This window comes from Gracilinanus agilis, chromosome 4 (assembly GCF_016433145.1).
Source record: "Gracilinanus agilis isolate LMUSP501 chromosome 4, AgileGrace, whole genome shotgun sequence".
Lineage (NCBI taxonomy): Eukaryota > Metazoa > Chordata > Mammalia > Didelphimorphia > Didelphidae > Gracilinanus > Gracilinanus agilis.
Genome location: NC_058133.1, coordinates 183,259,810 through 183,331,898, shown reverse-complemented (window position 1 = coordinate 183,331,898; position 72,089 = coordinate 183,259,810).

The following is a 72,089-nucleotide window of genomic DNA, read 5'->3' as shown; positions in this document are numbered from 1 at the left end:
CTCAACTCAAGATTTCATGATTCTTTCCAGACCTTTTGACTAGCATAATACTCTTAAGTCAAACCTTGTATGAGGCTGTATATAACCTTAATTGGAATTTCCTTACTTTGCTTTTCCTCTAGCCCAGAAGTTTTCACGTTTTGTGCCAAAAATGACCTGTAAAACACCAGAATGTACCAAAAACAAAATTTAAAAATAGTCGGGAAATTTTTAGCAATATATATGAAAGTACAATGGAGGATATATATTATTTTATGGTTTTTCTAAGTCAAAATTCAGGTGACAGGGATCCATTTCTATTTTAATCTGACACCCACTGTTCTATACTCACAGAATCCCATTCCATAACATGAATTGAGCACTGAAAGGAGTTGTTATTAATGTTGTTGCTGTGATAATCATCATCATCATTATTATTAACAAAACGAAATTTCTCTTAAGTCATATAAAAATGATACAGACTAAGAAGTATTTCAGTGCACTGAAGCACTGAAATTATAATTTTAGAACTCTTGAAGATTTCATAAGTGAATAGAAAGAGTGGAGTAGGTGGCTGGATTTTATTGGAAATGCTAATTGGATAAATCTGCAAGTTGTTCCATTTTTCTCCACAGTCCTCAAAAAGAAATGCAAATAATTACAATATTCAGTGACTGAGGTATTTGACTAATAGTTAATCAAGGTAAAGTCATTCCTGTATTCAATGTTCAATGATATTCATCCATGAATAGTAGGAAGACCACCACTGATGACTCCCCCCACCTCTATTTAATTGCATTATTTACTAAAAGAATTGTAGAGGGGGAAAGTAGGATTTCTAGGAAACAAAAAACTGCCTCAAAAGGTTCAAAGAATTTAGAAATAATATGAGACTAAGTAATCAGAATTAGAAAACTGTCTTTATTTTAGAAATGCTTTGATTCGGAAACCCTTAGTAGTCAGACTTACAGATTGTTTTCACTGTTTGTTTTTTTTTTTGTTTTTATTTTTCCTCATTGGATGATGACAACATACTTCTTAAAGTGAGTATAATAATTCAGCATGACCTTTTTATTTGGGATGAAAGGTTTTGTTTAAGGAGAAAGATCTTGATTATTATCAATAGAATAAGAAAAAAGAACAAATTATAAATCATGGCATTAGAAGTACAAGTTGAGTTCAAGAGAGAAACAGAGATAGACGTCTACACACATAAATAAAATCACCATTTCACACATGAAAATACTGAGACAGAAATTAACTGACTTACTCAAGTGTCTAATAAGTAAATGTTGGAGGCAAAATTTTGCTGCTGCCTAGGTAGATAGAAGCATAACTGAACTTGGCATTTAAATCTAGTCCTCAGATACTCATTTTCTTTTTGACACTGAGTGACTTAATTTCACTGAGTCTACCACCATTGTCTAAGATTTATCTACACAGGTAGAAAAATGTCTCTAATAACAGACAGTCCTCACACTTAAGGAATCATGGAGCCTCGATGTGCTGTTTTGATATCTAATCAATTATATCCCTTATGTTATTTGACTTCATTGAATTTCCTTGTCACTTTAACAAATAGCCAACATTAGAGTAAAATTTATTGGCTTCATCAGTTCATATTTAAGTGACCATAGAGTCTTGAACCAAATCATGAAAGACAAAGTCCAAGCTATTATAAATCTACTTTCCTTCTTAGTGTAAGCAATCATATTTCCAACATACTTCAATATTTAAATCCTAAAAATAAAAGATGAATCTGCAAATATATATATACATTTGCATATAGGTAAAGATAGACAAAAATTTTGTATATATGCACACACATACAAACTTAACTTATGCTTACCTGTATGTATGTGTCTGTATAAATAAATACACATAAATGAATACATAATATATATGCATACATACACATCCTCCAAAAGATTTTTTCATTTATATACATTATTAACCTTTGGAGATTTTAATGAGGATTGGAGAAATCTGTTGCTGTTTTGATGAGATAACATCCAAGGATTTTCTTTCTGATATGTAGTTTAATTTAGTGTAGTAATTGATGATATTATTTGAAGAGCAACTGCAAAATGACTTGCAGCTTTTAAAAGAAAACACAAAAGATCCTGATAAATTAAGAGTGAAGAGTGTTAAGGATTAGGAAGTCACAAGTGTCACTCCACCAACATGTTACTCTAGGTACTAAAATTAAGTGATACTTTATACATTCCCCTTTATACATGGCCCTGAAAGATTTCTAAATACAGAAATATACTAACAATTGTGCTATTCCTGACACTTCCTAGAGGGCTATATTTAAAGGACATGTGCATATTTTAAAATATCTAAAACATTTTACAACTTTCCAATCCTAAATCCCCAAAATCCCTGAGAGTCTAATGGGAAAATGGAATAAGTGTTTCACAGTTGGGGAAAAAGGCATATGAAAAAATGAAATGAGTGCTTCAAGGTGATATAGAGAGTGAAGGAGAAGAGATTTAATTCTATTATGTTAAATTATCATTTAGGTTATAAAAAATTTCTTAGGACAAATATGTAGAATGTTTCCTTTGTCCTTGTAAATAGTTTAAGGTAGTCCATTGACTAGGAAAGTTGAATTTAGTTGGTGTCAGGAAACCTAAGTTCAAATCCCATATCAGATACTAAATGTGTTTCCCTGAGCAAGTCACTTAACCTATTTCAACCTCAGTTATCTCATCTGTAAAATGGTGACCATAATAATATTCACCCCTCCCCTAAGTTCGTGTGAAGATCAAATGAGATTTGGTAGGTATTGTGTTTCTAAATTTTAACCCATTAGCTATATTTATTAGGTATGGGTTACCTAGGATGATTTCTGATGGCCCTTCCAAACATAAAATTCTGGAATTCTAGAACATGTGTTTGAATGAGAAATATTTCAAGAATTCCATTTCTTTGGAAATCTTGACATTTTTGTATAATATCAAAAATAATCTGAGTTCTTTCCAATTAATATCATTTTTTAATTAGTAAGCATTTACTTTACCTTTCTATCTTCCCCTTATTTTTTCCTGGTACAGAATAAGTTAAATATTTATTTGACACTAGTACATGGAAGATATTGCACTTAATTCTATTAAGAAACCTAAGAAAAGAAGGTATGTATAGGAGGGTAAGGCATAGAGGAAAGTCAAAGTAGTGAGAGTGCTAGTGTTTTATTGAAAGAAGCTTTGAAGTATTATGTAGTATTATTTCCTATAGGAAAAAAATTACATAAGGAGAAAATATTCTAGGTTAGGATATAGTGATTATAGTTATGTAATTCAATAAAAATATCTCTGTTTTTCATTTGTTCTTCTTGTAAGATTTTTTCTTTTGCTTGGAAACTCTTGAATTTGGCAATTATATTTCTGGGCGTTTTCTTATCTGGATCGAATGTTGCAGGTGTTCTATGGATCCTTTCAATGTCTATATTGCCCTCTTGTTGTAGGACTTCAGGGCAATTTTGCTGAATAATTTGTTAGTATGGAGTCCAGGTTTCTATTAATTTCTGGTTTTTCTGGAAGACCAATTATTCTCAAATTGTCTCTTCTAGACCAGTTTTCTTGGTCTATCACTCTCATTGAGATATTTCATGTTTCCTTCTATTTTTTCAGTCTTTTGACTTTGTTTTATTTGTTCTTGTTTTGAGAGATCATTAGCTTCTAATTGCTCAATTCTAGCCTTTAGGGATTGGTTTTCGGCTATAATCTATAGGTTTTCGGCTATGATCTTTTGGTTTTTGGATATAATCTTCTTGTTTTCGGCTATAATCTTCTGGTTTTCGGCTATAATCTTCTGGTATTCCTTTTCAATCTGGTCATTTCTGGTGTTCAATTTGCTTATCAGTTCATTTGGTTTCTGAGCCTCACTTTCCAATTGCAAGATTCTACCTTTTAAATTGTTATTTTCTTGCCAGATCTCTTCCATTTTCCTCAAAATCTCAGTTTTCAACTCTTCCATAGCTTGTGAGGAGTTTTCCTTATTTGAGGAGGGTCCAGATGCTTGTTTGTTCTCCTCCTCTGTTTGCTCAGTTGTCTGGATTTTCTCTGTTTAAAAGTCGTCGAGTGTTAAAGACTTCTTTTTCTTGTTGTTAATCTTTCTCTTCTGAACTTCCTGAGACTGGGTAGCCATCATTAGCCCAGCAGCTTCTCAGGTTTATCTTCGTGCTCAGGGTCTGTCTGTGGTCTTTTGGCTCCTGAGGTCTGAGTTCTGTTTTTTTCCAAGGTCAAGCCCCCTGGTAGACCCCCTTGCTTGATCCTCTGCTGGAGGTTTCTTTACAAGTCTCAGGGCGCTGCTTCCACAGTCGTATACCTGTCTGCACTGGTTCCCCACTCAGGGTTTCAGAGCTTTAGCTTGTGGCTGTGTCTGCCTCCACCCACGCCTCCGCCCGCGCCTGTGCTCTGCTCCCACGCTCTGTGCCCTGCTCCTGCGCTCAGAGTTTGTGTGTTTTCTTTAGATTTTTGGGAGCTGCCAATAACTCAATGGGTGCCCCAAACTTGCTCTATTTCTTTTTAGCTGGCTTAGGTGCTATAGGTGGTGTGTGTGGAGGGGGTGGGGGTGGGGTGGTTGCTCAGCCCGCGATTTAGTGAGAGCTGTTTCACCCCTTTATAGCATGGAAATGCCCTGATTCCATATACCTTCCACGCTGTGCCCTGTTGTGGGGTTCCTCCGTTTGTCTGGACTTGTTTTTATGTCCCCTTGAGGAGTTTTGTGTGTTTCGGTCAGGAGAGGTTAAGAGCTGCTTCTTACTCTGCCGCCATCTTAACCTGGAACCTCCCTTCATTTGTTCTTCATAGTATACTATAAAGCACTCTGAGCTTGGAAATCTGTGATTTGGGTTCTAAAGCTGTATCTGTCTTATATTCATTATGAGACATAGTTCTCATTCCCTTCCTCTGGGGTTGATTTCCTACATTTATGCCATGGGGAAAATGAAATAGACAGCCCTTAATCTGTGGTCCTAGGAAGTACATTTATATTTGTACTCTAAGGAATTTTTTTTCTTCTAAAGCCTTATGCACCATGCTACGAAGGAACACTATCTCTATACCAATGACAGTCCTTTCTTTATTCATTAATGGACCATTATGATTAGTTTTATCCATGTTTCTCCATGTTTCAAACTTCTCCATGTTTCAGAGTTTTGATAGGATATAAAATCTTTTCTTCTTAATAGAATCTAACCTTTGACTAGAAGATGAAAATATTGGTTTCACCTTTTCCATTGTTTCAAAATTTACTAAAATTTAAATACTATTTCAAGGAGATATTTCTTCAAATCTATCATTTTGAAATGTGCTCTCATTCCTAGATGATAAAATAATACCTGACCTGTCTCTGTTTGTTTTACAATCAGAAAATTTAATGTAGGTACTTACCAACAAATGTGATTTATAAATGAGGACTGCCTAACTTAGGAATGTTAATAGTAAGAGACCTGGATGGTAAAGCAGGACCAAACTATGGTTAAGAAAGTCACAGCAATACTCAGGCTATGTGTCTTTTCTATACCAATAGGAAGGAATTCCTCCTGCCAATTTTTTAAAATTAGAACCTATAGGATCATTCAGAAACCTGAATGGAACATGTCTCTGTACTATGATGAAGTAGGATGACCTAACATATGAGCCTTATGCATTCTAATTTTCCTGACTGAGTGTTTTAGTAAGAATTACAATATCAGGAATTGGAAAGGTAATTAGAGATGTTTAGGAAATTAAGTTGACTTGTATCATAAGGGCAGACATATGGTCCTGGTAGATGTGTTTCATGTACTTTGTTTTATGTGTGTGTGTGTCTGTGTGTGTGTGTTACTTTTACCTTCTGTCTTAGAATAAAATATTTGTTCCAAGACAGAAGAGTGATAAGGGCTAGGCAATAGGGGTCAAGGGACTTGTCAAGGGTTACACAGGTAGGTAGTGTCTGAGATCAAATTTGAACCCAGGACATCCTGGATCCACGTCTGACTCTCCTCTGAGCAACCAACCTCCACCCACCCCCAACTTATGTGGTTTTTAAGTAACGATTTAAAGAATTGAGCAAAGTAATCAACACATGTAGCATTGTTATTCTGATGTCTCCCTGGCATCCTCCCACTCTTACATAGTTAATTGCCTTAACTTATATTTTATAGCAAAATTACCTTCTTGCAAAAAGCCTACCAATTTGCTCAAAGGTAAAGGGGACTTAGTATAGCCCAATGCCTTTATTGTACCATATGGAAACTTCAGCACTTATAATGAGTTTTGGCCCTCCTTTTGAAGCAGCATTGGATAGAATGGCATTCATTCCACGTGGCATTTGGTGATAGTGTTGGAGTTTTCCATGTACCATCCCAAATCTCTTCACACATAACTTGGACAAGATTAAGTAATGTGCATCATTTCAGTGAACACTTTCCACTTCACATAAACAGTGAGCCTACCTCTCAGTGAAAATAATTTCCATCTGTGAGGTTTATGCTCAATATTTTTAACACAAACATATGGTGTGGACGTAAAAACTCTTCTGAATGTTCAGCTAATCAAATAGCTCAATGGCTTTCATATTGTAATGCCTCTTAAAAAAAGGATGTAAAGCAATCCCATAACAGTATGGTAATACATTTCACCATATTACTTACAGAGAGGCTTTTATACATTTTTCATTTAAATTAAATGAAGTCTGCCAGACTGAGGGTTCTGGATGCATCCTCCATAATGCTGTGACTACACTAGAGCTTTTGTGAATGCTAGCTAGCATTCGAGGCAGCAAGCTAGAATTTTCCTGTATCCACCCACCTGGATTACTTATATTTTTATAAAATTATTTGGGATAGGGACTAGATCTCTGTTTTCATTTATATATATATATATATATATATATATATATATATATATATATATTCTTGGAGGGGGAAACTCTCACCAGTGTAGATAAGCACCTTCTTTGCAACTCAAAGTTTTAGAGAGTTGTTGGAACATGAGAGGTCAATTGACTTGTCCTTGATCACATAGCCATTATGGGACAGAGACAGGTCTTGAATTCATATCATTCTGGTTTTAAAACTCTGTCAAATTTGGAACTATGCCCAAAGGGCTATAAAAGACTGCATGCCTTTTGCCCAAGCCATACCACTGCTTGGTTTATACCCCAAAGAGATCATAGGGAAAAACACGTGTTCAAAAATATTTATAGCTGTACTCTTTGTGGTGGCAAAAAAATTGGAAAATGAGGGGATGCCTTTCGATTGGGGAATGGCTAAACAAATTGTGGTATCTGTTGGTGATGGAATACTATTTTGCTTGAAAGGAATAATAAACTGGAGGAATTCTGGAAAGACCTCCAGGAATTGATGCAGAGGGAAAGGAGCAGAACCAGGAGAACAATATACACAGAGATTGATACACTGTGGCACAATCGAATGTAATGGACTTCTCTACTAGCAGCAATGCAATGATCCAGAATAATTCTGAGGGACTTATGAGAAAGAACGCTATCCACATTCAGAGGAAGAACTGGGGGAGTAGAAACATAGAAGAAAAACAACTGCTTGAACACATGGGTTGATGGGGATATTATTGGGAATGTAGACTCTAAACAATTACCCCCAGTGCAACTATCAAAAATATGGAAATAGGTCTTGATCAATGAAACACAAAAATATGGAAAATGGGTCCTGATCAGTAAAACCCATTGGAATTGCCCGTTGGCTACAGGGAAGGTAAAGGATGGAGGGGGGAAGGAGGGGAAAGAACATGAATCATGTAGTCATGGAAAAATATTCTAAAAAAATTAAATTTAAAAAACTCTGTCAAGTTCAACATGCTACTTAAAAAATTAGCTGTTATTTTTATAACAAATTAAGGTTTGTGAAGTGTGTCCCATATACAATCTCATTCGATTATCACAACTCTGCCTCTCTTAAATCCAATTTATGCCCTAAGTAGGACATTACCCGTGATTTCATTTTTCCTTTTAAAAATGAAGGATGAACAACATCAACATCTACTGTAGATTTTAGGTGGGTATTATATCCATTTTACAGATGAAGGAATTGAGAGTCAGAAAGATTAAATGACTACTACTTCTTCAGACTTATGAATTTGTCATCCCTGAGATGACTTCTCATTTTGGAATATATCTCATCCTGAGTATTTGTTACTTGTGATCCTAGGATGAACTTCAATCTCTGAAGCCTTTCCTGTGGCCTCCATTGGTGAGTTGTTCCACTGTAAAGGAGGACCTAAGGTATTTATCTTTCTTTTTTCTTCTGACTCTGCTTTTGACTCTCTATGTATGTGTAAACACACACACACACACACACACACACACACACACACACACACACTGTACCTTTCAACCAACTTTTTTGGATTGTTTTCTTTCATTTCCAAATTATTAGATAGTATTTGTAAAGCACTTAGCTCAGAGCCAGGCACAGGTGCTTAACAAATAATAAATGGTCTTTTCCTTCCTTCCTTCTATTAGTGTATAATCTCCTTGAGTACAGGGACTATCTTTGTGCTTAAGTTTGTTGACTTGGTTAGTTCTTGGTCACAGCTAGGATTCAGAAGTGAGATTCTAGCACAACCATCTTCTAACTCTAAATCCAGTGCACCAGACCAGGCTGTCTCAATTTTCTGTGCCCTATGAAGTTTTTTGTGTCTCCTTAGCACAAAATTCTCATGTATGGAACTGTTTCTAAATGAAACTTTACCTAATTAATCAAGAGACTCTTCCAGTGATTAAGTCTAGATATGAAAGTCCCATAAGCATTATCTCTAAACTTAACTCCCATTAGAACTTTTCTTTCCCTTACCCTATGCAAGTGTACTTATACTTGTTTTGTATTTTGGTATGAACACTTCACTGGCTATTTAGGTTTGGCATTAATGTTTTTTAATATATCATTCTGTGACCATTAGATTTTTTTCAGAAGATTATATCTGCCTGTATGTATGTGTATAAGTTTATATATGTGTGTGTCTAAGTACTGTGTGCAAATATATATGTAAGTAGATAGATATATCTACATAAGTAAGTATAGTTCTTTCAAAATATAATGTATATTTGTGTATGTGTGTGAGCATACAATATATATAATCTCCTAAAATAACATATATATAGAATTTATTTATAAAAAGAACACACATGTATGTAAGTATAGTTCTTTTAGGAGATAATATTTATCTATAGCCATCTATTTATCTATCACCTATGTATATATCTATGCATGTATGTATGTATCTATCCCTCCATCTTTCCATATATCTATCTATCATCTATCTATCTCTGTCTATCTTTCTATCTATTTATCTATCTATATCCATCCATCCATCCATCCATCCATCCATCTATCCATCTATCTATCTATCTATCTATCTATCTATCTATCTATCTATCTGTCTGTCTGTCTTTCTATCTACCTGTCATCTGAAAAAAACAACTATTCTTACTCTAAATCAGTATAAATACTTCACTAACTCTTCATCTGATGAAGGTTCTAGCCCAAGAAGCAGAAGAGTAGAACAGCATCCAGTTTCCAATTAACCTTACTAAAATTCCAATTTTATAGATCAAGAAGAAGCAAGGAAGGAAACCATCATTATTTATGTGCCTGCTAAATGCTAGGCTCTGTACTAATGACATTGCAAATATCATCTTGTTGACCCTAATAGAAACCCTGGGCAGTAGGTGCTATTATTATCCCTATTTTGTAACTGAAGAAATTAGGATGAACAGACCTTAATCAAGTGACTAGCTATGTATGGTTCACACAATGTGTAGTTAAAAATCTTGAACCCTTGGACTTTATCTCCCAGAATCCTTTTCCCTTCATCCACAATGCGTTCTCACCTTTGGTAAATAAGTTGCGCGTAACCCCCCCCTTTTTGCTCTTTTCCCACATTCAGGGCTGAGAAAGCTGGCTTTGTCTTTTTTATTCCTTTTATTTCAAGTGATTACTAATAGATATTATAAAATATAATACTTGGAGTTAGTGTATATTAATTTTTAAGCTTACAACAATTAGTAAGAGTAAAAATCCAAATTTGAACTCAGGACCCCCTGACTCCACATCCACTGGCCTAACCACTTCACCACCTACTTCACTCTAAAAGGTGAGGAAATGTACACAATTGTTTGTTTACTTTTCTTTTTAAATTATGTTACTACTAATGTGCATGTGAAAAGTCTAATATGCAGCTTTCAGAATTTTTAATACTAAATATTTAAGTGAATGTTCTTTCTTTTAGTAGTCTTTTTTTCATACCTTAATGAGCTGCTTCCAGAGTTTAATTAATATGAATGGCATTCCTATCTGGGACCATGGCAACTTGTCTGTTGTTTTTTTTTTAATTTTTTAAACATTTATTAATATTCGTTTTTAACATGGTTACATGATTCATGCTCCTACCTTCCCCTTCAGCTCCCGCACCCCCCCCCAACCCATGTCCAATGCACATTTCCACCGGTTTTATCATGTATCATTGATCAAGACCTATTTCCAAATTGTTGATACTTGTATTGGTGTGGTAGTTTCGAGTCTACATCCCCAATCATGTCCTCCTCAGCCCATGTGTTCAAGCAATTGGTTTTCTTATATGTTTCCTCTCCTGCAGTCCTTCCTCTGAATGTGGGTAGCGTCTTTACCATAAATCCCTCAGAGCTGTCCTGGGTCATTGTATTGCTGCTAGTACAGAAGTCCATTACATTCGATTTTACCACAGTGTATCAGTCTCTGTGTACAATGTTCTCCTGGCTCTGCTCCTTTCGCTCTGCATCAGTTCCTGGAGGTCTTTCCAGTTCACCTGGAATTCCTCTAGTTTATTATTCCTTTTAGCACAATAATATTCCATCACCAGCATATACCACAATTTGTTCAGCCATTCCCCAATTGAAAGGCATACCCTACTTTTCAAGTTTTTTACCACCACAAAAAGCCCAGCTATATTTTCGTACAATTCTGTTTATTAATGATCTCTTTGGGGTACAAACCCAACAATGGTATGGATGGATCGAAGGGCAGGTATTCTTTTATAGCCCTTTGAGCATAGTTCCAAATTGCCAGCCAGAATGGCTGGATCAGTTCACAACTCCACCAGCAATGCATTAATGTCCCAATTTTGCCACATCCCCTCCAGCATTCATTACTCTCCCCTTCTTTCATTTTAGCCAATCTGCTAGGTGTGAGGTGATACCTCAGAGTTGTTTTGATTTGCATTTCTCTAATTATTAGAGATTTAGAACACTTTCTCATGTGCTTATTGATACTTTTGATTTCTTTATATGAAAATTGCCTATTCATGTCTCTAGCCCATTTATCAATTGGGGAATGGCTTGATTTTTTTATACAATTGATTTAGCTCCTTGTATATTTGAGTAATTAGACCCCTGTCAGAGTTTTTTGTTATAAAGATTTTTTCCCAATTTGTTGTTTCCCTTCTGATTTTGACTACATTGTTTTTGTTTGTACAAAAGCTTTTTAGTTTAATATAATCAAAACCATTTAATTTACATTTTGTAATTTTCTCTAACTCTTGCTGGGTTTTAAATTCTTTCCTTTCCCAAAGATCTGATAAGTATCCTATTCTGTGTTCACTTAACTTATTTATAGTTTCCCTCTTTATATTCAAGTCATTCAGCCATTCTGAATTAGACAGCATTGTTTGAACCATTTTTACTGTTCAGTATCCCTCCTCCAATTCACTTGTTTGGATTTTTACTTTTATCATCTCTGGGTCAGTACATCCAGCAGGGACAGAGAGAAAAATGTTCTGTCTCTGTGCTGGAAGGTCAGAAGGAACCCCTAGGTAGCCCCACTAGTCTTTATCTGCTTATGGGCAAAAGGAAAAGAACAAGAAACTAATTGGAAGTAAAGACATTTCTAGGGACAGCCTAAGGGTTAGATTGCTAAGATGTGTTAAAAACTGGTCCCAGAGTAGGGTAAGTTGGCTTGTACTGGAGAATGTGGATCTGAGTCACCTCTACTCAAGATGCAAAACATCTGAGAGAGGAGTTCCCTCACAAAAGACTACAGGAGAGGGACCACTATTACCTTTCCAATCATGCTAAACTTAACTCTTCTTCATCTATTCCACAATCTAGAGATGTCATCATAGTGTTCTTTTCCTTTTTCATGAATAAATGATATTTCATCTCCCATCTTTTCACTTACAGTCTTCTACATTTGAAATTATTTTTTTCCTTACCTCTACCTTTGGGTATCCCTGTTTTCCTTTAAGACTAACTGCCTCACAAAGCCTAGTTTGAAAAATAGTTGAATACATTTGTCTTAACTGCCTTTTCCCCTCACTTTCCAGTGCAATCTTGGATGCTGAAATTGTCTTTTGTAGTTTGCCTGCTATTTTGAAATATACATAAAATCCATTCTCCTCAGAATCGTTTCGTCATCAAGAAGGTTTTCCTGAGGGATGTATATATTACAAATTACTTTACTAATTTATGAATATTAATTATGAAGAAAATTATTTGAATACTTCAGGTATATGTGATTTTCCTTTTAAATTAAAAATTGATTTTTAATATCACTTTCATTTCCAAATGTTTTCCCTTTTTTAAAACCAAAGAGCTAGTTTTCTTAAAATAAAGAATAAGAATGAAAAAAAAATATAAGCAAAACAAAGCAATATGCCAAATGAGTCTGATGGCAAGTTGAATCTCCAATTTCTGCAAAAAAGGGATTTTCTTAACTCTTATTTTGAAACAATATTAGGGATTTTCTTGTTGATATTTTTAATATTCTTAGCCATTGCATATATAATTTTCCTGAGTGTACTTCATTTTCTATAAGCCTTCCTATGTTTCTCTTGACTCTTTTTTTAAAACCCTTAACTTCTGTGTATTGGCTCCAAGGCAGAAGAGTGGTAAGGGCTAGGCAATGGGGGTTAAGTGACTAGCCCAGGGTCACACAGCTGGGAAGTGTCTGAGGCCAGATTTGAACCCAGGACCTCCTGTCTCTAGGCCTGACTCTCAATTCACTGAGCTACCCAGCTGCCCTTCTTGATTCTTAATATTGATCATTTCTAAGGATTTTGTATCTTTCATGTACTACAATTTGTTTAGCGATTTCCTCATTGGTAGATACTTAATCTACAGAGTATGGCTATGTATATGCTATCTATATATGTATATCTGTGTGTATATATATACATATATATAGATATAGATCTATAAAATATAGTATTTGAGAACATTCTATTCATCTTTGAACTCTTCAGAGTATGTGCTTAATGAAGTACTTTTGGGTGAAAAGTTATGGATTTTTTAGTCACATTATAAGCATAATTACAATTTTTTTTTATAAAATGGTTGAATGAATTCAAAGCTTCTTCAGTAGCTTATTTGTGTTGCCTGTGTTTCAAAGAGTATTCCAACACTGACTATAAACATGATTTTAAAAAATTTGAGGGGAAGCTAAGTGGCACAGTGAATTGAGAGCTAGGCCTTGAGATGGGAGGACCTGGGTTCAAATGTGACTTCAGACACTTCTTAGCTGGATTACCTTGGGCAAGTCACTTAACCCCATTGGCCAACCCTTACCACATGGTATTGATTCTAAGATGGAATGCAAAGGTTTAAAAAAAATTGGAGTTTCATTAATGCATGATGAGGACTCAAAGAAGGGTTTTAGGAGAGGGATACTAAATTGTTAAATAAAAAACCCAGATCTGAATTGAATGTTTAAAAGTAGAAGATGCCCATGACTAACTCATCCATACTTTTCTGCATCAGTTTCTTGTATCCTTCCCCTCTACCCCAGTCACTCCATGGCTAGATTTTGGAGAGGAATTTTTTTTTATTAAAGAACATTTCTTTTTACTTTCTTTGAAAAGGGGATATTATGGTGTTGGAGATTAAGAGGCAAGGAGAGTTCAAATAATTTCTAATAATGGAAAAAATATGATAACCATCCACTAGCATCCACAAAGAGTTAATGTAAAGAAGGCTCTTAGCACAGTAACTGATTTATGGGAAGACGTGGACATGAACTATATGAAACAGACAGCCATGGAGGAATTGCAATCTGCATCAATGGAAAGAATATGCCTATATTAAAAGCACTGGAATATAGGAATATGGAAATGAAGAATCCAGCATAGATCACTCTTCTAATCCTTTGTCAATTGCAAATAGCATATAATTGGGAATTTCCAAGATAGTCAGTGTTCAATGGGAAGGAACCAGAGAAAAAATATTTATTGTACAGCATTTCCCATTAAGAGAACTCAATATAACTAGATCAACAAAGCACTACTGGCCATCAGAAAGAATAAGGAAACCACTTTAAAACACAGAGTGCTCTATTGCAGCATCTGATGCCTCGGGGCCAAACCGGTACAACATTCTGTTGTCTAGAAATTTAAGTTAGACATCTTCAAATGTAGACAGGCAGAGTTCGGGATCACCATTTTATCCTTCAGGTCTTCAATTTGCCTCAACAGGAGAACTTTTTTATGAGGAATAAATCAATTGCTTGTATGCCTCACCAATCAGTCCGGCTACTGCAGTTCAGAGTCAAATCCTGTGCTCTCTAGCTCATCCTGTATGTTTCTTTTAAAACTGATATATTTTGTAAAGAGAGAGGAAACATCCAACATTAATTACTGCCCTGTCATACTTCCATTGCTGATTTTGGCTTTGTGTCTCTATAAATCCCACTTGAGCACACAGCATCAAAGTGGGACTGGCGGCTTGCCCAGCTATTGACTTTTGGCAACACAACCTTATCATCAGGCCTAAACAGTCACAGGTAATGCATCACTGTGGTGGGCTCCATCAGAGTGGGAGGTTCTAATGGATAAGCCCCCACCCTTCTGTATGGTTATTCTGAATGGGGTCATTTCTCCAAAGAATTCTGTAACATCCAGTCTCCAAATGAGTTTTGCACAGGTTTTTGGTTCAATCGTTTTTGAGAAGGGATAATGGTAGCTAAACTATGAGTGTCTTATTTATACTGTGAATTTTATAAATTCTTGGGAGCTGTCTTGAAGGATATAGGTACACCAAATGATAAGTGTACTTCCTTCCACTTGAACAAACAATACATGGCATAAAGCAACTTGGTTATTAATACTTGATAGAAAAAACTTGGATGCCATTAGTCTAAGATTTGAAAACAGACGGCATAGCAATTTCTCTCACAACTTCCTGGGATAACAAATCATATTCAGTGCCAAGCAATCAGGAGGCACTTGTCTGGAAAATTTTCCTCCAGTGACATAACTAGGGTAGATGGGAGGAGGGGGGAGGAAAGATTCAGTTGTCCAAGGATATACTTGAAGGAACGATATAGGAATAATTATTATAGATAGCATTAAAATATTCTTTTAAGAAAAACTATTTTGTATTGGTTCTTACCAAGAATCTTCCAAAGGCATTATCATCTTGATTTTATAAACAAGGAATATCAAGAATCTTCCATAGGCATTATCATCTTGATTTTATAAACAAGGAAAATCAAAATCATAGAATTGTGATTTATCCATGACCATAAAGCTGGTATCAAAGGGAAAGTTCCAACCTATTTTTTCCTCACTCCATATCACACATTCTTTCTCCTTTCCATTCTTTCCATTTTGCCACACTCCCCCTCTAAATGGAGACTCCACAGAACAGAGCTTTCTATAATAACTCTCCAGCCATTTATCCACCATCTTCTCCCCACTTCTATCAAAAGTGATGATTCCATCACACTCATGAATATGATTGTGATTGTAAGTGAAATGTCATTCTGTTATCTTGTTCATAAGAGCATATTTTTATTTGGAAAGACCTTCTGCTTAATCTAGTACAACTTATTATTAATGCTATTAATAATGACTATTATTATTTTAATAAATGAGTAAATAAGGACTCAGAGAGGTTATGCATCTTACCCAAATTCACATAGATATTAAGAATCGGTGCTAAGGTTCAAACTTAAGTAATAAGGTCAATGATCTAGAGCCAGCAAAGGTCCTCAGAAGCAGAACTAGTCCAATTCCCTCATTTTAAAGACAAGGAAATTAAGGCCCAGGGAGATTTCCCAATTTTCCCAAGGTCCCACCCATAGTAAACATTAGAAGTAGCATTTAAACTTAAGTGCCCTGACTTTAAACCTGCTACACTCCCTAACTCCATCACAGTGAAGCCTTTCACTAAATCATTCTACCCTTACATCACCATCCCTAATAATGCAATGCTTTCCTTTTCTTGGACATCTTGCCACCTTGTCAAGCATTTACCCTGTCTTGAGAAATTAGGTCATTCTGAGGCTAGTTGTATACAGAGAAATTACCCAGCAGGCTGTGGCTCCCTCTGATTAATTCTTTTGATATATAAGCACTTAACTGTGTTCCTATTCTCATATTAGGTAATTATATGGTTAATGTAAAGATGCATTTTGAATAAAAGACCATCAAATTGGCAATGGGATGATTTCCCCATTGAAACCTTGCCACTCACTGCTGTGTGCAGAGGTTTATCTTTCTCCTGTCCTTTATGCTCCCAACGATCACCTGGACAATTGTTTTATCAGAACTTTTTTCCTCCAGGTAGCTCTAATTCCACAGATCTGAATCTCATTATATGAATACCTTTATACACTTGTATTTCCTTGTGTGTGCGTGTGTGTTTATTGCTCCTCAGTAAATTTCTGGCTGGCCATGTGTTCTGGTTCTGGTTCTGCTACATAAATAGGTTAGTTCGAGCTGCAGGTAGGAACCTGTACCAGCCTCACTCTCAGTGTTACAAATGATGCTGTCTGGATGGACGACACTGCATTAGTGGTCATTATAGATAGGCTTACTCTGATTCAAAACTCATCTATTCAAAATACCAGCCAAATGCCCGCATCTGAAGAAAGGAAGAGGTAGCAGACTAATTTAGCGGCAGAGGAGCTCCTTTCCAAGATGAATAGCACATGTAACATGTAAAGCTTTTAAGTCATGATGACACATAGTCTGTTGAGTTCATTGAAGACAGTTTAGGTTTTAAAAAAAAGTCATTCAAACTAAATATTTGACAAAGCCGCATTTTTGATTGGTAGCCTGCATGGTCCACTTTCCAGTGCATTATTATTATATCATATAGGCAGAGTCTTAGCATCTTATTTTATTTTAAGCAGTTCATCTGAGTTAATAGCAAGCACATTGAATATGGAGGAAGAAGTTTCTATTTCTCTGAGTCAAAAAATAAAGCCTGATAACATGAATAGCTCCATGATAAAGAAACTTCTCTAGTAGGAATCTGACTGAAAAATTTTATCTTTACTATACTAAACTTCATAGGTCATAGATTCATATCTTGAAGGGACCTCAGAGGTCATCTAATCCAACCTTCTCATTTTAAAAATGAGGAAACGGCCCCAGAGAGGTTAAATGACTTGCCAAGAGTGATTCAGGGAGTTACAGGCAAAACTGGCTTTCAAACCCAAATTCTCTGATTTCAAATTCCATACTAAGGGACTTATTGCCCTTTAGAAAGGATTTTCCAATTAGGGTATTGCCTATACCTATTATAATGGGTATAGTTCATTTTCTCAAGGTTCAGACAATCATGATATTTCTAGTTCAATGCTGGAAGACATTTTAAAGGTCATCCAGTACAACTTTCTCATTTTACAAATGAAAGAACTGAGGCTCAAAGAGATGACTTGACCACAGCAACGAAACCAATGAGCATTAGAAGTAGGAAGTGAACTTACATTTTTCTGTACTAGCAGCAATGCAATGACCCAAGATAATTCTGAGGGATTTATGGAAAGGAACGCTACCCACATTCAGAGGAAGAACCGCAGGAGAGGAAAAATATAAGAAAAACAACTGCTTGGACACTTGGGTTGATGAGGACATGATTGGGGATGTAGACCTGAAAAGACCACACCCATGTAACTGTCAATAATGTGTAAATAAGTCTTGACTGACCACACATATTAAAACCAGTGGAAATGCAAATTGGCTACAGCAGAGGCGGGCGGGCGGTTGAGGGGGTGAAGGGGAAAGTAAAAACATGACTTATGTAACCATAGAAAATTTTTCTAAAAGTAAAAAATTATTTAATTAAAAAAAAAGATTAAGTCCATTTTTCTGGCTCTAAATATGACATTCTATCTATAAGGTCACCCTTCTCCTCAAAGAATCATTTTTTTTTCTCTCAAGTGCTTTGGGAATATATCACAGATACTTAGACTACGTTTTCTCAGCTGATTTGGGGATGTTGAGGCAGAAAAAACCCATGTTATTATGTAGTCATTAAGATATAAGCAAGGGTAATTTTATCATCCTTGTTCATGGATAAAATGCATCAACTGAAGTATCTATTTGTTCTGGGTGAGACATTGTGATTAGACCTTGGGTCATTACCTTGCACCAAAGAATCTGTATTCAAAAGGATCACAGTTCTAGGCTAAAAGAGACTTTAGAGATCATCTATTAAAAGCCATATTATTTTAGAGATAATGCAATTAAAGTCCAAGGAGTTAAAAGCACTTGGCAAATATCCCAGAGGCAGTAAAGCATCTGATATTTGAACCCAAGTTCCTTAATATCCTAACAGTAACAACTAAACTTGTATTCTTAACATTATAGGATTGGAGATAATAGATTTAAAATTCTGAATTTGTTGTTCTCTTAACTCTCAAAAAATTAGGTGAATTTTTGTTTTAACCAACCCCAGAGGCAAAAACTGAAGTGATTTGAAGAACTTTTCTCAAGATGAATAGAAATAGTTTCATGTTGGGGGCAGCTGGGTAGCTCAGTGGATTGAGAGTCAGTAGACAGTCACAATTAAGAGTCACTAGAGTCAGAAGGACCTGGGTTCAAATCTGGCCTCAGACCTTTCCTACTTGTGTGACGCTGGGAAAGTCACTTAAAACCCCATTGTATAGCCCTTACTACTCTTCTGCCTGGGAATCAATACATAATATTGATTCTAAGGTGGAAAGTAAGAGTTTTTTTTTTAAAAAAAGAAATAGTTTTATGTAACAAATGCTTGAAGGCTATGATTATTTCCATTATCCCGGACATCAGTAACTCCTACAAGAATTTGACACTCAGTTTATTAGACACAATAACCACCCCCCCAAATCAGAAACCTTGTCTTCTGTATCCTTCTTCTTGACTCAAGAAACAATTTAAAGGCTAAAATTTGCCTTAGAGATTGTCTATCCCTTTTATTACAGATATGAAATCACCCATCCCATTAGGGCCCTTTTATCATTCAATATCCTATCAGACAAGGAATTCTCATTGTAGCATACTACTAAATAGTAGCAACTTCCCAAATTTCAAAACTTCCTCTTCCCTTGTTCTTCCCATTTTAAAATATATTTTGAGATAGCAATAGATGGGACTGGACTTAACAGCCAAATCAGTCCATTCTCATGCATTAACTTCATATTATATTACTCTGCCCTAACCTCTACCTCTTTCCTCCGGCTAATATTTTACATTAAATAATAGCAATAAACAACTCCAAAATCCTCACAAAAGTGGTTCTAGAACATATATGGAGTGAAATCAACCTGCAGGTGAAACAGTTGAGAGAAAATTAAGACCTTTCAATGCCAAAAACCATTATTTTGGTGTCTGTAGTGTCCATTCTTTTGGCCTCCCAATTGCTAAATCCTGTAATCTTTTTCTCAGTCTTCACCATCCTTAACTTCTTGGAGGCTTTTGACACTATTCATCTCTTTCTTCCTGCATACTCTCTCATAATAGGTCTTGCCTAATACCACTTCATTAGTTTTTCCTCATTCCTATTTGACTGCTCCTTCCCAGTCTCCTTCATTACTTTTCTATTCTTCACTCACTCTGTACTTCCTCCAGAGAAAAGGGTCCTTATCTCTAGTCCCTTATCTCTAGCTAACTGTTAGATACCTCCACTAGGATAGGTTTCCAGTGTCTCAAATTCAATTTGTACAAAAAAGAACTTATTTTCTTCTCCCTAGGGTCTGATTTATAATTTGATAATCATCTTTGACTCTTCTTTCTTATCTACACTCCACATACAACATACTATAAAATCTCAATGATGTTATTTTTGTAACCCAGTTCATCTCTCCCTTTTTCCCTCTATTCACACTATTGCTACTCTACTTGAAGACCTCAAAGCTGTTCACCTGTGCTATTGCTATAGCCTGTCTCATGGCTCTCTCCTCTCCAGAAACCAATATTATCTTCCAAAGGCAAAGGTCTGAGAAAGTAATTTTCCTGAGAAAAAATCTTTACTGCTTCCCTATTGCCTTTAGGATATGCAGCAAAATTCTCCAGGAATCAGAAACGTTCTCATAAGGCTTTAGTACCAGATGGTGCTTGAATCCCTAGGACATACTTAAGCATGCAGAATGGGGACATGTTTGGATCAGGAGGTAAGGGCAGTTATAGAACCTAAAGAGAAAGAGAAAGAAATCTTGACATTATGGCACTGACTGACATTCATTTACCCTATAGAACTAGGTCAAGAAGCTCATTCTCTAAGTCCCATTCAACACCAGTATGCAGTGACCTAGAAAGGAGACATGAGCCAGATCCTGAACCCAGACATGAGTACAGTCAAGGAAAACTAAAGTTTGTGTTTTCAGTTTGTGATGACAAGTTATTTTTTATACTGTCTGTCCAAGAGTGAAGGGAGACTAGACAAGACAGAGCAGCTTGGACAATAAGTTATAGCATCTGCTCATGAATTAACTAACTGTGACCATCTCTCACTGTATGTCTGGAAGCAATATGAAAAGCCTAAGCCTGACTAATTTGGATTCAAGAGCCAATGTTCCCAGTGCTGCTACTGTAGATCCTTATTTAAAACAATATTTTAGTAATTTGTTATGATGTTCTTGTCATGATATGGAGGTGATCACTAAACTCTTTTCTATCTCATATATTTGGAGTTATCCCTTATGTTTCGATTTCATTCTCTATTCATCTTTACTCTTCATAGCTCTTTCCTTCCTTCAAGACTTAGTTAAGGAAATTTTTGTACAAATAAAATTAAAGTAACCAAGATTAGAAAGAAAGCAGTAAGTTGGGGAAAAATTATAGGAAATTTATCAGATAGAGGCTACATATCAAAAAATATCTAGAGAACTTTGTCAAATATATAAGAAATATTTCTCAATTGATAAGTGGTCAAAAAGATATCATTTTTATGACAAAATCAAAGCTATGTATGATTATATTAAAAAATGCTGAGACTTCTGGGCTAATATGGCAACAGAGTAGAAACAAGTGTCTTCTTCTTCTCACCACCAACCAATATAAAGCTCCATAAAAGGAGAAAAATCAAAATCCAATGAGCAAAGAGGCTCTACCAAAAGGTGCAGCCTTGAAGGTAGACAGGGTTTGGGCATTTCCACACCATAAGGGGGTAAAATTACTCCTCCCAAAGAGTGAGCTGTTCAACCCTCACCACTCTACCTATAGCACCAGAGTCAGAGTGAGCATAGGACAATCTCTAGACAATATAAAATACTTGGGAATCTATCTACCAAAACAAACACAGCAATTATACGAAAACAACTACAAAACATTTTCCAAACAAATAAAACTGGATCTCGACAATTGGAAAGCCATTAATTGTTCATGGGTAGGACGAGCTAACATAATAAAAATGACCATCCTACCCAAATTAATATACCTATTTAGTGCCATACCTATCAAATTACCAAAAAAACTTCTTTACTGAATTAGGAAAGGAGGATCAGTGGAATAGACTTGGGCTTAATGACATCAGCAAGACAGTGTATGATAAACCCAAAGAGCCCAACTTTTTGGACATGAATCCACTATTTGACAAAAACTGCTGGGAAATTTGGAAAACAATATGGGAGAGATTAGGTCTAGATCAACATCTCACACCCTACACCAAGATAAATTCAGTATGGATGAATGACTTGAATATAAAGAGTGAAACTATAAACTGGAAAGACCTCCTAGAATTGATGCAGAGGGAAAGGAGCAGAGCCAGAAGAACATTGTACACAGTGACTGATATACTATGGTAAAATTCGAATGCAATTGACTTCTGTACCTGCAGAAAGCAATGACACAGGACAATTCTGAGGGATTTATGGTAAAGATGCTACCCACATTCAGAGGAAGAACTGCAGGAGAGGAAACATATAAGAAAAACAAATGCTTGAACGTATGGGCTGAGGAGGACATGATTGGGGATATGGACTTGAAACTACCACACCAACGAAACTAACAACAATTTGGAAATAGGGCTTGATCAATGACACATGTTAAAACCAGTGGAAATGCGCATCGGCCATGGGTGGGGGGGTGCGGGGGGTGAAGGGGAAAGTAGGAGCATGAATCATGTAAGCATGTTAAAAATGAATATTAATAAATGATTAAAAAATTTAAAAAAAGAATACATTAGAGAAAAAAATTTAAACTGCCTAGAATAACAGAGGAGGAAATAGAAGACTTAATATTCTTAACTATTATATAACTATTAAAAATAACTTAAATGTTCTCATATCAGAAATAGAAATCAAATAAGCCATCAAAAAACTCCCTAAGAAAAAATACCAGGGCCAGATGGATTCACTAGTGAATTGTACGAAACATTTAAAGAACAACTAATCCAAACACTATATGAACTGGGGGCAGCTGGGTAGCTCAGTGGATTGAGAGCCAGGCCTAGAGATGGGAGGTCCTAGGTTCAAATTCGGCCTCAGACGCTTCCCAGCTGTGTGACTCTGGGCAAATCACTTGACTCCCATTGCCCACCCTTACCACTCTTCCACCTAAGAGCCAATACACAGAAGTTAAGGGTTTAAAAACAAAAAACAAATACTATACAAACTATTTGACTGAATAAGCAAAGAAGGAGTTCTACAAAATTCCTTTCATGACACAAATATGGTACTGATTCCAAAGCCAGGCAGACCAAAAACAGAGAAACATTAGGAAAACCATGCACATAATTGACCATATCAACAGTCTAACCAACAAAAATCACACGATTATCTCAGTAGATGCTGAAAAAGCCTTTGACAAAATATAGTATCCATTCCTATTGAAAACACTGAAAAGTATAGGAATAGAAGGACCTTTCTAAAAATAATAAACAGTATATACCTAAAACCAACAACAAGCATCATATGCAATGGGGAATAGATCCAACCATTCTGGATGGCAATTTGGAAATATGCCCAAAAAGCTTTAAAATACTGCCTGCCCTTCGATCCAGTCATAGCATTGCTGGGTCTGTACCCCATAGAGATCATACATAAACAGATTTGTACGAAACTATTTATAGCTGTGCTTTTTGTGGTAGCAAAAAATTAGAAAATGAAGGGATGCCCCTCAATTGGGGAATGTCTGAACAAATTGTGGTATATGTTGGTGATGGAATACTATTTATAGAGAACCAGCTCTATATTTCTGGGCTTCCTGAGTGGCGTTAATGGCGTCAGATTGAATGAGAACAGTCAGACTAAATGCTTAGCTCATAACTGCTCCAACTCCATGGAGTCTAGAGTTTATTATATACTATTTTCACACAAAGAACACAAAGAAAAACTTACAGGTGATAGAGGTTACAAATCACACAAAAGAAAATCCTTGGAGGCTTCAAAGTAAAGATAGAACAGGGTCCAAGGCCGAATTCTAACCACCAATTAGTAGGAGGTTAATTCTGGGAGCAGAAATATATTTCATAGATATCCTAAACAAATCGAGTTCTGTACTCTTGATTTACAGGATTGCACCTGGTCAGATAAGGTCTTGTCTAGCTTTGTCTGTTTCTGGCCTTCATTGTCTAAGTATTATATTTTTTGGAGTTCAGGCTTCTTAATTATCAAGGAGAGAAATTGTTAACTCAGTCTGCTGCTCTGCTGGTCTGCTAAGGACTCAAAGCTTTCCAATAAGAATATTGAGAAAAGTTGGGGATCTGAAAAGGAATCAAAAGAGGATTCTCAGATTTTTATCTTAGATAGCCCATTCTGTCTGCTTCCTGGCATGCAGTGCAGAAAAAAATCATACACACAGTTTTACTTGCTGATGATTTTGTAATGGGATACAGAAAAAAATCATACACACAGTTTTACTTGCTGATGATTTTGTAATGAGATCCAGATAAAATATCTATTACATACTCTATTTCTCTAAATGACTTCCAATAGCCTCCTGGAAGGGTCAAGTTGTTTTTGGATTAACCAACCTGCTGGTACCAGAGCTTTTCAGGGCTCAGGTGACCAGGACCAAACACAAAGATTGCCTCAGCCTGGATTGGTCACATAGGAAAACCAGATAACAGGCCCTATTCTGACCCTATTTCTCCAGTCGGCCTTCCACAACTATTGTGCTAAAAGGAATAATGAACTGGAGGAATTCCATGTGAACTGGAAAGACCTCCAGGAATTGATGCAGAGCAAAAGGAGCAGAGCCAGAGGAACATTGTATACAGAGACTGATACTCTTTGGTAAAATAGAATGTAAATAAGTCTTGACTGACCACACATGTTAAAACCAGTGGAAATGAGAGTTAGCAATGGGGGGGGGGGAGCTTGAGAGGGTGAAGGGTAAAGTAAAAACATGAATTATGTAACCATGGAAAATTTTTCTAAAAATAAAAAAAAATTAATTAAAAAAAAGAAAACCATGGAAAGACCTACATCAAATTATGAAGAATATAACAAACAGATCCAAGAGAACATTATAAAAAAGCAAAATAAATATTGATTGAAAAAATGACGTGTATGCCCTGCTCCAAAGAAAGATCAGATAAATAAAAATAAGTAATAAGAATAGTACAAGTAATAAATAAATAATAAGACATAGTTTTATGTATACCTCTACGTATACACACACACACACACACACATATATATATATTTTGCCAAATGATGCCTTCTCTAATTGGATAATAGGAGGGAGGTAGTTTATTGTGTATTTTAATGTAACAAACAAATTTCAAAAGGAAAACAAAAATGTTTTAAAAGCATATGTGCTGCATCCTCAATGAAATCTTCTCCAATCTTTAATTTAAAATGATTTTTCCAACTTCAGATATTCCTAGAATATACCATGTGAGTATTTCATTTGTCTCTGTTACTTCCCATCTTGTTTACCTGTGTACATGTTATAGTCTCTTCCCACTCCATAGGCAAAATATAAACTCATTCAAGGCAGGAACACTGGCAATTATTTTTTAGATCTTTATATCCCCAGAACCAAGCACAATGTTTTGTATAAGGATAACAGTATGATAAGATTTCTTTCATATTAGGGATTTCTTGATGAGAAAAGATTTCTACCAATTCAAGTTGGTATCTTTCCTGTCACTTATAGTCTCACAGAGAATTGACTTGTCAACAGAAAGGTTAAGTGATTTACACAGGATCACACAGCCAGCATGGGTCAGAGGCAGGACATGAACTCAAATCATTCTGGCTCCAGGGCCATTTCTCCATCCAATACACTTTACTTCTTCATACCATGAATATGATAGGCAATTGAAAAATGTCTTTGTTTTTATTCAGTCATTTCGGTTATGTCTGATTCTTTGGGACCCTAATCAGAGTTTTCTTGGCAAAGACGATGGAGTAGTTTATCTTTTTTTGTTGTTTGTTTCATGGATATGCCCTTCAGCAGCCTACTGGATCCTATAGAGCCTTACTCAAAAATCATGATTTTAAATGCATAAAATAAAATATAGAGGAACACATAGGAAGCCAATGATAATGAAATACTATTATTAAACTATCTTTTTAAAACAACTTCACAGGCTTCAGATTAAGAAGCTTTACTGCAGGATAGCTTTATTTACCTATATGCCCTTAATGAAAAATGGGGATTCATAGGAATATATTAAATTTCCTTTTTAATAAGAACATAAATCAATCTAAGTTCCCTAATCTCTTAAAATGCAGTAATATTTCAGTGAGATTTCCACTGATCAGTGTTCTATAGTTTCATGTTACCTGTCTTTGAAACCCTTCTTGAGAATTTTCCTGAATACTGAATAATTCTGGTGAATTAAGTGAGAAGCTAAGTCTTGCAAACCAGCTCAGGATCGTTTAATAGAAACCTGACAAATGCTGAAAGGAAAAAGATAAAATATCATCCCACACACTCACATGCCTCCCCAAATTGTCTCTAAGGCATCATGGTTGAGAGTAAAATAGTTTGAGAAGGATGTTAACTCCCAGCTCATGAGATTCATAGTCTACAAATTCAAAGCATTTTGCTAAAGTGTCAATTATATTTTCTACTCAGGACTGGTTAGTAAATCACTCTGTTGTCTGATCATTTTATATAAAAAGAGGGAAAGTGTCAAGAAAGTACTATGTTTTGTCTGTTTATAATGTATAAATGAAGCAAATGGAAGAGAGAAAGATTTAGGACTTATTTAGGACTTAAAATTGAATTCAATGAAATAGTTCCTGCTGACTGGAAAGCACTGGAACTTCATTAAAAAACTAAATCTTAACCAGAAGCAATACAACCATATTTTCATTGATCTAGAAGTGATCTCAGAAGTCATGTAGCTCAATCTCTTTATTTTGCAAGTGGTGAAACTGAATGACAAAGATGTTAAGTGACCTACCTAAAGTCACAAAGCTAATAAGTAGCAAAGGTGGATTTTGAGTCAACGTTCTCTGACTCCAGAATCAACACTTTCCTCCAATGCATCATGTTACCTCTAAAATGCCAGTTTGGATTCTTAATAGCTGTGTTACCTTGGGCAAATAATTTAAACTTGCTGGTCTTAGATATTCATCTGTAAGATAAGCTAGAGAAGGAAATAGTAAACCACTCTAGTATCTTTGCCAATTAAACCTCAAATGGGGTCACTAAGATTCTGATGTCATTGAAGTGACTGAGCAATAACACAACAAAAAATTAAAGTTAATAAGGGATCTTCTGTAATTACCAGGGTAACCATTACAGTGTTCAAATTTTCCATGTTTCTAATTTGTGAAATAAAGACATGTACAATGTGATCATTTTAATTTAGTGATGATATCTCTTTGTAAAATTGTGTTTTCCTAGCTCCTGCTTGAATATTAATTTGTTCCTTTGGCCCTCTCAAGAAGTATTTATTGAGTATCCACTATTTGCAAGGTACTGTACCATTGGATGGAAGCAGAAGGGAGGAATGAAAGATGAATTAACCATGATTCATACCCTTAAAGTACTTACAGCCTAGTAAAGGAGGCCATATATAAGCTATAAGGCAGAATATGTTGAATGTCATGAGATGAAAGGAAGATCACTTCTGATGTTTCTTCTGAATAATAAATGATCCTACAAAGCCACACTGAGCCATATTGAATTGTAATTGTCTTTAAGTACTTGAAGGGTAGTTACTTGGAAGAGAGTTAGATTTCCTTTATTTGGCCCAAAGAGTGCAGTATAGAAATGGGGCAGGATTAAATATGGATAGAATTTGGAAAGAGGTAGATTTGGGCTTAATTAAAAGAGGAGAAAAACTATAATCAACTTCTCGACAATTGAAAGTTAGAGACAGAACCAGCTATATCACTAATTCAGGGAACTCTTGGATGAGAGAATGCTTTCCAATAGGGTAGTTATGTGCTTTCTGTGTCATTTTTCTAAACTCTTATCTCCTATCTTGGCATCAGTACTGTGTATTTGTTCAAAGACAGAAGAGCAGTAAGGGCTAGGCAATGGAGATTAAGTGACTTGCCCAGGGTCACACAGCTAGGAAATTTGATAAATCAGATTTGTACCCTGGACCTTCCATCTCTAGGCCTGGCTCTCAATCCACTGAGACATGTAGGGTCCCCTGTATCACTTATAATCTTAAAGAGTTGCCTGAGTGACCAAGTAGGCATTAGAAATGGTCCTGAAACCAAGGGATTCTTCAGTTCCAAGTCAGCTCTTCACCCATTATCTCAAGGTGCTGACAATTAAAGCAAGCCAAATGTAAAAGGGGCAGAGAAGGCTCCTTTCACTTATGACTTCAACAGAGCCTGAATGATCCCTTGTCTCATATATTATAGACAGTATTCTAGGGTGTGGCTTTTTAATAAGATGATTTTAGTTCCAGCTCAATATCAGAGCTGATTATTTGATATCATACCAAGCATGATAATAACAGATACTAAATCAAGTGAAAATTAGTTCCCTTACTCTCTTGACTTTCATATTTCCAGTTTATGTCTTCTTTTTTGTAATTTCAGTGTTCTCAAATACTCCAACTGTTGCTTCCTCTCTGATGAACTATGGGTAACTTTATCCTAACATATACTGCAAGCACAGTGATACCCGGCAGATGTTCCATAAACACTATTTATGGAAACTATATATCTCTACAATGATCATGCAGTTCAATGCATAATAAAGCCATAATTAAGAGATGATACGACAGGTGCCCTATTTTATGAGACAGTCATCTGGGCCCTGAGTGGATAAACCATAAGTCCACAGTAAGTTTTTTTTCTTTTATATATACATAAGATGTATCCACTAAGGAAAGATAGCAGTAGACATAGCATCTGTTCTTTGCTGGGTTTGGTTTTTAAAAGCTTTTTTTCCCCCTGAATGCATTTGCTTATAGTTTGTGTCTATACAATACAAAGGGTACAGATTATTTTATCTTCTTTTCCTTTCCCTTGTTTTTCCTTTCATCTTTTCTTTCTTTACTTCCTTCCTCCCTTCATCCCTCTCTCTTATTTCCTCCCTTTCCCCTTCTTTTCTTCCTTCCCCCTTTCCCTTTATTCCCTTTACTTCCTTCTTCCCTTTCCCCTTCCTCTTTCCTTCCCTCACCCTCCTTTACTCCTTCTTCCTTTCCTTCCTTCCTCCCTCCCTTCCTTCCTTCTTTCCTTCTTTCCCATTTCCCTTTTTTCTCTCTCTATGCAAAATAAGCAACTTCCTATTGACTCATCTACTGTATGGAAAGCACACTATTAGTCCATTAGTTCCAAATTACATAATAAGTTTCACATAGCCCTTGGTCCTGAATAACATTTAGTTAAAAATGACATCTAAATACAAAAATAAATATACAATCAGTCAGGTCTTAAAGAGTTTTTTAAAGTGGCACAAGTTATTGGTCAAGTTCAAAGAGAAAAGACAAGAGTGTGTAGTTGTACTGGACCTTAAAGAATGACTAAGAGTTTTACTATAAGAGATCATAGGATCATAAATTTAGTGCTGAAAGGGACATTGGGGAACATATGGTAAGTGCTTGATAAATGTTTATTGAAATGAATAGAATAAAAAATGAACAAATTCATTTGTGATTCCCTTTTTTCCTATAAAATGAGAATAATATGATGTTCCATTATCTTCCATAGAATTAAAAAAATAAAGAAGAAATTTCCTTCAGGAGAGAAATAGAGTGCCTATCTTCCCTAGAAACTTGTATGCTAAGCTACTCAAGTGCATCTGCACATGAAGAAAAGTTCATTCATTTTCTCTCAAGATAAATCAAAGGAATAGAAAGCATTGAAATTCCATTCCTTCTATTTTATTCAATACATTTTTCATATGATCTTAAATTATAATTGCTTTTTTATCAAATAAAAGAATTTAGCCATTTAAGCATCCAATGGCTAACATTTATTGAAACAAAAATATATTCATAAAACTCCTAAAATTTCTAATTTGAAAAATCTGAAACTCTTAGAAACATAATATTTAGAAGCCTAAGTGGTACATAGATGAGATGGATCTTTTGGTGCATGGAAGTGGGGGGCATTGTAATCTTGATGATGAGAAATCTAACAATGGAAAGAGTAAGTATTAAATCAATCTATATCCAATTGTATTTCTACTTAGTTATAAGAGATATATGTAAATTAAAATATGATAAAAATAACTAAGATACAGGCAAGATTACAGAAAAGAGGAAGCAATACAACTGAACTCTCCCAAAATTTCCACCCAAAAACTTTAAAATAATGTCTCATTTCATATTGAATAAAAACAAAGGTGAGACATTTTCCCAGACTAAAACAACTTAGAAGGTCAGGAGGAAAGGTCTGTGACACTGGAGGGGATGAGATAGTGTCAATTAGAGTGGAAAACTGGAAAAGTAGCAGCACCAGCAGATGGCTTTGAAGATTATTTTGGTAGTAGCATCAGATTCAAGAGCTCTTAGTCTGAAAGCAGTAAAGGGATTAGACACCTGGGAAAGCTTTGTTGGCAGTAGGTCCTGGGCCTGGTGCTTTATGGTAAACCTGTTTTCATATACTGTCCTGTTGTGGAGAAGGGGGAAGGTCCTTGGTCTGAGTTCCAAAGTTGCACCTAGAAGGAAATAGGAACTATCTTTGGCATACCTAGAAAACAGACCGGGAGAGCAGTGATCATCCTATCCCCATATCACACCAACTAGAAAGCACCAAAAACTTCCATACCCTAGAAAAAGCTTTAAGAACAGAAGCACAAATAAGCCAGAAGTTTAGGACAATGTCTCCATGCCAGCAAATGAACAAAAAGTTCAAAGACAAGAAATAGTCTGAATAAATGAGCAAAAAAACAAATAAACTTGACCATAAAAATCTACTAAAGCAATAGAAAAAAGACCCAAACAAAAAAGAAGAAAAGATTGTGAAAAGAGCTACAACAGAAGTCTCAAAGAAAAATGTGAATTGACCATGAGACAAACAAGAATTCCTTAAAATCTTAAAGAAAGTGATGAGTGATAGAGGAAAAATTGGGAAAAGAAGTGAAACTGAAGCAATAAAATTATAAAATGAGTGCTAATAGCTTAGTAAAAGAAGCAGAAAAAAATATTGGATTAAATAACATCCTAAAAAACAGAATTATCTAATGACTGAAGAAGCATAAAAATTCACTGAGGAAAAGAACTTCTTGAAAAAAACTGACCAAATGGAAAAAGAGGTACAAAACTCACTACAAAAATGATTTTCTAAAAATTAGAATTGAGCAAATGAATACTAATTACTCCATGAATCATCAAAAAACAAAGAGAGAGAATAAAAAGAAGAAAATGTAAAATATGCCATAAAAAAACAGACAGGGAGAGAATAAGAATATGAATCATGTAACCATGGAAAATTTTTTTAAATTAAAAAAAAAAGAAACTTCCCTAAAATAGATTTAGGAAAGACTGTTAAAGAATTGTTGGACTACCTGAAAATCATTATCAAAAATGAACCTAGATATCATAGTTCAAGAAATTATAAAGGAAAACTGCACCAATATCTCATAATTGGCACATTCCTTCAATTTATAGTTTACCTTCCAGTTCTCTTTTGAAAGAGATCCCAAATGGAAAAATTCTCAGGAATATTATAGGAAAATTCTAGAGCCCCCAATTCAAAGATAAAGTATTATAATCAGACAAAAAGAAACAAAAAGTACAAATATTTTAGAATCACATTCAGGTTCACATACGATTTAGCAGCTTACACTTAACAGATGCAGAGCTCTAAAATATAATATTCTAGAAGGAAATGAGATAGCATTATAACCAAGAATAATATACCCAGAAAAATTGACTTTAATTCTTCAGAGCAAAAAATGGATATTGGATGAAATAGAAGTCAAGCATTCCTGACAAAAAGACCAGAGCAAAATAGAAAATTTGACTCTCAAATACAAGACCCAAGAGAAGCATAGAAATTTAAAAGTGAAAGAATAATCATAACAGAAACAATAAAGTTAAACTATTTACACTCCTTTATTGAAAGGTAATACTTGTAACTCCTAAGAAGTTTATCATTATTAGGCAGTTAGAAAGAGTTTACATAGTCAGAGGTTATGGATATGAATTGGTTATATTGTGTTGCCCCCCAAAATTGGAGAATAAGAAAGAGGGAATATCTGTGAGAAGGGAGAGAAAGAATGAGGAAAATCACCTCAAAAGAAGCATGTAAGAAAAATTTTTACAGTGGCTGGGGGAATATGGGGGGAGGGATAGGGAGTGGCAGGCAATGCTTGAATCTCATTCTCATTGAAATTGGTTCAAAGAGGAAAGAATACATGTATATGTTCCCTTGAATATATAAAACTTTCTTTTATACATTTTTATGTTTTTATTGATTAATTAATTTATAATATTTTTCCATGATTCCATGATTCATGTTCTTTCCTTCCCCTCCTCCCTCCCCTCTCTCAGAGCCAATGAGCAATTCCACTGGGTTTTACATGTATCATTGTTCAAAACCTATTTCCATGTTCCATATTTGCATTAGAGTGGTCATTCAGAGGCAACAACACCAATCATATCCTCATCAAACCATGTGATCAGTCTTATGTTTTTCTTCTGCATTTCTGTTCCTACAATTCTTTTTCTGGATGTGGACAGTGTTCATTCTCATAAGTCCCTCAGAATTGTCCTGGATCATTGCATTGCTGCTAGAAGTCCATTACATTTTATTGTACCACAATTTATCAGTCTCTATGTTGTAAGACTAAAATTAATATCCAATAACTCCTAATATTATATTTATTAATAATCACTTGAAATAGAAGAAATAAAAGAACAAAGTACAAAACTTAAGTCAGACCACATGAGTAAACCTCTCCTGCCTGGCTCTCCCCCCAATCAAATGCTTTCCCAGGAAAGAGAGAGAGAGAGAGAGAGAGAGAGAGAGAGAGAGAGAGAGAGAGAGAGAGAGAGAGGAGCTACATTCAAAATATATCCTCCCTTTTTTAGTATGTAGCATGAGAAGGAACATGGGAAGCTGGGAAAAAGAGTTATGGGGAGCAAAATTCTAATTACACAATGTACAATATGCTCCTGGTTCTGCTCTTTTTGCTCTGCATCAATTCTGGGAGGTCTTTCCAATTCTTTATTCCTTTCATCACAATAGTATTAAATCACCATCAGATACCATAATTTGTTCGGGCATTCCCCACTAGAACAACACCCCCTTGTTTTCCAGTTTATTGCCACTACAAAAAGCATAGCTATCAATATGTTTCTACAAGTATTTTTCCTTATTATTTCTTTGAGGTATAAACCCAGCAGTGGTATAACTGGATCAAAGGGCAGTGAGTCTTTGAAAGCCCTTTGGGCATAGTTCCAAATTCCCTTCCAAAATATTTGGATCAAATCACAACTCTACCAGCAATATACTAGTGTTTCAATTTTGCCACAAGCCCTCCAATATGTATTATTTTCCTTTACTGTACTATAGGACAATCTGATAGGTGTGTGGTGGTACCTCTGATTTGCATTTCTCTAATTATAAGATATTTAGAACACTTTTTCATGTGCTTATTGATAATTTTTATTTCTTTTTCTGAAAACAGTCTATTCGTGTCCCTTGCCCATTGATGAATTGGGGAATGCCTTGATTTGTTTTGTACAATTGACTTAGCTCCTTATAAATTTGAGTAATTAGACCTTCTCAGAGGTTTTTGTCATAAAGATATTTTCCCAATTTGTTGCTTCCCTTCTACGTTTGTTTGCATTGATTTTGTTTGTACAAAACCTTTTTGATTTAATGTAATTAAAAGTATATATTTTACATTTTTTTAATATTCTCTATCTCTTGCTTGGTCTTAAATTCTTTCTTTTCCCATAAGTATGACGGGTATACTATTTTATGTTCACCTAATTTACTTATAATTTCCCTTTTTATATTTAAGACATTTGCCCATTCTTAATTTATTTTGGGATAGAGTGTGAGATGTTGATCTAAACCTAATATCTCTCATGCTTTTTTCCAATTTTCTAGCAGTTTTTGTCTAATAGTGTGTTTTTATTATAGAAATCTACCTTAACCATCAGGGAAGTAGGAAGGAAAGAAGAAAAGAGAAAGGGGAAGAATAAAAAGGCTATTCATTAAGAGAGGCAATAGTTAGAAGCAAAGTAGAATTCTGAAGAGGGACATGGTAAAAAGAAAGAGCAAAAAATAAATGGGAAAAATAGTATGAAGGGAAATTCACATGAAGGGTAATCATCACTGTTAGAATGAGTGGGATGAATTCACACATAAAATGGAAGTAGATAGCAGAAAGGACTAGAAATCAGAATCCAAAAATATTTTGTTTAAAAGAGACACACTTGGGGATTCTGGGTTAAGATGGTGGCAACTGCTTGACCTCTCCTAATCCACAAATAAAGGACTCCTCAAGAAGACATAAAAACAAACCAAGGTGAAGAAAGGGACCCCACAACAGGGCACAGCATTGAAGGTACGTGGAATCGGGGCATTTCCATGATATAAAGAGGTGAAACAGCTCTCACTAAAATACGAGTTGAGCAACACCCCCTAACCCTCACACACACACATACATACCACCTACAGTGCCAAGGCCAGCTCAAAAAAGAACGAATTTGGAGCACCCATTAAGTCCTTGGTAGCCACCTAGGGTCACCAGGGCCAGCTCCTGAGAGCAGCAAGACTTAAGACCCCAAGAGGCTAAAGAACGCACACAGACTTTGAACATAGACCCTGAGCGCAGGCTCAGGGGAAATAAGAGGGGAATAATAAGGGAGGGGATAGAAAGGGAAGTAAATCAAGGGAGGGGACAAGGATTACTTATTAATCCCCTCTATTTATTTTTAAGGCCTAATGAATTCCCTCCCCCTTCTTCTCCCCTCCCTTTTTTGACCTCCCCACTCCTCTGCTCCCTTTGGTTTATCCCTTCTGACTTTCTCAGTAGGGTTAGAAAGAGTTTTATATCCCAATGGATATAGCTACTCTTCCCTCTCAGGGTTAATTATACTGAGAGTAAGGTTTAAATATTACCTCTTAATGCTCTCTTCCTCTCCTTCTTATAATAGTATTTGTCCCCTCCCCTCCCCATGCCCTCTTTGTGTGTAATAGAATATCCTATTTTTCTTATTCATTCAAGTTTCTCTTGTTGTCCTCTACTATTCACCCCTCTCTTTCCCACTCCCATATCATCTTAGACCATTTAGTATTCCAAACTCTCCCTATGAATAATTCTTCTAATTAGTATTATACTGAATACTATAATAGTGAATAGAGTTCACTACAGAGAATTATACATAACATTTCTCCATATAGGAATATAAATAATTAGATCTTATTGAAGTCCTTAAAGAGGCAAATTTAAAAAATATGAGTTTTCTTACTTTCCCTTCTGTTTCTTATTTACCTTTTCATTTGATTTTTGTGGTTGGATATCAAACTTTCCATTTAGTTCTGGTCTTTTCTGTGCAAATACTTGGAAATCTTCTATCTTGTTGAATGCCCAAACTTTTCCCAGGAAGTATATAGTCAGTTTTGATGGGTAGGTGATCCTTGGTTGTAGACCCAGTTCTCTTGCCTTTCTGAATATCATATTCCAAGCCTTGCAATCTTTTAGCGTGGAGGCTGCCAGATCCTGTGTGATCCTGATTGTTCCTCCTTGATATTTGAATTGTTTCTTTCTGTTTTCTTGTAAGATTTTTTCTTTTACTTGGAAGCTCTTGAATTTGGCTATTATATTCCTGGGGGTTGTCTTTTCAGGGTCTAGTGTAGAGGGTGATCTATGGATCCGTTCAATGTCTATATTGTCCTCTTGTTGTAGAATTTCAGGGCAGTTTTGCTAAATAATTTCTTTTAGTATGGAGTCCAAATTTCTATTAATTTCTGCTTTTTCAGGAAGACCAATGATTCTCAAATTATCTCTTCTAGACCTGTTTTTTTTTATCTGTCAATTTCTCATTGAGATATTTCATGTTTCCTTCTATTTTATCAGTCTTTTGACTTTACTTTATTTGTTCTTGCTGTCTTGAGATATCATTGGTTTCTAATTGCACAATTCTTGTCTTTAGAGATTGGTTTTCTGCTATAATGTTTTGATTTTCCTTATCAATTTGGTCTGTCCTGTTTTCCAGCTGTTTAATTTTGGTCTCCAATTTGCTTATCATTTCTTTGTTCTGGGGGCATCTTTTTCGAATTGCCCAATTCTAGCCTTTAGAGACTGGTTTTTGGCTATAATCTTTTGGTTTTCCTTTTCTATCTCGTCATTTCTGGTCTTCAATTTACTTGCCTCACTTTACAGTTGCAAAATTCTGCCCTTTAAACTGTTATTTTCTTGCCAGATCTCTTCCATCTTTCTCATAATCTCAGATTAGAACTCTTCAAGACCTTGGGTCCTGTTTTCATTTTTTTGGGAAGGTTTGTATATGGTTACATGTTTGTTCTCCTCTGCTGTTTGATCTATTGTCTGGATTTTTTTTCTGTGTAAAAGTTGTCAAGTGTTAAAGGCTTCCTCTTCATCTTTCTCTTCTGGGGTTCCTGAGTCTGGCTTGCCATTATGAGCTGTGTGCCCTCTCAGCTTTATCCTCACACCCAGGGTCTGTCTGCTCTTTTCATGCTCATGAGGTCTCAGGTCTAGTTGTTCTCAGGGTCAAGCCTCCTCATGTTCGTCTTACTTGTTCTTCTGCCTGAAGCTCCTTTAACAGTCTCAGGGCACTGCTTCCACAGTTGTGCACCCCTGTGTGCTGGGTGCACTCAAGGTCCCCGCCTACACTCAGGATCCGAGTCTGTGCCTGCATTCAGGGTCTGTCTTCAAAGTTCGCATGTTTTTTAGCCTCTTGGGGTCCTAAGTCTTGCGGCTCTCAGGAGCAGGCCCTGGAGCTGCCAATGACTTAATGGGTGCCCCAAACTTGCTCTAACTCTTTTGTGCTGCCTTTGGCACTGTAGGTGGTGTGTGGGGGAGGGGGTTGCTCAGCTCATGTTTTAGTGAAAGCTGTTTCACCCCTTTATAGCATGGAAGTGTCCCAATTCCACGTACCTTCAATGCTGCGCTCTGTTGTGGGGCCTCTTCAGTTTGTCTGAATTTGTTTTTATGTCTTCTTGAGGAGTCCTATATGCGTGGGTTAGGAGAAGTCAAGCAGCTGCTTTTTACTCTGCTACCATCTTAACCCGGAAAACAACCCAGGACAATTCTGAGGGATTTACGGAAAAGAATGCTTACCACATTTAGAGGAAGAATTGAGGGAGTGGAAACACAGAAGAGGGGCAACTGCTTGAACACATGGGTTGAGGCAGACATGATTGGGGGTGTAGAGTAGAAACTACCACACCAATGCAACTATCAACAATTTGGAAATGGGTCTTCATCAATGACACATGTTAAAACCAGTGGAAATATGCAGTGGCTATGGTGGGGGGGAGGTCTGGGGATGAAGGGGAAAGTAAGAGCATGAATCACGTAACCATGTTAACTTTTCTAAAAAATAAATATTTTTTAAAAAAGCATTCCGAAAAAAAAAGAGAGACACACTTGGAACAGAAAGACAAAGTTAAAATCAGTGACAGAAACGGAATCTTTGATGCTTTAGCTAAAGTCAGAAAGACAGCATAGCAAATGCTCTAAATCTTCTATTGATTAGAGAAATGCTAATTAAAACAACTCTGAGGTACCACATCACACCAATCAAAAATGAGAAATTCTCAAGGAAATGTGGGAAAGGTATACTAATGAACTGCTGGTTGTGTTGTGAACTGATCTAACCATTCTGAAGAACATTTGGGAACAATGCTAAAAGGGTTATAAAATTGTTCATAGCCTTTGATCCAGCAATAACACCACTAGGTCTACATCCTAAAACAAATAAAAAAGAAAAACAATTATATACAAAAATACTTATAGAAATACCTTTTTTGTGGTGGCAAAGTTTTGGAAATTGAGAAGATGCCCATCAGTGGGAGAATAGTTGAATAAATTATGTAGAAATGAGGAGGGGAAGGGTTTCAGAAAAAACCTGAGAAGACATGATGAAAATTGTTATCCCCTGAGAGAGAGAACTGATGAAGTCTGAATGTAATTTGAAATATAATTATCTCACCTTATTTGTCTTGCTTTTTTCCAATATGATTGATGAGGAAATATGTTTTATATGATTTCACATCATTTAATAGAAATTATATTTCTTGTTTTCTTTGTGGGTTGGAGAGGGGGTAGAGGGAGGGAAAGAATTTGAGACTCAAAATTTAAAATATATATTAAGTATAAATGAATAATAAGATATTTTAAAAGAATGGAAAGTAATTCATGGCACTATTTTCAGTAAGAACTAAAAGAAGACATTACCATTGTCAATTAGAGATATAAGGAATATGATTCAAAACAAGTTTATTATATACAATATCATTTCTTTCACTACTAGCAATTCATGAATAATAAATATGTAAATGTAATGATTTTGTGATATAAATAATATCAAGTTATTGGGGCATAGAACTTCAGCTTCCCCAGGTAAAGGAATGATAATTATATGTTTGGTTCTAAAACCACAAAAAAAGAAAGAAAGAAAAATTATAAAAATACTAGAAAATTGGCAGCCTAGCCTGTCATGATTTGCTTTCTTGATCTTTGGTGGGAAGAAGATATCAGTATGGTTGGTGATTATAAACTAGATATCATCAGAAGGTTTAATCTCTGGCTTTGGACATGATTAAACTGAATGGGAAAGATTTCACAAAATATACACACAAGATATAGGTAGGTAGATAGACATACACATATACACAAACATAACATATCTATTTATGTATCTATATATATAGAACATATATATTTATATATGTATACATTTGTATTGAATTGTATTTTTCAATTACATATAGAAACAATTTTTACCTATTATTTTGTGACATTCTATGATTCAGAGTCTCTCCCTTCCTCTTTGCTTCACCTCATGAAGTGGTAAATATTCTCATATAGGTTATATTAATGCTTTCATCCAAAAATATTTCCATACTTCCCATGACATGACGCTAGACATATATCACATACACAATACAAAACTCATGAAGAAAATAAGGTGAAGGAGGGTCTTCAATCTTATTTTTATCATGAATACCCAGGTGTTATCTCAGAACTTTGACAAATTTATAAAAATTAGAACTATTCCTGAACTGACAAATCACCAAAGCATATGAACAGCAGTTTCTCTAGAAGAAGAATTCAAATATAAATTTAGTCATATGATAAAATGCTCTAAATCTTCTATTGATTAGGGAAATACTAATTAAAACCACTCTGAGGTACCACATCACACCAATCAAAAATGAGAAATTCTCAAGGACAGCTTGTTTTGCTGATAATAGTTTAAACTTTCACATTTCATCATTCTTTAATATTTCTATTACTATAATACTGCTCTCCTAGTTCTGCTCACTTTACTTTGCATCAGTTCATATGTCTTTCCAAGTTTTTCTGAACTCATTCTGTACTTCATTTCTTATGGTGCAATTATCAATATTTTAGACACATTCTCTCTCTCTCTCTCTCTCTCTCTCTCTCTCTCTCTCTCTCTCTGCCTCTCTCTCTCTGTTTCTCTCTCTCTGCCTCTCTCTCTCTCTCTGTGTGTCTCTCTCTCTCTCTCTCTCTCTCTGATTAAGGAATGGAGGCAGGAAAAGGTAAAGTTGTTAGAGATACACTAGGTTCAATAATGGGGAAGAAGACAAAGTGCATAATTCATTTCATAAATATTTATCAATAGGGATTAGATGTGTAGGTAGAACTTAAAGATTAAAAAGCATATAAACCTTGTGAGATAGGTAAACCAATCGCTATTAGTCCCTTTTTTAAATGATGAGTAAGCAGGGGCTTAGAGACATTTCATTCTCATTCTATTACAACTAGTAAATATCTCAATTTGGATTTGAACCTACGTCTTCTGTAGTCAATCAGTCAATTAGTCAACAAGCGTTTATTAAGACCTGTTATATGCCAGGTCCTGTGCTAAACAATGAGCATACAAATAAAGTCAGCAGCAGCAACAACAACAACAACAAATCCCTATTCTTAAGAGGCTCACAATCGAATGTGAATATGATATGAAAATCTTATGTACAAACAAGCTATAGAGAGGATTAATTGGAGAAATCAACAGAAAGAAGACACTGACACTAGAAGAAATCGAGATAGGCATCTGTTCAGCACTCCTTTTACACTCCCATGCTGTTCTGTTCATCCTCCATGGGCAATGCATAATAACACACATTGTGAAGGATATTAAATAGCATATGAAGCTTCTCATACACACATATTTTGTAAGAATTTTTTTGTTTTGTTTTGTTTTGTTTTCCCTTAAGGAACTAAGGATCATAGAATGCTGGAAAATGGGATTTATGAAGTCCCTTGCAACTATAATTATGATTATGATATAGAAGAAGAAATAGGGCTTTTAAAGAATATTTGCCTAAGGTCTCACAATAAGTTAGTGACAGGACTGAAATGAAAAGCGGAGTCTTTTAACTCCTAAACCCAATACTCTTGAGAAATAACTTCAGAATTAGCCATACCTTCATTCTCTGTAGTTCATACCACTATGGACTATCCCTTGTATTTTGATAGTGATTTCCTCACTATCTTATTCCTCCTCCCAACCCTTGAATGGGAATGATCTTCAAACTGTCTTTGGTCATCTCTGTTTTCTCTAAAGATCTGATTTCTTGCCATGATATCAATGATTAGATCTAAACAGATGTCTCTTAAATATGTGTATTTAGGCTCCCATTTTTTTCTGATCTCTGGCCCTATACCCCCAATAGTTTCATAGGCTACCAAAATGTTTCACTGGTAATTCATATTCAACATGTATAAAACTGATTTCATGTCTCTCTTCTCCCACAAAAATAACAAACCTTGTCCCTCCTACCAACGTTCTTCATTTAATAATGATTTATTATTTTTTATTCATTCATTCATTCGTTCATTTATTTTTTGTTTATTTATTATTCCCTGTTGGCCTTTCCCTATGACATCATCCTTAACCAGGTGATCAGGTCTCAATATTGTACATTTCTCATTTGTTTTTTCCTCTTCTTCATTCCTATGCTGGTTACTAAGTCCTGGTGATTTTGCCTCTCTTATAAAATATACAACTGCTCTGTCTTCTTTATTTAACACTGCAATGACCCTGGCTGAAATCCTCCTCACTTCCTGTTTACATTTTTTGTAATAACTTTCTAATTGGTCTCCTTGCCTCCAGTCAATTTTCTGTGTAATGTATCTTGTATACAATTAACAAAATAAGTGTCCTAATTCATAGATAATTTTCTTGTAACCACACTTCTAGTGGCTTCTTCTAATATCCAAGAGAGTTAAATCCAAACTCCTTAGTCTATAATGTTACTCAATTATAAGCTATTTAAATTTAAATATTATGGTTTGCTTTTTCTTTTTTTTAACTCTTTTGCAACTTTAATGAGAGAAATGGCATAGATAATAAAGCTGGCTTCAGAGTTAGGATAATCTGAATTTAAACTCTAGGTCTGACACATGTTGGCTGTGGAAACCTAAACAAATTACTTATCATTTCATTTCCCTAGACAGTTCTCTAAAACTACAGTGCTTAGCAGAGTGCTTGGCAAATAAGTATTCAATAAATGCTAGTTGATTGACTGTAGCAGAGAAACTGCCAATCAGCTTTAGTAAAGGAAGTTTACTCACCAAGGAATTCCTCAAACTAGTGAAACCACATTCTAGTGCCTATCCTTCTACTAAATCCCTACACCAATGTGTTTTCATACAGTATTTTTGCCCTTCCTTTTTGAAGAGGGGCGATGATATCATGGAGACATGTTTTGATTTGTGATGAATTGAATTTAAGTGAGTATAAGTTGCACAATGGCATTAGCTTAACTCTCTCGTCTAGAGTCATTAAAATCAAGTGGTGCCACCAAAGTTAGGACAACTGGTGATGGTCCTGGATGCAGTGGATGATGTTGGCTTCTTCAATGTCTAACCAAGTTCTAAGTATTTCAAAGCACCTACTTCAGCTGTCTCTATGGCCTTAAGAACAAACTGTACCCATTTGCCTAGGAAAAGTCTTTACATATTTGGGGCAGACAACTCTCCATCTCATCTGTAGATTTGAGGACTGTCGGGTATCCTCAACATGGTTTAGCCATTCTGTCAAAAGAGTTTTATCAACTTGATCAATGATGCATGAAAAACTCAGTGAAATTGTGCATTGGCTATGGGAGGGGGTGAAAGGAGGGGAGGGAAAGAATATGAATCATGTAACCATGGACATTTTTTCATTATTAATCAATAAAATTTAAAAAAAAAAGAGTTTTACCAAGGTGAGGCTACTGCACATACTGCAACTTCTTGGAGCCACAGATGAGCATTGAGTGTCAGATAAACTCCAAAAGTGAATAGGCATCCCTCAAAAGGGTTCAGCAAGCCCTCACACCAGAGGTGCTAGTTTTCCTTGAACATCCAGATACCCTTTCTTGAGTATAATAAAGGTTTAATAAATGTTCTTCTTCAGCTCACCCTCTGTACTGTTCCACCCCTATGCCAACACTGTGGATGATAGCACCATTCAACCTATCTCTGAATGGCAAGTAAATACCCAGACCCATCATATCATAGAGCACAGCCACACCACTCATCCTTCTAGCAGTTTATTCTCAGATATGCTTCACTTCCCCAATACCTTGCCATGTCACCACCCAAGTGCCATTCTTCCATTGTCTCTCTCCCCACCTTTCTTTACCTCTTTATGTAGTGTCTTTAAGAATTCAAGTTTTTTTTTATTTTACTTTTAAATATTTTTCCACTTTACATGATGCATTTTATTTTCCCTCTCCTCTTCTATCCCCCTTCCCAGAGGCAACATGCAATTCCACTGGGTTGTACAAATGTTATTATTTGATACCTATTTCCATATTATTCATTTTTGCTATAGAGCAATTTTTAAAGCCTAAGCCCCAAATCACATACCCATTTCTACATGTGATAAATGATATCATAGGTTTTGCTTTTGCATTTCTACTTTCTTTCTCTCATTATGGGTACCTTTCTTTCATATAAATCCTTCAGGAGTGCCCTGGCTTGTTGCATTGATACTAATAGCAAAGTCCATTATATTGGATTGTTCCACAATGTTTTACTTTCTGTGTATGATGTTCTTCTGTTTCTGCTCATTTCACTCTGCATCAGTTCACTGAGGTTCTCCCAGTTCATATAGAAATCCTCCAGATCATTATTCCTTCTTATAGTTCAATAGTATTCCATCACCATCATATACCACAATTTGTTCAGCAATTCCTCAATCAAAGGACAACCTTTCATTTTTGAGATTTTTGCCATTACAAAGAGTGTGGCTATGAATATTTTTGTACAAGAATTTCTCTTTATTATCTTTTGGGGTACAAACCTAGTAGTGGTGTGGCTGGATCAAAGGACATGCATTCTTTTAAAGCTCTTTATGCATAATTCCAGAATGGTTGGATCACTTCACAACTCCACCAGCAATGCATTAGTGTCCCAATTTGGCTATATCCACTCCAATATTTATTATTTTCCTTTACTGTCATATTGTCCAATCTGCTTTGTGTGAGGTAATGCCTCAGCATTGTTTTGATTTGCATTTCTCTAATTATGAGAGATGTAGAACACTTTTTCATGTGTTTATTGATAGTTTTTATTTCTTTATCTGAAAAATTGCCTCTTCATGTCTCTTAATCATTTGTCATTTGGGGAATGGCTTGATTTTTTGTACAATTGACTTAGCTTCTTATAAATTTGAGAAAATTGACCTTTGTCAGAAGTGTTCATTATAATTTTTTTCCCCAATTTTTTGCTTCCCTTCTAATTTTGGTTGCATTGGTTTTGTTTGTAGAGAAACTTTTAAATTTAATATAATCAAAATTATTCATTTTGTATTTTGTAGTGTTCTCTATATCCTGCTTGATCTTAAATTCCTTCCTTTCCCTGACAGGTACACCATTCTATGTTGACCTAATTTATGATTTCCCTCTTTATAGTTAAGTTATTTACTTAAAATATTTTATTATTTTTATATTTATATTTTTATATTTTTTTTATTATTTACTGAGTAAATCTTGGTATAGGCTGTAAGATGTTGATCTAAACCAAATTTCTCCCATACTGTTTTCTAATTCTCTGAGCAGTTTTTGTCAAATAGTGGGTTCTTGTCCCAAAAGCTAAGATCTTTGGGTTAGTCTAACACTAGCTTACTGAGGACATTTACCCCAGGTTGATTCCATTGATCCACCCTTCGATCTCTAATCCAGTACCATATAGTTTTGATGATCACTGCTTTGTATTATAGTTTGAGATCTGGTAATGCTAGGTCTCCATCCACATTTTTTATATTAGTTCCCTTGATATTCTTGATCTTTTGTTCTTCCAAATGAACTTTGTAATAATTTTTTCCTAATTCTATTTAAAAAAAAGTATTTTGGTAGTTTGATAGGTATAGCACTAAGTAAATTATTTCAGGTAGTATTGTCATTTTTAATATATTATCTCATCCTACCCATGACCAATTGATGTTTTTCTAATTGTTTATATCTAGTTTTATTTGTATGAAGAGTGTTTTGTAGTTATGTTCATACATTTCCTGAATTTGTCTTGGCAAGTAGATTCCCAGGTATTTCATCTTCTCTACAGTAATTTTAAATGGATTTTCTCTTTCTAACTCTTGCTGCTGGGTTTGTTGGAAACATATAGGAATGCTAATGATTTATGTGGGTTTATTTTGTACCCTGAAATTTTGCTAAAGTTGTTATTATTTCCATTTGTCTTTTAGTTGATTTTCTAGTATTCTTAAGTTAGTTTAGTTTCATTATGGTCTACTGTGATCCCTTTAATTTTTTTTCTTCTCTAATTGCTACTGCTAGCATTTCTAGTATAATATTATATAGTAGTGGTGATAATGGGCATTCCAGCTTCACTCCTGATCATATTAGGAAGGCATCTAACATCTCCATTGCAGAAGATACTTGTTGATGCTTGTAAGTATATACTGTTTATTATTTTTAGGAAAGGCCCATCTATTCCTATACTTTCTAGTGTTTCCAACAGGATGAGTGTTGTATTTTGTCAAAGTCTTTTTCTGCATCTATTGAGATAATGATGTGATTTCTATTAGTTTGATTGTTGATATGGTCAATTATGCAGATGATTTTCCTAATATTAAAGCATCCTTGCATTCCTGGTATAAATCCTACCTGGTCACAGTGAATAATGCTTGTGATAACCTTCTATAGCCTTTTAGCTAGTATTTTATTTAATATGTTTGCAGCTTTGTTCATTAAGGATAATTGTCTATAGTTTTCCTGCTCTATTTTTGGTCTTCCTGGCTTAGGAATTAGTGCCATATGTTTATTATAAAAAGAATTTGGTAAGATTTCTTCTTTAACTATTTCGTCAAGTAGTTTGTAGACTATTGGGATTAAATAATCTTTAAATGTTTGATAGAATTCACTTGTGAATCCATCTGACCCTGGAGATTTTTTCTTAGAGAGTTCAATTTCTTTTTCTGATATGGGATTATTTAAGTATTCTATTGCTCATTTTATTAATCTAGGCAATTTTAAGGTAGACCTATAATTCTCAAATTGTCTTTCCTGAATCTGTTTTCTAGGTCCCTTGTCTTTCAATGAGCTACATGTTCCTTCTATTTTTTTCATTCTTTTGATTTTGCTTTATTAATCTTTGCTGTCTTATGAGATCATTAACTTCTACTTGTCCAATTCTAGTCTTTAAAGACTGATTTTCAGCTATGATATTTTGATTTTCCTTTTCAGTTTGGTCTATCCTACTTTTTATGGCTTCTAGCAGGTCTATTTTGGTCTCTAATTTGCTTATAATTCATTTAATTTTTGTGCTTCTTTTTTCCATATGGGCAATTTTTGTCTTTTAAGCTATTTTCTTTTCATATTACTTTCATTTCCTTTTCCCACTTTTCTTCCCATTTTTCTTCTATTTTTCTTATTTAGTTCTTAACCTCCTTTATGAGTTCCTAGAGAGCTTGGGATCAATTTCAATTTTTTTTGAAAGTTTGGATGTGTTTGCTTATTTGTCACTCTCTGCTTTTGCTTTTATATTTTACTCTTTTTCTAGAGGGTCAAGAGGTTGTTTATTTTTTTTTTATTTTTTGCTGTTGCTTATTCCTTCTGCCACTATTAGATTGGGGTTCCTGCATGTTGGTGGATATTGGTTTCTTTGCTTATGTCTCATAGGGCTTTATATTGGTAGTATCTTCCCTTCCCTGTCAGAAGTCTGAATGTGAGCAGGTAGATCTGTGATGTCCTTTGTGTAGCTTGTGCTTTAAAGCATTTTGCTCTGAGGCTAACTTCCTAGCTCCTGTTGCCTCAACTGGTGTTTCTGCCCAAGCTCTGTGCTCTGCTGCCCAAGCTCCATGTTCTTCAGCCTTGAGTCTCACTGCCAAGGCCTTGCACTTCCCTCAGTGGTAAGTCTATGGTGCTTTCAGCCAGCCCCCAAGAATTTAGAGATTACCCTAGCCCTCACTCTAACTGTGGCAGGGAAGGTGGTATGGGGTAGGGGTGATCAGCTTGGGCTTTGATTAGTGCAATTTTGCTCCCTTATAGCATGGGTATCCCCATTCACTGCCTACCTTTAACATTGAGTCGAGTGGGAGAGGCCCTTTACTCATCCAGTTTTTATTTCTTTCCTTTTGAGATGCTTTGTAATGATTAGTGGGAAGAAGATTCAGAAGGCTTCTGCTACTATGTCATCATCTTGGCTCCCAAGAATTCAAGTTTAACAGTAGATGCTATCTTGTTTTCTCATTTTTTATATTATTAGAAGCTAACTCAGTGCCTGTCACAAGTTCTTATTATTGTACCTACCTACCTATGTGCCTATCTATCAATCTATCTATCTATCTTTCTATCTATGTCTATCTATCTATCTGTTTGACTATCTATTTATCTATCTATCTTTCTATCTACCTATCTATTTACCAATGAATAATTTATCATCTTTCTATATATCTGTCTGTCTAAGCATTTCCAGTTTGGAATTATTCTCTCAACTTTTCATTTTTTTCTTTCTAAGATTTCCAATTTCACATAGAGAGCTTATCAACCAATGTTCAAAATTGGCAAAGGACAAGATTCAGAATGTAGTTGGGAAAGCTAACCATGCCTGGGTTGTTAACCAATGTATCAAAATTATGGAAAACATTCATTTATTCAACAAGCAAGTAATGAAAACACTATGTTGTTATCATACACATACATGCTGATTTTATTTCTTCTTAGTTATCTAACCCTCCTTTAGTCACCTTTGAGAATGGTGAATATTTTTCAAATCTTTGGTTTTCTATTATGAGCTAGCATGCAATAGTGCCTTAAATAGACTTGTAACCATAAAGATTTGGATTCAAATTCCTTTTCAAGTAATTTCTAGCTGTATGACACTGGGGCAGCTAAGTGCCATGATGGAAAGAGCTCTGGGCTTGGAGTCATGAAGACTTAAGGTCAGATCCAACTTCAGATATTTACTACCTGTGTTAGGAAGGAAAGTCACTTAACTCTATTTTTCTTAGTTTTCTTATCTATAAAATGAGCTGGAAGAGGAAATGGCAAACCACTCCAGTATCTTTGACAAGAAAATTCCAAATGAGATTATCAAGAGAATATAATGAAAACAATAAGAATAACAAATCACATTTGGAAAATGACAACTTTTTTATCTTTGCTTTTCTCATTTAAAAAGTAAAGTAACAATAAAACCTACCTTATATGATTGTTTTGAAAATTGACTCCAGACAAGTCACTTGACCCCAGTTGCCTAGCCCTTGGAACCTAAGATGTGTTTAAAAAATCAAAGAAGAAAACATATGCAAAACTTTACTCTGCAAATCTTAAAATACTGTATAAATATCAACTACTATTAGGAAGTCTACTATTCTTCAGCTAGCATGGGACAATTTTAGCAACTCTCATTTTGTCACAGCAAGAATTTGATTAGGAATTTTCAATTATCATAGAACCAAGGAAGATTTGCATTCCAAATATTTGATTGGTGTATTTGGAGATTAATAAAAAGAGTAAAAACAATAAAAAGAAAGATTCTTTTTTGATTGCTGGTGTTTGGGCATTCAAGGATGTTAACAATTGAGTACTGACCTATCCTTCAGCATCACTATGGCATTATAGGAAAAGAATCATGGAAGAGGAATCCATTTTACTGAATAATTTTGATATTCTTTGGAGGCTTTGAAGTTCCCACATATGTATTCATATACTCAATTGTTAACATCCTTGAATGCCCAAACACCAGCAATCAAAAAAGAATCTTTTTACACCAATCAAATATTTGGAATGCATTTCCAAATGGATTTCTGTCATTTTCAATAGGTTTCATAAGTAAGAAGGCTACTACTATATTATATATACACACATATGTATATATACACACACACATGTGTATATATACCAATACTGGTACTGACCTATCCTTCAGCATCACTATGGCATTATAGGAAAAGAATCATGGAAGAGGAATCCATTTTACTGAATAATTTTGATATTCTTTGGAGGCTTTGAAGTTCCCACATATGTATTCATATACTTTTTTATCAGAGATATTTACTGAAGAAAATTTCCAGCTTACTATTTTCTTCTAATTTTGTGAAGCTGTTTGATGTGTTATTTTAAAAACCTTTATAATTTTATGTAATCAGAATTATCTTTTTCATCTCACAGAAATGTCTGTATCCCTTGGTTGGTTATGAGCTCTTTCCCTATCCATGGATCTGATTCACAACACTTTTAAATTTAGTCTGAATCATCAACATTTTCTCAGTCACTTTCTTATGTCTAGATAATCAACAAAACAATAAACCACGCTTTGATTTTTAGAATCTGCCAATTTTCATGGTGTAAATGAGCACACTAAATTTTTAACAATTGGTTCTCATGAGCCATTTCAAACTATGTACTCCCTGTCACATTTGAACACATCAGGGGTTGTCAGATCTCATCTAAATGGCTACTCCCTCCACCACTAAATACTGTATCATGTTAATGCCTTTTGTTCATATGTGGTTCATATATATATATATATATGTATATATATATATATAGTCATATTTATATATTTTATATAGTCCAGAATACTAGAAATCATTCTCCAATTCTCTGTGCCCTTTGAATCAAATTGAGACCAGTACATCTCTTAGACTACTTTTTTCCTTGCTTTCACTATATGACTGACCCACTTTCTTTTCTGGTCATGTGTTCTTGATGAAAATCTTTTAAAATACTTCTCCACTTTGAGTCATAATTGGTAATATGGGACAAATTCCTCTTGCCTCATTGATAGCTTTCAATTAAACATGGAAAATAATTAATTTTGATTCTTCTGAGAATGAGATAAACCCATGACTCATAGCTATATTTCCAGAAGAATATTTATATTACAAGATTGGGGATGGTAGCAGCACATATTGTTGGATCATTGAAAGCTCATTGAAGTATTTCAAATGACATTTAGTGTAATCTTCTTCATCAAATTGAGGGCCCCCTCCTTTTTTCCTCTATAGTAAAAGATAGCTATGTTTTTGGTCCAATTCAAAGTGGCATCCAGGCAATACTTTCAGAATATGGATAATATGCATTCTACATACAATTTATTTTTTAAATAATGGATGGCTTTGCCAATCAATTTTGAGGAACAGTGAATATCATTGAAGATCCTCTGAAGGAGGCAAAATGGTGGCTTTGAAGCAAAAGTCAAGTCCTCTGTGAAAACCCTACCACAACAATCAAAAAACAAAGTGCTTTGAGGGGGTCACAAAAACAAATTCAACAACAGGACCCCCCTGGGGACCTTCATATTCCATTCAACTTAAAAGGTACTGGGAGAAGGGTGACCTCTTGGGTTTAAGGAAAAGAAAGAAGGAAGGTTCCCCCAACCACCCCTCCCACACTTACTGTGTTGAGACTATGGTGGTTGCTGGTGGTTGCTGGGGTCTCAGGGTGAGAGTTCCAGCCCCGAGGTAGTGCCTTGATGGCTGACAGGAAAGCAGCTGGAGGAGAGAGAGAAGAGAGAGGAGACCAACTTATTTGGGAAGGCTTCAGGCCCCACATCTCCATATTGGGCTTCTGCCTCTGGAGGCTTTATCCTCAGGGCACATCCTGGTCTGCCAGAAAAGCAAAGCCAGGTTTAATCCAATCTAGCAGTAGTGCAGATAAGAAACCTTCAGAGGACAGTGAAGAGCAATCTCCAGCACCCCTCCCCCTGCCTACTGATCTCAGACCCCTGGTAAGAATCCAGCTGACTCTGGTACCACAGTGAAGCCTGCAACTGTGGCAAAGTACCTTAGAACCAAACTGGAAGCTTTGTCTCTGACCTGGCAGCCAGTAGGGAGAGAGTTGGAGGAGAGGGAAAGAGAGGAGAGCAGCTTGGTTGTGCTTCCTTCTACCACCCCTCCTCCAATTTGGGCATCTGCCTCTGGGGGCTTTGACCTCAGGACACATGCAGATCCAGCACACCAGGCTTAAGCCAATCTACCAATAGTGCTGATAAGAAGCTTTCAGAGGACAGGGAAGTCCAATCTTCAACACCATCTACTGTGCTCAAACCTGCAGTAAGAATCCAACTGACTGGGACCCAAGGGCAAAGCCTGTACCTGAAACAGAGTACCTTAGTGCCAGGGCTGGAGACACAGGGATCTGGCCTGGCAGCCTTTAGGGAGGCAGCTGACAATGGCAAAGAGAGGAAGATGAATTTAACTGCCCTTCAGACAGTAAACATAACTGTGAATGTGAATGGGATGAACTCACCAATAAAAAGGAAGCAGATAGCAGAAAGAATTAAAAACCAGAATCCAACCATATGTTGTCTACAAGAAACACACTTGAGTCAAGTAACAGGGTAAAGGTAAGAGGGTGGAGCAGAATTAATTGGGCTGCAACTGAGACAAAGAAGGCAGGATTGGCAATAATGATCTCAGATAAAGCTAAAGCAAAAATAGATCTCATTAAAAGAGATAAGGAAGGTAATTACATCTTGATGAAAGGCAGAACAAATAATGAAGAATTATATATATACTCAACATTTATGTACCAAATGGTACAGCAGAAACTAAAGAAGCTGAAGAAAGAAATTGATTCTAAAACCATGCTAGTGGGGGACCTTAACCTTCCTCCATCAGAACCAGATGAATTGAGCCAAAAAATAAGTAAGAAAGAAGTAAGGGAAGTGAATAAAATATTGGAAAAATTAGAGCTAATAGATATTGGAGAAAAATAAATAGGGATAAAAAGGAATATATCTTCTTTTCAGCAGCACATGGAACATATACAAAGACTGACCATGTACTAGACCATAAAAACATTGCAAGCAACTGTAGGAAAGTAGAAATAATAAATGTAATTTTTTCAGACCATAATGCAATAAAAATCAATCAATAAGGGCTTGTGGAAAGACAGATTTAAAACTAATTGGAAACTGCATAATTTAATTCTTCAAAACTGATTGGTCAAAGAACAAATGAAAGAAACAATCATTGATTTCATTGAAGAGAATGGCAATGAGGAAACAGCTTATCAAAATCTATGGGATGCAGCCAAAACAGTACTCAGGAGGAAATTTATGTTCCTTATGCATATATCAGCAAATTAGAGAGGGAAGAGGTGATTGAATTGGGCATGCAATTTAAAAAATCTAGAAAGAGAGCAAATTAAAAATCGACATATAAATACTAAATTGGAAATCGTAAAAATCAAAAGAAAAATTAATAAAATTTAAAGCAAAAGAACTATTGAACTAATAAATAGTACTAGGAGCTGGTGCTTTAAAAAACAAATAAAATAGATAAAGTACTGGTTAATATAATTAAAAAAAGAAAGAAGAAAACCAAATTAACAGTATCAAAGATAAAAAGAATGTCTTTACCTCTAAAGAAGGGGAAATCAAGGTAACTATTAAGAATAATTTTGCTCAATTATTTGAAAATATGAAGGACAATCTAGATGAAATGGATGAATATTTAAAATACATAAATTGTGTAGAATAAGAGAAGAGGAAATGCAATACTTAAATAATTCCATATGAGAAAAAGAAATTGAACAAGCCAAAGAACTCTCTAAGAAAAAATCCCCAGGGTCAGATGGATTCACAAGTGAATTCTGTCAAACATTTAAAGAATAACTAATCTCAATACTATACAAACTATTTGACAAAAAAGCAAAGGAGTCCTACAAAATTCCTTTTATGACACAAATATGGTACTGATTCCAAAGGCAGGCAGACCAAAAACAGAGAAGGAAAATTATAGATCAATCTCTTTAATGAACATAGATACAAAAATCTTAAATAGAATACTAGCAAAAAGACTCAAACAAGTTATCATAAGATTATTCATTATGATCAGGTGGGATTTATACCAGGAATACAAGGATGCTTTAATATTAGGAAAACAATCTGCCTAATTGACCATATCAATGACCAAACTAATAGAAATCACATGATTATCTCAACAGATGCAGAAAAAGCCTTTGACAAAATACAACACTCATTACTATTGAATAGAATGTATAGTAATAGAAGGGCCTTTCCTAAAAATAATCAACAGTATACATTTAAAACCATCAGCAAGTATCATCTGCAATGCAGATAAATTAGAAGTTTTCCCAATGCAATCAGGAGTGAAGCAAGGATGCCCATTATCACATCTATTATTTAACATTGTATTAGAAATGTTACCAATAGTAATTAGAGAGAGAATAGGGATTGAAGGGATTAAAGTAGGCAATAATGAGATTAAGCTCTCACTCTTTGCAAATGATATGTTAGTTTACTTAAAGAATCCTAGAGAATCAAACAAAAAACTAGTGGAAACAATCAACAACTTTAGCAAAATTGTAGGATACAAAATAAACCCACATAAATCATCAGTATTTCTATATATTTCCAACACAACTCAGTAGCAAGAGTTAGAAAAAGAAATTCCATTTAAAATCACCCTAGACAATATAAAATATTTAGGAATATTTTTACCAAGAAAAACACAAGAATTATATGAACACAACTACAAAACGCTTTCCACACAATTAAAACTAGATCTAAATAATTGGAAAAACATGAATTGCTCATGGGTAGGACACGCTAATATAATAAAAATGACAATCCTACCCAAATTAATTTACTTATTTAGAGCTATAACTACCAAGAAACATTTTACTGAATTGGAAAAAATTATAACAAAATTCATTTTGAAGAACAAAAATCAAGAAAATTAAGGAAACTAATGAAAAAAAAAATGTGTAGGATGGGGGCATAGCAGTACCAGAGCTTAAATTGCACTATAAAGCAGTGATCATCAAAACAATATGGTACTGGCTAATAGACAGAAGGGAGAATTAACAAAATAGACTTGGGGTAAATGACCTCAGCAAGATAGTATACAATAAATCCAAAGATCCCAACTTTTGTGCCAAAAACTCACTATTTGACAAAAACTGAGAAAATTGGAAAACAGTATAGGAGAGATTAGATCAACATCTCACACTCTACAACAAAATAAATTCAGAAATGGTGATTGACTTAAATATAAGGAAGGAAACTATAAGTAAATTAGGTATGCAGAATAGTATACCTGTCAGATATACCTATGTGAAAGGGAAGAATTTAAGACCAAGCAAGAGATAGAGAATATTACAAAATGTAAAATGAATAATTTTGATTACTTTACATGAAAAAGTTTTTGTACAAATAAAACCAAGCAACCAAATTAAAAGGGAAGCAACAAATTGGGGAAAAAAATCTTTATAACAGAAACCTCTGAAAAAGGTCTAATTACTCAGATTTATAAGGAGCTAAATCAATTGTACAAAAAATCAAGCCATGCCCAAATTGATAAATGGGCATGGTACATGAATAGGCAGTTTTCAGATAAAAAAGTAAAAACTATCAATAAGCACATGAAAAAGTGTCCTAAATCTCTTATAATTAGAGAAATGCAAATCAAAACAACTCTGAGGTACCACCTCACATCTATCAGATTGGCTAATATGACAGAAAAGAAGTAAAGGAAAATAATAAATTTTGGAGAAGATGTGGCAAAATTGGTACATAAATGCACTGCTATTAGAGTTGTGAATTGATCCAACCATTCTGGAAAGCAATTTGATACTTTGCCCAAAATGTGTAAAGACTGCCTGACCTTTGATACAGCCATACCACTGATGGGTTTGTATCCAAAAGAGATAATAAGGAAAAAGACTTGTACAAAAATATTTATAGCCAGGCTCTTTGTGGTAGCAAAAAATTGGAAAATGAGGGGATGCCCTTTGATTGGCGAATGTTATAAACAAGTTATAATGTCTATTGGTGTTGGAATACTGTTGTGCTAAAAGTAATAATAAACTGGAGGAATTCCATGTGAATTGGAATGACCTCCAGGAATTAATGCAAAGTTAAAGGAGCAGAACCATGAGAACCATATACACAGAGATGGATGCACTGTCACACAATCTAATGTAATGGACCTCTCTAGTAGCAGCAATGCAATGATCCAGGAAAGTGATGGGCAAACTACAGCCTGCAGGCCAGATGCTGCCCCCTGAAATGTTCTATCCGACAGTGAGACATTATTACTAATCTGACAAATACAATGAGTAGGATACAATACAATGAAACTTCGAAAGAGTTGCCTTAGAAACAGAGTGACAGATGAGCATTTCCTTTCCTTTGGCCTCCTCTTTAAAAAGTTTGCCCATCACTGATCCAGAACAATTCTGAGGCACTTATGAGAATGAACGAGATCCACATCCAAAGAAAGAACTGTGGGAGTAAAAATACAGAAGAAAAACAACTGTTTGATGACATGATTCAATGGGGAAATGATTGGAGATGTAGACTCTAAATGATAACTCTACTGTAATTATTAATAATGTGGAAATAGGTCTTGGTAAATGATACATTAAAACCCAAGGGAATTGCTCACTGGCTATGGGAGAGCGTGAGAGGAAGGGAGAAAAAGAATATGAACCATGGAACCATGGAAAAATATTCTAAACTAATTAATTAAATAAAAAACATATAAAAAAATTCCTCTGAAACATTTCAGGTCACAATAAGTTAATCAAATAGCATCAACAAAAAGAAAAGTCTACAGGAGAAAATAGTAACTAGCCCACAGGGTTTGTTAGAGATTTCAAATGAGATTTTATTCACATACATGTATACATATACACAATATATTAATGCATTTGCATGTAAATATGTGTCTACATTCATATATACATATATAAACAAATACATGGATAAATGCAGTTATGAACATATATATATGAAACAACTTCGTAACATTTAAAGCATGATATAAACATACAAAACAATCACAATGCAATGATAACAATGTTGATGATGGAATATCTGTTCTGCTTAGATTTTGTGAAGGAGGCCCTTCATGACACTGCTAAAGATCTGTGACATGAATCTATTTTCCCCTTTTTTTCCTCATTTGCTGTTAATAACTCAATGGATCATTGAGCAGTTATGTCCATGACTACACCTTTCTTAGCATCTACTATGATTTTAACATATGCAAGGGAGATACTTTATTTAAAGAGATCCTTAAGACTTCATTTCCTCTAGATAATAAAAAAATTTAATTGTAAACAAAGGATAAACATATAACCTAAAACTAGACCAAATATATATCAAAGGATCAGAGTTCAAGGTGACAATTTTAAAGATTCTCAGAGCTAGATCTCCAAGTTATTTAAAAAAAAAAGGGGGGGAGTATGTGAATACATCAGAAAGACTGAGAAGAGTTGAGAGGATCAAGCAAAGATAAAGCCATTTCTAAGTAAATATTTTAAACTGCCCAAGGGGTTTAGGGAAGAGCATGGAGTGTGTGAGACCGTATGCCAAACAAAGCTAATGCCATTACATTTCAAATTTTGTCTTGTTCTGGGCATGTGAGACACAGGATAATGCATCCAAGTGTGTCATTCTCCTGCTCCATTGACTTTAATTAAACTTGCTTTGTGCTTATGAAATTAACAAACTCTTTGCAAATGAGGGGGAAAAACATGCTGCTCACGTGGATGGATTTTTTCCCCCTTTTACTCACACAACTCAACTGCTTTGTCATATTCAGTAGCTCTGGTGGATACTGCAATGTGCCAAAATCTATTAGCAGAATCTGACATGCCACTGAAGTGTAAGTGTTGCTTTCCTCTAATACACATGATTGATAGCATCCCTGAATGAGGTCACTAGATTCTAGCCCTTATCAGCAATCTGTCATTCTGTAAAATGGTCCCACAGCTAAAAGAAGGAAAGAACAGATCCCTCATTATTGCAAAAGAACCGTAATGTGGAGATTTCCTGGCATGCCCAGTGTACCATGGTTCCCTTTTGAATTTGGGTGACTGGCTGGTGTTTAAAGGATGGGCCAATAACAAATTACCTTTCACTTGTTACAAAAGCAATATTATCTACTGAGTTGTCAGGCATGAAAAATTAATCCTATTGTGGCACCAGCATGCAGTATTTCAGAGAAGGAGTAAGAATAGTCATGCAGTGAAGGGAAAAAATAGAACACTTCTTTTTGGAGAGCTAAGGCTTATTAAGAGAAAACATAAAGCTACTCACAAAGTGATTGAGAGACCTGGTCAAATTGATTCTAGAACAGAAACTTGGAAACCTGGAAATCTCATCTTGATAAGTCCTCTGGAACAAGGCTGACCTGGTGGCACATGGCTTTACATACAAGTAACTTAAACCTATGAAGAGTCACTGAATCTATCCATAAGTAGAATAAGCAATGCTGTATAAAGAGGCATACATACATGTGTCATAATATAATTTGGGGGTAAATTAACAGAAACATATTATCTTTCCCTCTTGCTTCACCCTCATCCATTGAGAAAAAGGAAAGAAAAATCCTTGTAAGAAGTATAATTAAAAATAGTCAAGAAAAACAGATCTCTATTTTTAGCAGGTCCAATATACATGTGAATATATACATAAACATACACACATATATGTGTATATACATGTAATTAAGCATTTCTCAGTATATCACCTTTTTGTCAAGATTTATGTGGCATATTTCATTATTTGTCCTCTAAAATCATGGTTGGTCATGGCATTAAGCAGCGTTAAAAATCTTCCAAAGTTATTTGCCTTCACAGGGTTGTTTTATGATACACATCATTTTCTTGTTGTTCTGTTCACTTCATTATACATTAGCTCAAACAAATATTATGAAGCTTTTTTCTGAAGCTGTCCCTTTTACCATTTTTCATAATAAAATATTATTCCATTTTTTTCATCTGTTCCCCAAATGATGATCTCTCCAAACAGTTTCTAGTGCTTTGCTATCAGAAATAGAGCTGTTATGAATGTTTTCATAAATATGGATCCTTTTCTCTTTGCCTTCTTTAATAGTGCTATTAATAAGTCAAAGACTATATACATACATTTTACTAAATCATCACAGGTATAATTTTGAATTGCTCCTGAGAATGTCTAGACTACTTCAGAGTTCTACTGTTATTGCATGAATGTATCTCTTTTCCTATTACCTCTCCATTTGTCAGTTTCCTTTTTTGAACAATTTTGTCATTATAATGTGTATAAACTAGAAGCTTAGAGATATTTAAATTTGCATTTTTCTAATTGTTAGTGATTTGAAGCTGTTTTATAGCTATTGAAAGCTTGGACTTCAGGAAATGCAATCTTCAAACTACATTAGCAATATGGCTAAAAACAATCCACTCTCACTTTGAAACCACAATAAATATTTGTTGGATTTGCAAGAAAGAAGATAGGGAAAGGGATAAAGAAATTTTGCTTATTTGCTTTATTGGTGGATATTCTCTCTAAGGGATAAGTCTACAATTTTCTAATCCTAAACAACTCATCCATATTATACCATAAATTCCATATAAAAAGATTTATGCAATGCATAGGAGTTCATTCTATAACTTTATTTGGATAACAAAATAATGACAACTCATATTCCCTTCCCAAAAGAGATGTTGGAATATGGGTTTGGAGGTCAGGAATTTGTGTGAACATTTGTGAATGCACACTGTTGTGTACACATTATCCGGAATTACCAATATTTCCTGTTTTGTTTTGGGTTTTATTTTTTTTTGGCTCTTTAGGACATATCCATTGAGAAAATATGTGGGCAGAGAGGCTCAGAGAATAAGCAAGATACAACAGTCCTGAACTCAGCTAGATGCCTTGCTTTTTTTTTTACCTTAAAGACTATTTTATTTATTTATTTTTTAACATTTATTAATATTTATTTTTTAGAAAAGTTAACATGGTTACATACTTCATGATCTTATTTTCCCCTTCACCCCCTGACCTTCCCCCCCTCTCCATAGCCAATGCACATTTCCACTGGTTTTAACATGTGTCATTGATCAAGACTTATTTCCAAATTGTTGATAGTTATATTGGTGTGGTAGCTTCGAGTCTACATCCCCAATCATGTGCGCCTTAACCCATGTGTTCAAGCAGTTGTTTTTCTTCTGTTTCAACTCCTGCAGTTCTTCCTCTGAATGTGGGTAGCGTTCTTTTCCATAAGTCCCTCAGAATTGTCCTGGGTCATTGCATTGCTGCTAATACAGAAGTCCATTACATTTTACCACAGTGTATTGGTCTCTGTGTACAATGTTCTTCTGGCTCTGCTCCTTTCACTCTACATCAATTCCTGGAGGTCTTTCCAGTTCACATGGAATTCCTCCAGTTTATTATTCCTTTGAGCACAATAATATTCCATCATTCCATATACCACAGTTTGTTCAGCCATTCCCCAATTGAAGAACATACCCTCCTTTTCCAGTTTTTTGCCACCACAAAAAGCGCAACTATAAATATTTTCATACAAGTCTGTTTATCTACGATCTCTTTGGGGTACAAACCCAAAAATGGTACGGCTGGATCAAAGGGCAGGCATTCTTTTATAGCCCTTTGAGCATAGTTCCAAATTGTCTGCCAAAATAGTTGGATCAGTTGACAACTCCACCAGCAATGCATTAACGTCCCAGTTTTGCCACATCCCCTCCAGCATTCATTACTCTCCCCTTCTTTCATTTTAGCCAATCTGCTAGGTGTAAGGTGATACCTCAGAGTTGTTTTGATTTGCATTTCTCTAATTATTAGAGATTTAGAACACTTTCTCATGTGCTTATTAATACTTTTGATTTCTTTATCTGAAAATTGCCTATTCAAGTCTCTTGCCCATTTATCAATTAGGGAATGGCTTGATTTTTTATACAATTGGTTTAACTCCTTGTATATTTGAGTGATTAGATCCCTGTCAGAGTTTTTTGTTATAAAGATTTTTTCCCAATTTGTTGTTTCCCTAATGATTTTGGCTACATTGTTTTTGTTTGTACAAAAGCTTTTTAGTTTGATATAATCAAAATCATTTTTTTACATTTTGTAATTTTTCTCTAACTCTTGCTTGGTTTTAAAATCTTTCCTTTCCCAGAGATCTGACAAGTAAATTATTCTATGTTCACTTAACTTATTTAAGTTAAGTCCCCACTCAAGGTCCATGCCTACTCTCAGGATCCAAGTCTTCACCTGCACTCAAGATCCGTGTCTGCGCTTGAGTCTGAGCCCTCACTTGTGTCTGCTCTTAGGATCCATGTCTGCAGCTGTGACCAAACCTGCGCTCAGGGTCTGTGTTCACAGTCCGTGGGCGTTCTTTAGCCTCTTGGGGTCTTAAGTCTTGCTGCTCTCAGGAGTAGGCCCTGGTGACCCCAGGTAGCTACCAAGGACTTAATGGGTGCCCCAAACTTGCTCTAACTCTTGTGAGCTGGCTTTGGCACTGTAGGTGGTGTGTGGTAGGGGAAGGGGTTGCTCAGCTCACATTTTGGTGAGAGCTGTTTCACCCGCTCATAGCATGGAAATGCCCTGATTCCACGTACCTCCAATGCTGCACCCTGTTGTGGGGTCCCTTTGTTCCTCTGGATTTGTTTTTATGTCCTCTTGAGGAGTCCTATATGTTTCGGTTAGGAGAGGTTAAGCAGCTGCTTTTTACTCTGCCGCCATCTTAACCAGGGACTTAAAGACTCAATGCCTTGCTTTTCTTTTAAAAAACACAAACAGAAAAAGAGTAATGGAAAATTATTATTGTATATCCCCAACCCCATGATCCACACCATTGCTAAAATCAAAGAGTAGTGGGAGCACAAGAGAGGTGCCAACCAAAACTGATTACTAGCCAAAAGTACATGAGCATATGAAAATATACTGGAACTTATGAAAAAGAGCAGAAAGTAAATCCTGATGAACCACAGCTTTGGTGGTTAATAAACCTAAAAACTAGTTAAGTACTTCTTTCTCCTTCCCGACTAACCAGAGTGTAGTGGTGAGACAATTTCCATTATGAGTGTAAATCTTTTCAAACTGGCAAGTAGAAGAAGGAAATGGTAAAGGAATCTGCTCACCAAACCTATTACAGTCTTTTCTTTATACCTTGGATAGAAGTCTATCTGAATTGTCTATCCTTCTTGACACTACTAACATGACATGGCCATTGATAACAATTTTATCTAAGCCTATAAGTTCCTGATTCATGATCAAGTGGAAGCCATTCCATCAAAGAAGATATTTCCATCAAAGAAGTTTTATTCTGTATTGGGAAAAGCTACTAGATAAAAATACTTTCTGCATTTTAGATAACATTTAAACATATTCTTTAAATATATTGAAATATATCCTCTAAACTGACTTTAAATCTGGAAATAGCCCTGAAATGATTCAATGAATGCAATGAGTTAGAGATGACCATAGTTTTCTGCAAGATGTACCTGTTGGCACAGCTGCTGGCACCTAGTCATCTGTTATTAAATGACACCTAGAATACACATCAAGTTCAGCATGTGATCTGTTATCCTCACCTCTTCCTACATGGCAAGTCAATTGTGTTTCTAGTCATGTATTTCTTGGATGTTATGTTTTACCCTAGAACTGAATATATACTACTGACTATGTATGTCAATCACAAGTCATTTAATTTATAATGAGGTAAAAACAACTGAAATAAGGTTCTTTCCTAAAAGTCTATTTTTATAGGAACATTAAGTTGGATACTTGGAATGATAGGAAAATAGGTCCAAGTTTGCAGAGGATCAAGAATTCAAGGAGAAAAAGAATATAACTTGGATACGAAATGTTATCTCTCTCCTATGATATAAACCACCTTATGATAAATCTGGTGTCATTCATAACAACTAGCTTCAAGCAGAGCAGTTCCCTGAATTTCAGTCTTTCTGTCAATAAGAATTGCTCTGAATGGCCAAGTGAAGATAAAAATGACTTTCCAGCATTTATTTCTTTGGCCTGGCCTGGCTCATAGGGATAAGGCTGTGAGACTGGTACATTGGAGGCACAATATTGCCAAGCAGAACTCACATCTGGTGGGAGACTAGCCAGAGGTAGACAAATCAACCAACCTGAACCAAAGTCCAGAATCTATGAAACAGAGAGGCAAAATAGAGGAGAAAAGGGCAGACCACAAACCAAAATAGGAAAAGTAAACAGGCATTGTATCAGGTAGGACAATAAAGGTAGACAACAAAAACAGTGCTAGGATTCCATAGTGGAAACTAAGATGGAAGTTGCAGAGATAGCAAAATATAATAAATAGTCGTGATATCAGATTATGGCATCAGATTGGCCTTTTAACAACTTGATATGATATAGACTTCTCAGGAGCATGGTGGCCTCCCCAACTCCCACATCCCCCAGTGGGAGATGTTAGAGGATTATCATGTTGTTTTGAAATATGTTAAAAGGATATCTCTGCAAGGAGCCTCTATTTTCTCAGTGAAGTAAATAGTGGACAGATAAGTGTGTGTGTGTGTGTGTGTGTGTGTGTGTGTGTGTGTGTGTTTACATGTACGTTTTGGGAAATAAGATTGGGGAAGCTTGAAGAGAGAAGACATCTGTAGACACAGGCTTAGAATCAACTGGAAAAGAGTAAAAAGATTGTCTTGCTATATACTGAGGGCCCAGGTGAGAGTAGGTAAAATAATTTTGTAGTTAGTGTAGTCAGTGCAGTCGTGTGATTTCTTCCAACAGCGTTTAGTAGCACATAGAAAAAAGTGGAGAAAATAGATGTTGGAGATAATCTGGGTTGGAATATTGACAAGGCATGGGGTAAGAAAGCGATGGATTCTGGTGCAGAGAGTAATAGTTACAATTTTCTCTATAGTTTCAAGTGGGAAGGGAGGAAAGCAAACTCAGACGGGTTATATCTGGTAGAATAGAGAGGGATAGAGAAGATAGAAGTAATGATGATGATGATATAGGATTTTTCAGCCTCAGTTTCTTCATCTACAAAATGCCAAAGATAATATCACCTATCTCACAGGATTGTTGTGAAAATCAAATGTAATTTCATATATACAGTGCTTTCCAAATCTTAAAATCCTATATCCATTCTAGCTATTATTACATACCTGAAAAATTGCATTAAAAAGGTTTTTTTCAATAATTTATTTTTAATTTTTACTTTTCATGTGGAAATATTCTCTCTTTTCATATGTTCATTAAATTCAAAATGAATATAGATAGAAAGGTAGATGGATAGATAGAGAGATAGAGAGAGAGATAGATAGATTGATTTAGGAGGAATAAGGATCCGTGAGTGAAGGAAATATAGGAAATGAATGTAAAGGATTTCAAAGTAATTGCAAGGAAATGAAATGTTCAGGTAAAGACAATATTGAGACAAGGATAGAACGGTAGCCCTGAAGCCATGGAACTTCACCTCTGCCAATTACTGACCGTCATTCTTGGCAATTTACTTTTTCTCTCAAGGTTCTGTGCAGCTCTCTAAACATAAGGTGCAAAAAGTTGTCAACCTGCAATGATAGAGAAAGTCACTTCAAACCTCAATCATTGAAATTACAGTTCTAGGGGACATCTGGGTAGCTCAGTGGATTGAGAGCCAGGCCTAGAGATGGGAGGTCCTAGGTTCAAATCTGGCCTCAGACACTTCCCAGCTGTGTGACCCTGGGCAAGTCACTTGACCCCCATTGCCCACCCTTACCACTCTTCCACCTAGGAGCCAATACACAGAAGTTAAGGGTTTAAAAAACAATTATAGTTCTAATCCCTATCTCAGTGGTTGACGATGAGGACAATGTGTTAGAGGGAAAGTAGTTCTAGGAAGTGAACAATTTGATGGACCAAGATCTCAGGGCACAGAAACATACTTTTAAGATGTGAACCCAGAGACAGGGAGGGAATTAGACTTGTTTTTTTAATGCAGCAATGAGTGCATTGCTTGTTTTCAGCAAATGCTAACTAGTAATAAATATTACTATAATAAACCCTACCCTTCCTAATAATAACACAGTAGAGTGCTTCTTTATCACATCCATTTATGATATCAGTGGACAGAGCATAATAGGAAGCGGCTTATGGTGAGGCCAGAATACACAAGTTTATCTTTCAAGAGCATGTTGTCACAATTCAAATGTGTATCCCATGCTCCATTAGTTCCACTTAGCTATTTTATGGAGAGTGTATTTTCAGGTGGAAATGTTCATGCTTCTGAATATCTCTTATGGCAGACATAGCTCAGCTTTTGCAAGTACTTACTGCAGAACTGCATGGCGCATTTGATTTGTCTCTTTCTGTGGGGACTTTTCTTAATTCAGAAGATTTATAATTAAACACATGCAATTTAACAACTGCCGGGGGCCAGTATTTTAGAGACTGGGAAGGAATGCAGAGGAGACAGAGTACCCAGTGGGACTCATTTTTTTTTCAAGTTTTGGGTGCATTTTCTCTGTGCATCCCATCCTTTACTGAGCTTCTGGAAAGCATTTTATTTTGCTTTATTTTTTTTTATTTAATATTCCTCCTTTTGAGCATCAATAGTGACTTCAAATACTAGTGTCCAAGCTATTGAGTAAAAAAAAAATAAAAAGCACCTAAGGCACTGCCTTAGGCCCTTGGGTTTGTTGTGCTTTCTGTCCAGATTTGGGATTTCATCTATGTGGGGAATTTCTCATGGGAAGCTCTCTCCATTAATTTCTTTTGCAGCTATATAACTTCAAAGTCACTAAAAGTCAAAGTCCCTGAGAGTCATATAACTTGTGTTCAGTGTCATAAAACCAGAGTATTTCAGATATGGAACTTGAACTCAGGCCCTCTTGACTCTAAGGCCAATTCTCCATTAACTATTTGTTCTTCTTCAATAAAATGTAAACTCCTTAAGAACTGGGGTTATCTCATTCTTTGTATTTATGTTGCCTTCTTGGCACAACACTTGGCATATTTTTGTTCATTCATTTCTGTCATTTCAGTTTTGTCTTCTGATTCTTCAGAACTCCATTTGGGATTTTCTTGGCAAAGATAATGGAATGGTTTGCCACCTTCTTTTCTAGTTCATTTTACAGATGAGGAAACTGAGATGAGCAGAGTTAAGGGACTTGTCCAAGGTTACACAGCTAGTAAGTGTCTGACATCAAGAATCATCCTGACTGTAGACCTGGTGCTCTATCCACTGAGCTACCTAGCTGCCCCCAAAAGCAGGTTCTTTTTTATTGTCATGCAAAACACACTTCCACACTGGTTATTGTCATAAGAACACACTCACACAAAATCAAAACCCTGAAATAAAATCATAAATAGGCTGATGTGAAAGATGCTTTGATCCTCGCCCATCTGACTCCAAAAGGTCTTTCTCTGGAAGAGAATCGCATTTCCTGACATAAGTCTTTCAGGTTGTCCCAGATCATTGCCTTGCTGAGAGTAACCAAGTTTTCACAGTTGATCTTCATATAATATTGCTGTTATTGTGTATATTCTCCCTGTTCTAGTTATTTCACTCTCATAACAGGTTCTTCATAAATGTTTGCTGATTATATCATATTCCCTCTCCCTAGTTACATTTTGTTTTACTTTAACCAATGGGAATAAATGCTTTCACAAATGTCAAGAGTAATTCACCTTGATATTCAAAAAGGGAATAAATATTTAAAGTCCATTACATGGGGCAGCTAGGTGGCTCAGTGATTAGACAAGGGCATTGGGCCTGGAATCAGGAAGATCTGAGTTCAAATTAGATTTCAGATCTTCAATAGCTGTGTGACTCTGGACAAATTGCTAAACTTCTCTTTGCCTTAATCCACTAGAAAAGGTAACAACAAATCACTTCAGGATCGTTGCCAAGGAAACTCTATGTACACTGTTGGTGTGCTATGGTCTATGGGGTCACAAAGAGTAGGAAATAACTGAACAACAGCAACTTAAGAGAGACAAAAAATTATATATATATATACATATATGTGTCTGTGTTTGTATATATATATATTTGCTAAATATATATAGCTAAATATATATGTATATATTTACTAAAATCACATCTTGAACACATGCTATTCTAGACAGAAATTAATATCAATAATAATAAATAATGATAACAATATTCCTTATTATTTATCCAGGGTATTCCATAAGTCTTAATTCAGTAAAATGCCTTACCTCTGACCAAGAACTTTATATCCATTATCTCATTTGGTCCTCACAACAAAAATTCTCTGAGATGTATAAGATTATAAGTCCTTGTTTTACAAATGAGAAAACTAATGATAAGAAGTGATTCACTCAAGATCACACAACTAATAAGTAACAGGCAGAATTTGAGCTAAGACCTTTCCTACAATTGTCCACTAAACCACCTGCCCATGTGAAATAGATTCATGAACTAGCTTTAGAAAGAAGAAATTAAGCTTCTTAAATAAGTATTTGTTGAATGAATGAAAAGAATGGCCCTGTTTTTTTGTTTGTTTTTGTTTTTGTCATTCTCTTACTGGTGTGGTACAATCCCAAACACAGGTTTATGTAGTGATGATGGTATAATCTATTCATTCTTGGTAAAGTTATTCCCTTTGGACTTTAAAAGTAAAGTTTCCAATTGAACCTAATCTCTTCCTTCTTTGAAGTTTTCTTGATATTGTTGTCTGCTGCAAACTTCTTAAGACTAAATTGTAGATATATTACTTTGTACATTGATTATTTTATGGGTTTTTGTCTTATCTCTCCTTGCAAACTCTTTGGGGATGAGGAGTACTGAATGTTTAATAATAATAATTATACCAGCTAAATCAAGAAGACGTTCAATAATTGGGAAATGGCTGAATAGATGGTGGTATGTGATTGTGAGGGAGAGCTATTGTATTATAAGAAAAGCTAAGGAAGAGAGTTTCAGGGAAAAAAAAAATGTGATAAGAACTATAGTTGGGTGAGAAGAGACCCAGGAGATCATTGTGCACAAATAGCAGCAATGTTATATTGATGATTAATTGCAGAATATTTGCCTTCTCTGATCAATACTATGATCCAAGATAATTCCAAAGGATTCTTAAAGAAAGTTAGGTGATGCAGTGAATAGAGCGCTGAGCCTGGAATCAGGGAAGACTCATCTCCCTGAGTTCAAATTTGGTCTCAGAGACTTGCTAGCAATGTGAGCTTGGGCAAGTCACTTCAACTCATTTGCCTCAGTTTCCTCATCTGTAAAATGAAATAGGAAAGAAAATGGCAAACTACTTCAGAATCTTTGCCAAGAATACTCTAAATAAGTCATGAAGCGCCAACCACTACTAAAAAAGTGTTTTCTACCTCCAGAGAGAGAACTGATGAACTCTGAGTATAAAATGAAATATAAATATCTCACTTTATTTTTCTTGCTTTAAAAAATTGGCTTATATGGAAATTGCATGATTTCACATGTATAATTGATGTCATATTACTTGCCTTCTTTTTTTCTAAATAAAACCTTTATCTTCTATCTTAAAATTAATACTACATATTGATTCTTAGGCAGAAGAGTGATAAGGGGTAGGCAATGAGGATTAAGTGACTTGCCCAGGGAAGCTAGGAAGTGTCAGATTTTAACCTAGCACCTCCCGTGTCTAGGCCTGGCTTTCAATCTACTGAGCCATCCAGCTGCCCCCTACTTGCCTTCTTAATGGGTATGAGAAAGTGTGGGAGGGAGAGAGAGAATTTGGAACTCAAAATTTTTAAATAAAATAATTTTAAAAACAATAAAATGTTAAAAAATTAAAAATGGAAGCAGATGATATTATTTTTAAAAATAATACCAGCTGGCATTCTTTGAATATTGAATGTTTATAGAGCACTCTGCATAATTTTCACCTTTGACTTTTATAACAGCTTAAAACATTTCACATTTCATTTCCAATTCCCCAAACAACTAGTATCAACGCTCTTGAGTAGAAAGTGGCGTAATGGAATTCTTGACAAGCAGTCAAGAAAAGGCAACAGCAGTGGGTAGAATGTTAGAGTTGGAGGCAGAAAAACCTGAGCTGAAAATTGTCCTCAGGTAGTTACTTTTTTCTCTCTCTGCCTCTGTTTCCACATCAATAAAATGAGTATTACAATAGCATCTATTTTCATAGGATTATTTTGTGAATTAAATGAGGTCTTATAGACTCATTGCTGTGTCAACTTTAAAATATAATTAAATAGGTATAAATATATATAAATATATACATGTTAATTTATAGACTTACATGTGTATCTTTGCCTATGTGTGGATGTACCCATATACACGTATATCTTATTGTTCACTCCTTTTCATTGGTTCCTTCTCTTCGTGACCCCATTTGGGATTTTCTTGGCAACTAGAGTGGTTTGCCATTTTCTTCTCCAGCTCAATGGACAGATGAGTAAATTGAGGCAGAATTAAATAACTTATCCAGGATCACACAGCTAGTACATATCTGGGGCCAGATAAGAATTCCGTTCTTCCTGATTCCACGTCTGGCACTCTTCTCTTTGCACTGCATAGATGTCTGTACATGCTAGCTATGAAATCTGGGAATCCTGCCTCTTGACACACTCTCTGTGATCATGAAAAATCAACTTCAGTCTCAATTTCCTCATCTCGTGAGGATAAAATGAGATGATGTGTGTAAAGGGTTATGCAAAACCTGAAATATTACATATGATTAAAATGTTTGATTGATTGTAGTGCCTTTACAAGTAACACAGAGAGTTCCTCATTGTATTAGAGCTAAGAAAAAGACTGTGTCCTAGATTTCCTTGCTGTGACTGTTGACCGAAGAAGTTATGGCATCTGCTTGAGGCTTTGTTCTTTTTATTTTTTTCCTAATGCATTGATCCCATATTTTCCTTTTCTTGCTTTGAAAAATCACAACAGTTTTACAATTGAAGAATATATAAATGGGCTCTTAGTATAAGCTGTGTCATAAAGCATCAGAAAGATTTGCAAGTACTAAAAGGAGAAATATTCAATTTTCCCCCCTTAAAAATCCCTTGATGTGTGCAGCTCTGAGCCCTTGAATGATATGAAGAAAAGAAATCTGGGCTCTATGATCAGTAGAGAACTTTGATGCTGTTCATCTCAGGGAGATTTCTTAGCTTTTTCAAATGTAAATTTTTACATCCCAAGGTTCAATTAACATTTTCTTTGGAGGGCAGTAATTTCTTGTAAAACTTTATTTGCAAATAATCAATTATTCACATGCATAGTGAACTTTTTTTCCCCCTTGTCAGTTATGGCCTGCAAATTTCAGATCCTCTTTTCTAAAAAGAAATGCAAAAAAAAAAACCTAATTTTTTTAAAGCATTCACACAAATGGAAAAATGAACTGGAAATACAGTGCAATAACCTCAGTGATGTCTGTCATTTAATTAATCTGAAGCCAGCACTTTTGCACAGTAATAGGCCAATGGTATTGATGTTCATCATGATAACTCCAAGGCATTATAATATCCTGAAGGGCTTCCTGACTCATAAAAGGAAGACTAAAATGTGTTCAGTAGAGTTTTAATGATGTTTATTTTTTGGGGGGGAGGGTTATTTGTGTCTGATACCTATGATTTCATTAGTATAAGTAAAACTAGGTGAAAAATCCATTTTCCAATTCTAATTGGCAACTCTTCTGCAATTTATAGAGGTTTTTTTTAGTATATTTATTTAATTAATTAATTTAGGATATTTTCCCATAGTTACATGATTCATGTTCTTTTCCTCCCCTTCTCCCACTGCCTTCACATAGCCAACAAGCAATTCCACTGGGTTTTACATGTGTCATGCAATTTATAGTTTTAAAGCACTACCTGGGGCACTAGGTGGATAAGTAATGTGGCCAGGTCACATAGCCAGTAGTCATCAGAAAGGGAACTTTGAACCATTTTTTCCTAACTTGAAGGTCAGCATTTGTGTTAGTATATCTCAATCCTAAGGTCCCCTCTGGCTACAAATTTGTTAAATCTATTCATTATTAGGTTCTTTTTTTTTTTTTAAACCCTTTCCTTCTTCCTTAGAATTGATAGTTAAGTATCAGTTCCAAGAGAGAAGAGTAGAAAGGGCTAGGCAATTGGGATTAACTGACTTGCCCAGGGTCACACAACTAGAAAGCATCTGAGGCCAGATTGGAACCCAGAACCTTTACCCCGAAATCTGGTCCTCTATCCACTGAGCTACCTCCTTGGTCTCAATGATTACTTTTTAAGTTGACACTCTGTGTATAGGATGTGAGAAGTGTGGCCAAAATGAATGATATTTTATATTATAAATTTGTAGCTGGAGGAAATCTTACAGGCTGTATAAATTAAGCCTCTTTTTTTTTTTACAAATAGGGAAACTGAGGGTCAGAGAGGGAAAGTGATTTGCCCAAAGACACACAGGGAGGAAATAGTAAAGCTAGGACAAAAAGCTAGTCCTCTGATTCAAGATCCAGCACACTTTTTTTTTAAACTGCCTTGAAATTGACATCCTTCAGGTGGTTCTCGTAGTGCGCAACAAGTTGCCCCCGTGTCCAGTAATCCCTCATAGCGTACTCCCCCGATTTCTAAAGTAACTAAGGGTTCTCCACTATCTTTGGACTTCACTAGCACTAAGGGTAATAAAGAATCCTCAGTATTTTGTGTACACTTGTCATTGATTCTTTGTTGCGTATGGTCTTTTGTCTCTAAACCCAAACTTCCTATAGCACCATTAGGCAAGTTCAGTTTAGAATCCAGATTACAGAAAGCAGGCTTAAAGAGCATACTCTCATTGAGAGCTTGTAAGTCATTGTCACTATTGCAAATTCCATGTTGGCTTTCATTAAGGGCTTCAGAAATGGAAGTTTGATTTGTTCTATCTTCCACTCTGCTCCTTAAAGAATTGTCAAGCTTCAAATCAGCAATCTCTCCTTCAGTAGTCTCCAGGATTGTATGATAGTTAGATTGTGTTCCCTTCAACACTCCAGGTTCAATTACTGATTCAAAAGCTGACTTGTTCCCTATTTTGCCCTACTGTTTTTGCGACTGACAGTAGATAATTTTTATTTTTATCAATCACAGTAACAGTCTCGATGTTATGTTCAGCCACACTGATTGTAGAAGAAGGCAACTGTTCCCTATCTCTTCCCCAAAGTTTAGGTTGAAATTCTGTAGCTAAGGAGTTGAGAAAGGTGGATTTTGACTTTCCTACACAGCTGCTATCATCTTTTAAATCAGTGGGCTGTTTCTTTAAAATCAAGTTCTTGCCAACCTCTAGACTTTTTTGCTCTTTAACCTCTAACTGTGACCTTGTGTCTAAAGCAATTGCATGGGAAAGAACTGTTGCATCTAATTCTAAACCCGTTTGCAAATTTTCTTGATGTGATTCTTTGCAATGGTTTGATTCATGCTTCCCACCCAATGTGTATGATATGGAATGAGAAAGCTGATCCCTTATATCATCATCCTCCTAATTGCCAAAGATTTCTTTGCGCATTTGCATTATGTCTTCCCATTGCTCATTATCTACCACAGACCTATGTGTATCCTCTGTGTAGATTACTTTAGACACCTTTTCTATTTTGCCTCGATTTCTCATTTTGCTTCCCTCTATTCTCTTAGACTCTGCCACACCCAAATTACACTGATTGATAGGTTTTAAATTAGAAATCTCGATTCATAATGATTTTTTTGGTTTCGTGCCCATTTGTATATATCTCTCCATATCATCTAATGAAGGCGTTTGACTGTACTTTTTGCATGTGTGATTGCAGCAAGTATCCGTATGTTTTTCTTGATTATATCTATTTGATTCATTATTTCTAGCCCACTTTGAATTATAAAATGTTTTTCTATTATCTCTTTGATTATTGGGTTTTGAAAAATCAATTTGTTGCTTATATCTACAAAAACGAATCACGTGCCCGATTTTCCCACACAAGTAGCATCGGGGTGCTGATTTTGATTTTGGGGTGCTGTTGGCAGGTTGTCTAAACTGGTTTCTACTCGTTTGAAGAGCAAAATTCTTCACCTCTTCAATTTCTTTCTCCCGTCTCGACTTTTTCAATTGCCTCTTCAAGTTTGTTATGATCTCATCTTTCTCATTGTCAGATTGCCTAGCCATTCTCACTTCTTTCTGTTTGGAATCATGTATATATGCTGCATGATTCCTAATATCCTCCAGTGGTAATGATTCCCACTGTGGACAACTTTGCCTGAAGTAATTTTGTATCGGGATTGAGGTTCCCTTTACAAATTGTCTCCTTATATGATCGATCGTATCCTGGGAATGAGTATCTCTAAGTACTAATATCGTTTCAGCAGCTTCAATAACTCTGTCTAGAAAACTGCTCGGGTGCTCTTCTTCCCCTTGCCTCAGTTTCTCAAATTTTTGCCATGCATTTGGCTTTTTTGCAAAATTTCTCATTGCTTCAATAAGATCAGCCCTGCATCTTAACAAGTATCTCATGTTAGCGTGTTGAGTGAAATCTAGATCTTGATGTACTAACGGCCATGATTCTAAATTGGGGTTCGTTCTAGTTTCGGTCAGGAATTTTTCCTTTTCCGAGGGAGTGTAAAATTCCCCCAAAAGAAATTCGACATCATCGAAACTAGGGTTAAAAAGTGTGAACACCCGCTTTAATTCTTTTAGACTTTTGTAAGGTTTTTCATAGAATCTGGGAAAATGGCATTTTAAAACCTCCATCTCCATATCACTAGGAGTGAATGCCTTGTATGTTTTGACGTGCACCACCCCCTCTCCAGGTTGCACAATAGTCCTGTCTACTATTGGTAGGACAGAGACCACTGCATTCTGTATTGGTTGATCTTTTTCTGTTTCCTTTTTCCCAAAAAATTTTGATTCTACGATTTCAAGTTGTAAGATGGTATGTTTATCGAGTTCATTCCCTTCACATAATTGCCTCAACACTTGGAACAGTAGTTTTATGTTCTCAACTAGTTCCTTGTTATCATTTTCTTGTTTTGAATCAGATGCCTTATAATAGTTAAACAGATAAGTCAGGACCGCTTTTAAAATTGCCAAAAAAATGCCATAGAGCCAGAACAATTGCCACTGCTGTTGGAATGAAGCATATGCATTCAGCTAAAGTGAATGCAAACCATTTATAATAGTCGTAGATTTCAATTAATTGTTGTATCATGTTTGGTACTTTTACCAGCCAAAATGCACAC